General features: G+C 47.1%; 1 long non-coding RNA gene across 2 annotated transcripts; it reads left to right on the top strand.

Moving 5' to 3' along the window:
• The first annotated feature begins 38,185 nt into the window (after nucleotides 1-38,185).
• On the top strand, nucleotides 38,186-41,250 carry LOC120962625 (uncharacterized). 2 transcript variants are annotated; one of them, XR_005753348.2, is made up of 4 exons: nucleotides 38,186-38,694; nucleotides 38,769-39,563; nucleotides 39,753-40,319; nucleotides 40,418-41,250. It is a non-coding gene; the product is annotated as an uncharacterized lncRNA (long non-coding RNA). The 2 variants fall into 2 exon arrangements; XR_012182657.1 differs by having other exon boundaries at nucleotides 38,769-40,319.
• The last annotated feature ends 30,839 nt before the right edge of the window (nucleotides 41,251-72,089 follow it).

Genomic DNA, 72,089 nt, shown 5'->3' with positions numbered 1-72,089 from the left:
TTAAGTGGCTCGTCCAAAAAAGGTTCAAAAAATTACAGAAAAAATCGGCATGACCTTTGCTAGAAATTGGACATATTGAGTGTAAAAAATTAAGCGAAACGGAAGTTAACCAACGTTTCGCGAAAACATTGGTACACATTATGAATATCTGCATCATGAATAAAATATGATACTATATGTTCGCCAATATGCAGTATGTATTCTCTACCACAAGCCATCAAATTTGAGACGTCTAATTAGAATGATTCAATGGTACATCCTATAACAAAATTTTACTACACTAACAAGATATTGCTAACAAAAGCCATCAACTTTTACTACAATAACAAAATATTGCTAATGTAAAAGTACAGTAACTAAGAACAACTACAATCTACAATAAGAGAGCTGAGATATGGTTACCGGGGCGGACGAAGACGACGTGAGGTCGACGGGGGGAAACTGACAATGTTTGAGGCAGCGGATGGCGCGGGACATGGTGGCGGGGAGGATGTTGGAGGTGGCGGCGGATGGCGAGGGCAATAAAGACCAAGTTGGCAACGAATGGCATGGGCGACGGGGAACATTGGCTCGGTGACGCCGTTCGAGGCGGCGAACGGTGACCGCGACGGTGGAGGATGCCACGACAACAGCAACGGTGGTGAAGCGAGCGAGAATGAGAAAGAGACTTGTGTGTCTGGATAAGGTGTGAGTGGCTGCGGGTCCGAGGGGCAGGTGGATAAGGGCGTGCACAGCTGTGATGGGCGAGAGAGAGTACCCTCCACTGCTGTTATTCGCCCGCGAAGGATTTTAGAAGAATGTAGCAGTGATGAGTGCTTGTTTACGACCACCACTGCAAAACTCTTGGAAAATTTGAAAAATTTGGACGCGGGTCGCCCAAATATAGCTGTGGCAGGCACTGCATAGAGTTCGTCACTGATTTGGCAGGCACCAGTGGCGAGCGTGCCCATGCGGCCCGCCACTGCCGTTCATCACCCGTGAAGAAATTTGGAAAAATTTATGAGGGCGGGTGATGGACAATGCCCACAACTGTTGAGTTGAAATAGGAGACCGGTTATTAATAGCATCCGCCACTGCTACCTTTTTAAAATGGGGACTGCAAGCCCCCTAAAACGTATAATGGACAGGATGGTCATTTCACATTAGGTATAGGAATACCCACCCGACGCCGTACGTATGCGCGCGACGTCGTACGCCTGCCCGCGTATGCCGCACCCGTTGCTGTACGCCCGCACGCGTATGCCGCACGCGTCGCCGTAAGTCGCTACTGTACGCCCGCACGTCTCCACATTGGCGTTGATAGTTATGGAAACAAAACGTCACGGGATCCGCCGACGCCCGCAGTCGTAACCCCAAACCCTAAACGCATCCACGCCGTCTCCATGTCGCCGCCCGTCTCTACGTCGCTGCCCGTCTCCACGTAGTCGCCGCGCATCTCTAAGTCGTCGCCCAAACAGGCCGTCGCGCGTGCCCCAGCACCGTTGCTGCTGCCGCCGCGTTCCTTTGCCGTCGGCCAGATGGCCGCCCACCCATGATCTCGGCCACCATCCTGACGCCGTCGACACCTGCCTCGGCCGGCCAGCAACGTCACGCCGTCAGCGCATTGGTCATCGGACAAAATGGATCCAGCTGACATCCTCGCCGTCGTGCAAGAGGTTGGTTTGAGACGTTGTTGTGCTTGATGAACTACTTATTTTAGGGATGATGTTACACGGTGTTCGACTGATCTTAGAATTTTCTTAAACATGTATAGATAGAGGAGGGCGGCGATTATGATGGCGATGATTACGGCGACGACAACGGAACCTCGTCACTGAATATGGATGAACCTGCTGAGGAGAACCACATGAGTTTGGATGAATCTTATAGTGGCAATGTAAGTTTGATCAATATTGATAAAAACAATAAATACGATAAACCGCACGGACAATTACATGTTTTTTTGCATCATGCAGCGACTTGGCGTTAATGATGATGATATGGATATAGATGATTCATTTGCTGAAAGTGCACTCCGGGTATGTTTTAAAAACAATAGGAGAAGAAATGACATAATAACCGTATGAGCGCTTACATGTATTTTTTAAAAATGTGCGCAGATGGACGAGGACGGGGACTTTGTGAGGAATATTGTGACAGGTCCAGCAAAGTAAGTTTTGAAACTCACATACATTACATATTAAAATAGTAACTGACTGACAGACATGGTTCCATGCCCTAATTTACAGGGAGATGTAGATGGTCCTAGCGGGAAGGAAGAGCATGTTGTTGATGATCTGTTCAATTTTGACATCCGATTTGATGAATATCAGCAAGATTCATTGGACAGGCATAGGCATTGGAAGGTCATGAGGAAGACGTTCAGGTCACTAGGAGAGGCTTACATTTTCTATAACCAGTATGCTAAGGAGCGTGGTTTCAGCGTAAGAAAGGACTCGCTGAAATTTTCGAAAGGTCCTGAGGGAACTATGCGCTTGAGAAAGTATCTGTGTGCGAAAGCTGGGAAACGACAGGCAAAACTTTGTACAATGGAAGGCAGGACCCGCAGGCTCAGATCGAAGACTCGTTGCTTCTGCGATGCGCATATAACTTTGAAGCTTGATAAAGAGCGTGACGTTTAGTAAGTCAGCAGTTTCAGTAATGATCACAGTCACGTTCTAGCTAGACCGGATGAAGTCACGTTTCTTCGGTCTCATAATTAGATAAAAGAATTTCAGAAAGCTGAGATCTTAACTATGGCAGGTGCTGGAATCAGGAAACATATGATTTATGATAATCTCGTCAGTAGGTACGGGTCATATGCAAAGGCTGGTTTGGGGAGGAAGAAGCTTTATAACATGTGTTATAGAGAAAAAATGAAGTTGCTTGCACAAGGTGATGCAGACACTGCCATTGGGATCATGATAACCAGAAGAGAGAGGGATCCAGATTTCTTCTTTGAGCACACCGTCGATGATGGAGGAAGGCTGAAAAACCTATTCTGGTGTGATTCTCAATCACGTCGAGACTATATTAACTACGGTGATGTGACCGTCTTCGACAGCACATACAGGATGAATAGATATGGCATGCCATTTATACCTTTTGTCGGTATGAACAACCACCGTTGCACCATGGTATTCGGTTGTGCTCTTGTGTCTGGCGAGACAGAAGATACATATGTCTGGGTGCTTCAGACGTTTTTGAGGGCTCACTGTCAGAAGAGGCCCAGGTCAGTAATTACTGATGGAGATGCAGCTATGATTAAAGCCATCAGAAAGGTACTTTCGGAGGTTTGGCATCGTCTTTGCTCGTGGCATATTGAGAAGAACATGCAGAAACACCTTCATCATAAGTCTCTAAAGGAGTTCAGGTCTTTACTTTATTATGCCTGTTCAAAAAGAGTATTTGAGGAGAGATGGGCAGAAGTATGGATCGCAAAGGATTTCCTTGCAAACATATTCTTCACGTTTGATTCAGCTACGCTTACGTGAGATACCTAAGTGTTTAGTACTGCGGAGGTTGAGCAAAATTGCAAGGGGTGGACTTCCCGTGAAGCGCACTAGCGGTCTGTTTGCGTGGGGATGGGTAGGCACAGGGGAGAGAGCTAGGTACAGCGAGTTGACTATCTTATCTGCCGAAGCAACTCATAAAGCATGCTATAAACCATTTTTATTCGACAAGTTGAAGGCGTCTCTGAGGGACATAATAGATAATGATTACACTGAGGAGGGTGAGCCTGGTGCGGAGAAAAAGTTTGTGAACGACGATGCATTTGAGCCTAATCAAGATCATGTTCTGGTTCGAGATCCTGCAAAAATTAACACCAAAGGCGCACCAAAACAGAATGTTAAAGGCCGCGGTAAGGATAGTCCTGATGTCACTAAAAATGGGCGACCTAAAGCTTTTGATGAGAAAAGCAAACGTCAATGTGGCTAGTGCGGTCTTACGGGTCATTATAAGTCCACGTGCCCTCAAAATTCTAAGTACAATTTTCGTATGTTCATGTAAATCTTATTGTTCAAACCAAATTTATTTGTTTATTGTGAATTAACACATATCTTACTGTTTTGGTATGTAGGAACTTTGCTTGAATTCGGTAGTATGAAAGATTGCTTCGCCGTTTGATTGAAGACAGTTTCCTGATGGATTGCTTCTATCTATGAGACCATTTTTAATTGTTAGATTATGGTATATGAGACTTATTTTACTTTGTTGATGTCAGACTATTTTCTAAGATACCCACATAAGTATTTGCTGATGACAGACTATGTTATGCAAGAAGTATTTTTACTCTGTTTATTTTGATGTGTTCATTATGCACTGTAGTGCCGTCACTGTTTAATGTTGTTTTTCTACACTGTCACTGTCGCTTATAACACCGTCGTTTTTAGCTTTAAAAAAAAATAGCCCGACAAGTGCGTCGGCCAGTCTGACATTACACAGACCGGACCGACTGCACTGTCCCACAGGGCAGCGACGGACGGCGGTAGCATAGTGAGTAAATCAGAGGAGTCTGACTACCTCTGTGGCGCCGGGTATTTAAGCAGGTCGCCGCGCGCTTCGTCGGGCGAGGTGGGACTAAACCAATGCGCTCAGGTTCCCGTCGCCCCGCGGGGTACTTGGGTCGTCGTCTGTCCGGCTGTAAAGTGTTATTAGGCTGGCCCACGCTGTTACGCGCGTCGCTCCCGACACGGCGGCGGCGATGGAACGTTTAGTCCCACCTTGCCTGCCGAACGACGCGTCGTCCGGCTTATATACGAAACGTGGGCATTGCTGTTGAACTTATCTACTAACTCGACAATCACTGGGCCGTCTTGGCTGCCCTGTTGGCCCGTTTGCCGGCGTGCAAAGGTATTCACCGGGCGGGCATTTTTTTAACATTATATAAACATGGACTGTTTAAGTCACACAAGTAGACGACGGCAGAAGCATTTTTTAACATCTATGTTTTATTCAAACAAGTAGACGACGGCAGAAGTATGAATATGAGTAATTGAAAATTATAGACGACGGCATGAAGACAAAATAATAATCCAAATGTCATTCTCAACTTAAATATTCAAACAAGTAGTGTGGGTGCATTCCGTGAAACCGCTTAGGTACTTGGTGTGGAAGACGGTGGTTTCAATATGAGCGGAGGGGACCCTCGGGCGCACGTCTCTCCTTCGCATCCGCCAAACGGGCCCATTTTTTCACGTGCTACAGTGACCATGCAAGGCACGCACGCCAAATTTTGTCGCGTTTCGAGGCTGTATAGAATTTCTACGATTTTCCGGGCCGAAAACCCCTAAAATACTGCCGGGACGTGACGCAACGTGCGTTCGTTGTCGGATTTCGTTCATTTTTGGCGTGGGGTGCCCGGGTGGGGCCCCACACGCGCTGGCAAAAGTTGGGTGCATTCCTTGAAACCGCTCAGGTGCTTGCTATGGAAGGAGGTGGATTCGGTATGGGCGGAGGGGACCCTCGAACGCACGTCTCTCCTTCGCATCCGCCAAACGGGCCCATTTTTTTCCACGTGCTACAGTGACCATGCAGGGCACGCACGCCAATTTTTGTCGCGTTTCGAAGCTGTATGGAATTTCTACGATTTTCCGGGCCGAAAACCCCTAAAATACTGCCCGGACGTGACGCAACGTGCGTTCGTTGTCGGATTTCGTTCATTTCTGGCGTGGGGTGCCTGCGTGGGGCCCCACACGTGCAGGCAAAAATTGGGTGCATTCCGTGAAACCGCTCAGGTACGTGGTATGGAAGGCGATGGTTTCGGTATGGGCGGAGGGGACCCTCGGGCGCACGTCTCTCCTTCGCATCCGCCAAACGGGCCCATTTTTTCCACGTGCTACAGTGACCATGCAGGGCACGCACGCCAAATTTTGTCGCGTTTCGAGGCTGTATGGAATTTCTACGATTTTCCGGGCCGAAAACCCCTAAAATACTGCCCAGACGTGACGCAACGTGCGTTCGTTGTCGGATTCGTTCATTTTTGGCGTGGGATGCTCGGGTGGGCCCCACACGCGCTGAAAAAAGTTGGGCGCATTCCGTGATACCGCTCAGGTACATGCTGTGGAAGGGGGTGATTTCGGTATGGGCGGAGGGGACCCTCAGGCGCACGTCTCTCCTTCACATCCACCAAACGGGCCCATTTTTTCCACGTGCTACAGTGACCATGCAGGGCACGCATGCCAAATTTTGTCTCGTTTCGAGGCTGTATGAAATTTCTACGATTTTCTGGGACGACAACCCCTAAAATACTGCCCGGACGTGACGCAACGTGCGTTCGTAATCGGATTTCGTTCATTTTTTGCGTGGGATGCCTGCGTGGGGCCCCACACGTGCTGGCAAAAATTGGGCGCATTCCGTGAAACCGCTCAGGTACGTGGTATGAAAGGCGATGGTTTCGGTATGGGCGGAGGGGACCCTCGGGCGCACGTCTCTCCTTCGCATCCGCCAAACGGGCCCTTTTTTTCCACGTGCTACAGTGACCATGCAGGGCACGCACGCCAAATTTTGTCGCGTTTCGAGGCTGTATGGAATTTCTACGATTTTCCGGGCCGAAAACCCCTAAAATACTGCCCGGACATGACGCAACGTGCGTTCGTTGTCGGATTCGTTCATTTTTGGCGTGGGGTGCCCGGGTGGGCCCCACACGCGCTGAAAAAAGTTGGGCGCATTCCGTGAAACCGCTCAGGTACTTGCTGTGGAAGGGGGTGGTTTCGGTATGGGCGGAGGGGACCCTCAGGCGCACGTCTCTCCTTCACATCCGCCAAACGGGCCCATTTTTTTCCACGTGCTACAGTGACCATGCAGGGCACGCATGCCAAATTTTGTCGCGTTTCGAGGCTGTATGAAATTTCTACGATTTTCTGGGACGACAACCCCTAAAATACTGCCCGGACGTGACGCAACGTGCGTTCGTTATCGGATTTCGTTTATTTTTTGGGTGGGGTGCCTGCGTGGGGCCCCACACGTGCTGGCAAAAATTGGGCGCACTCCGTGAAACCGCTCAGGTACGTGGTATGGAAGGCGATGGTTTCGGTATGGGCGGAGGGGACCCTCGGGCGCCCGTCTCTCCTTCGCATCCGCCAAACGGGCCCTTTTTTCCACGTGCTACAGTGACCATGCAGGGCACGCACGCCAAATTTTGTCGCGTTTCGAGGCTGTATGGAATTTCTACGATTTTCCGGGCCGAAAACCCCTAAAATACTGCCCGGACATGACGCAACGTGCGTTCGTTGTCGGATTCGTTCATTTTTGGCGTGGGGTGCCCGGGTGGGCCCCACACGCGCTGAAAAAAGTTGGGCGCATTCCGTGAAACCGCTCAGGTACTTGCTGTGGAAGGGGGTGGTTTCGGTCTGGGCGGAGGGGACCCTCGGGCGCACGTCTCTCCTTCACATCCGCCAAACGGGCCCATTTTTTTCCACGTGCTACAGTGACCATGCAGGGCACGCATGCCAAATTTTGTCGCGTTTCGAGGCTGTATGGAATTTCTACGATTTTCTGGGACGACAACCCCTAAAATACTGCCCGGACGTGACACAACGTGCGTTCGTTGTCGGATTTCGTTCATTTTTGGCATGGGGTGCCCGGGTGGGGCCCCACACGCGCTGGCAAAAATTGGGTGCATTCCGTGAAACCGCTCAGGTATTTGGTGTGGAAGGCGATGGTTTCGGTATGGGCGGAGGGGACCCTCGGGCGCACGTCTCTCCTTCGCATCCGCCAAACGGGCCCATTTTTGTCCACGTGCTACAGTGACCATGCAGGGCGTGCACGCCAAATTTTCTCGCGTTTCGAGGCTGCATGGAATTTCCACGATTTTCTGGGCCGAAAACCCCTAAAATACTGCTTGGACGTGACGCAACGTGCGTTCGTTGTCGGATTTCGTTCATTTTTAGCGTGGGGTGCCCGGGTGGGGCCCCACACGCGCTAGCAAAAGTTGGGCGCATTCCGTGAAACCGCTCAGGTACTTGCTGTGGAAGGGGGTGGTTTCGGTATGGGCGGAGGGGGCCCTCGGGCGCAGGTCTCTCCTTCGCATCCGCCAAACGGGCCCATTTTTTTCCACGTGCTACAGTGACCATGCAGGGCACGCACACCAAATTTTGTCGTGTTTCGAGGCTGTATGGAATTTCTACGATTTTCCGGGCCGGAAACCCCTAAAATACTGCCCGGACGTGACGCAACGTGCGTTCGTTGTCGGATTTCGTTCATTTTTGGCGTGGGGTGCCCGGGTGGGGCCCCACACGTGCTAGCAAAAGTTGGGCGCATTCCGTGAAACCGCTCAGGTACTTGCTGTGGAAGGGGGTGGTTTCGGTATGGGCGGAGGGGACCCTCGGACGCACGTCTCTCCTTCGCATCCGCCAAACGGGCCCATTTTTTCCACGTGCTACAGTGACCATGCAGGGCACGCACGCCAAATTTTGTCGCGTTTCGAGGCTGTATGGAATTTCTACGATTTTCCGGGCCGAAAACCCCTAAAATACTGCCCGGACGTGACGCAACGTGCGTTCGTTGTCGGATTTCGTTTACTTTTGGCATGGGTGCCTGGGTGGGCCCCACACGCGCTAGCAAAAGTTGGGTGCAATCCAAGAAACTGCTCAGGTACTTGGTGTGGAAGGCGGTGGTTCGGTATGGGCGGAGAGGACCCTCGGTCGCACATCTCTCCTTCGCATCCGCCAAAAATGATTATGGATTTCAAAAATTCTAAAAGAGTTTCAAATTAAAAAAATTCATGAATTAGAAAAAATCATGAATTTCCATAAATGTTTGCCAGTTTTTCTCAAAGAAATCTATGTATTTCAAAACATGTTTTGAATTTCAAAAAATGTTCACCGATTGAAAAAGTGTTTGCGAGTTCCAAAAAGAGTACAAGAATTCCAAATGTTATTTTCAAATTTCAGAAAATGTCTGTCGATTCAAACAAAATGTTAGCAGATTTATAAAAGTTCATGAATTTGATAAATTGCTGCCGAATTTCAAAAACAGTTTTGCAAAAATATTCTCGGATTTCAAGAAATTTTAATGAATTTAAAAATTCTCGGATTCATAAAGTTGATGAATTTAAAAATATTCTCTGATTCATAAATGTTAGTGAATTTAAAAATATTTCAGAAAATATTAATGAATTTAAAAATTCTCGAATTCATAAATGTTAATGAATTTAAAGATTCATAAATTTTAATGAATTGAAAAATATTCTCTGGTTCATAAATGTTAATGAATTTAAAAATCTTTCAGAAAATGTGAATGAATTTAAAAATTCTTGGATTCATAAATGTTAATGAATTTAAAAATATTCTCTGGTTCATAAATGTTAATGAATTTAAAAATATTTCAGAAAATGTTAATGAATTAAAATATCTCACATTTTATTATTTTTGTTTTTTATTTTTTATATTTTTTATTTCAAACTTTTAATTCTTTCATCCACCCGGCTTTATTATATGAACATATTTTAACACAATCTGAACATTTGTAATGCACTTTATAAAATTTTAGATACACATTTGACATTTTATTTCAGTTTTGTTTTATATTTTATGTGTTTTCATGATTTTTTTGTGCTACAATTTTTTGATAATTGCAGACCTTTTTTTGTGCTAATTTTTGAAATATATTGTGCACATTTTTATGCATAGGTCAGAAAATTTTCAAATACATACCGACTATTTTTTTCAAAATAAACGTTGAATATTTTGCTAATTTTTTCGACAAACTTTGAAGGGACATTAAAGCAACATTCAAACAAACTACATTGAACATAGAGATATTTTACATAGTTCATTCAAACCTAAACGAGTTCATCCAAACCTAAACGGTTCCAAACATAATTCATACTTAGAACGATTTTTTTTGAAAACAACTACTCCTCGCCGTCACTAGCCACGAGATCGATGACCTCCACCGCGCCGTCACCGCCGTCGTCGTCATCGTCGTCGCTGCTCTGGGCTAAGCGGTCCCAGTCGATGACGTCTTCCTCCGAGGACTCCGCCGCCTCCGCTTGCGGGACCACCGACGGAATCGCTGCCGCCGCCTGGATCGCTGCCGCCTGCTCGGCGGCCTCCCTCGCAGCAGCCGCCGCCTCTGCAATGCGACGAGGTAGCCTGGCGTATCGTCGGGATCGCCGTCCTCCCGAAGAACGACCTGCTCCGGCGGCAGTTCCACCTCCGGCGGGGCGGGGTACCATCCTTGTCGAGCTTCCAGTCGTGCGGAAGACGGCTACCCGGCGGCACGAGGAGCCCAAACCGGTACAGCCCCTCTGTCTCCGGCTTGCTCAGGCTCGACGACCATGCGCTCGGGCCGACGTCGCAGCTGGTGCCGAAGCTGCTGCCGCGGTGGAACGACATCTCGCTGGCGGGCTTTTGGGAGGTGGATGTGACGACGGGTCGGGGGAAGAACTGGTGTGAGCGGCGACGGGCGGACGGGGTGCTTTTTATAGGGCAAACGGCGGGGCAGCGGGCGGACGGGCAGTAATCGCGATGGGCGGGTGAGTGGACGGCATTGATGCCCACGGGATGCGACGGGCCGGCAAGCGGCGGGGCAGCAGTCGAGGGCGGCGGGGCGGCAGTCGAGGGGACGGATGGGACGGGGCGGCGGGGCGGTAGTCGAGGGGACGGACGGGACGGGGCGGCGGGGCCGCAGTCCACGCGCCACGACGCGTTTTCCCCGGGCCACGCGTCGCGGATTGACCACCGACGCGCGTACACGTACGTACATCGCCCTAGTGTAGAAAAAGATGTCGTCCGACGCGCGTACACGTACGTACATCGCCCCAGTGGAAAAAAAGCCGTCTCAAGCCACGGGAGCATGTATGTCGCCGGGCCGCGCGGGTACGTCGCGGGAGCGGGGCTGTGGGGAGGGTGAGGGGGAATGACCATCTTACCCTTTTTTAAGTTTTCAGGTGAAGGGGTATAAGACGATCTGGACCGTACATGTGTCCAGAGGGGTTGTACCGAAGAAGAAGTGTTTTAAAATAGCTGTGGAGGATGCTAGACGACGCCTTTTCACTTATTAAAGACCAGCTATAAACACTTTTTCCAGTAGTGCCTTGAACACATTGCAGTGCGTCCTACCATGCCCCCTAAAACTTTCGCCTGGAACTACTAAGGAGAGCTCTCCCCACAGGTATAGAGCGGGTAGGTACAACATTCATATAAGCAAATTTTGCTCAACTTGTGGTGCTGAGGAAGATGATATTCATTTTTTTTCTCTTGCCCCTTTGCTAAAATTATATGGTTCTGTAGTCCTTGGTTTCTCAGGTCAGAATGTTTTGTTCAACATTACAGGATGGTACCAGCAATTATCCAGGCTATATTGACTTCAGGTCATTCCCACGTTTCCACATGCTTCTTAATGATCTTTCTTTAGTGTCTTCAAAAGAACAGGAATGATACTCGCTTCTGGGAGGACACCTGGCTTGGTGAGACTCCGTTGGCGTTACAGTACCCAACTCTATATCGTATTGTGCATCGCCGTGATGCGCTTGTGGCAACGAGTATGCAAGCCACACCCCTTAATATTCAGTTTAGAAGGGTGCTTGTTGGTAATAGATGGGAAGCTTGGCTTCATCTGGTGCGTAGACTGATGGAGGTTCAGCTACAAAATCAGCCCGATCAGTTGTGTTGGAAGCTTACTAGGTCTGGACATTTTACCGTTAAATCGATGTACATCGATGTTATTAACTCGAGTGTCATTCCTAACTCCAAACATGTTTGGAAAGTTAAAGTTCCTTTGAAAATCAAAGTGTTTATGTGGTTTGTACATAAACAGGTCATTTTAACAAAGGATAACTTGGTTAAGCGCAATTGGACAGGATCTACTAGGTGTAGTTTCTGTGATCGGGATGAAACCATTAAGCATCTATTCTTTGAGTGCCCGTTGGCAAAAATTTTGTGGCGCTCCGTGCAAATTGCTTTTAACATTACTCCTCCGAGTTCGGTCGGGTCGTTATTTGGAACGTGGCTGGATGGGATAGAGTCCGGTACAGCTAGACATATTCGTGTAGGAGTTTGTGCGTTGTTATGGGCAATTTGGAACTGCAGAAATGATCTGGCTTTTAACAGAATAACTACTATTCATTTTTTGCAGGTTGTATTCCGAGCTACGGCGTTGATCCGTATCTGGTCCCTACTCACTCCGACGGAGGCCAGGGAGCGTTTGGTTACTGGATCTGTCCGGTGGGAGATGGTAGCGCGGGATATATTCAACCGGTTTGGATGGCGGTCATGTAATAGGATTGGCAATTAATTTCCATTCCTAATTTTCTGCCAGCCGGTTGTGGCTTTATGGCCTTTTTATTTTGTATCTTCCTGACGAGGTCTATGTGAGCTCGACGTAGTTTTCTTTTACGACTTTCTTGACATTGTGGAACCTATTTTATTTATCAAAGTGGCCGTATGCATTCTCCTGATGCAGAGGCCGGGGTATCACCCCTTTTCCAAAAAAAAAGAACAGGAATGATAGGCGTTTTGAGAGGAAACAGGGGTACCCCTCGCAGGTTCTTTTTGCTACTAATGATCTTATAGAGGGACAAAAGGTAGAAGGACAGGTAAACGGAGACGATCATCATCAAGAAAATAATGAACAATAGATTAACTGAACACCACTCAGTGTGCCTCCCGTAGGAAGCACCATCAAAACTGATTTGAATATTGCAAGTTTCAAGATCTTCTCGGATGCCGCTTGGAAGTACAAATCTCTTCAACCTTCTACAGGGATTGGTATCGGTACATATACTAAGCTCCCACGAAATGGGAGCCTCTGGTTGATCGGGGTTGGTTTAGGCGGTATGTGGGCCCAGTTTAGCCTATGGTTGGTTTATAAATGGGCTTTTGACTGGGGCGTGCGAGGCCTTTTTACCCTGTGTAGCTGGTTCCTTCTGGTCTAGCGTTGTCTTTCCCGATACCATAGGCGGTGGCGGCTGGGGGTCTTGCCCTTTTCTTCCATTCGCGGTCGAGGGCGGTCCTGTTCTTCTTGGCTAGTGCGTGTGCTGTTCTTTCCGGAGGGTGAGCTGCTCCTGTCGCTGGGGTCCTGTTGCCGCCGTCTTCCTTTCTGCATCGGCCTCTCTGATCTGCTGGGTTGGTGGAGGTGTGGCGGGCGGCAGCTGCTCGTGGGGTTTGGTCTGCTTGTTCATCTGTTTGTTTTTTGTTCCTTCTACGCTAGCCACGATGCTTCTTGTTAGGCGGTTGTCGCTTTGACGGATCTTCTCTTTAGGGAAAAAGAACTGACTGTCTCTTCCTATTCCTATATATAGTTCATGTTCTTTCTTTTTGTTGAACAAACAACGCTCCACGCCGTCGTCTCCTTCCGCCGCAATCCCATCCCCGTCCCCCTCCTACCTCCTTCACCTGTGCTCGGTCGGGGTGGTGGCGCATGCAGGAGGGCGGAGGTTGTGTCTATGTGGGATGTGGAACTCGGGCCACAGCAGCATGCCGGCCCCGTCCTTGCCTCGAGGTCGCAGCCGCCACGTCGTCCACGTCCGGTCACCTCGTGTCGGCCAGCGCCGAAGCCCTCGCAAGGAGTCTCTCATCTTCTTGTCGATCTGCCTCGACGTGAACTACATGACGGTGAGCACACGACGGCTGTGTCTTCTCACTCTTTTGAATCCTGCTGCCCCTTGCTTCCTGCTTGCTCAGGTTGTTGCTTCGTCGCGTGGTTGCACGGCTTTTGTGCTGTTGCGTGTGGTGTGTGGGCTAGATGTGTGATACGTCTTTAACGTATCTATAATTTTTGATTGTTTCATGCTATGTTATATTCTGTTTTAGATGTTTATTGGGCTTTATTATATATTTTTATATTATTTTTGGGACTAACCTATTAACCGGAGGCCCAGCCCAAGTTGCTGTCTTTTTGCCTATTTTAGTATTTCAAAGGAAAATGATATCAAACAGAGTCCAAACGGAATGAAACCTTCGGGAACGTGATTTTCGAAACAAACGTGATCCAAAGGACTTGGAGTCTACGTAAAGTAATCAACGAGGAAGGCACGAGGCAGGGGGCGCGCCTACCCCCTGGGCGCGCCCTCCGCCCTCGTGGGCCCCTCGTTGCTCCACCGACGTACTTCTTACTCCTATATATACCCATATACCCTGGAAACATCATATACGGAGCCAAAACCCTATTTCCACGGCCGCAACCTTCTCTACCCGTGAGATCCCATCTTGGGGCCTTTTCCGGCGCTCCGCCGGAGGGGCATTAATCACGAAGGGCTTCTACATCAACACCATAGCCTCTTCGATGATGTGTGAGTAGTTTATCTTAGACTTTCGGGTCCATAGTTATTAGCTAGATGGCTTCTTCTCTCTCTTTGGATCTCAATACAAAGTTCTCCTCGATCTTCTTGGAGATCTATTCGACGTAATCTTCTTTTGTGGTGTGTTTGTCGAGATCCGATGAATTGTGGGTTTATGATAAAGTTTGTCTATGAACAATATTTGAATCTCCTCCGAATTCTTTTATGTATGATTAGTTACCTTTGCAAGTCTCTTCGAATTGTCAGTTTGGTTTGGCCTACTAGATTGATCTTTCTTGCAATGGGAGAAGTGCTTAGCTATGGGTACAATCTTACGGTGCTCGATCCCAGTGACAGTAGGGGAAATGGCACGTATTGTATTGTTGCCATCGAAGATAAAAAGATGGGGTTTATATCATATTGCATGAGTTTATCCCTCTACATCATGTCATCTTACTTAAAACATTACTCTGTTCTTATGAACTTAATACTCTACATGCATGCTGGATAGCGGTCGATGTGTGGAGTAATAGTAGTAGATGCAGAATCGTTTCGGTCTACTTGTCTCGGACGTGATGCCTATATACATGATCATACCTAGATATTCTCATGACTATGCTCAATTCTATCAATTGCTCGACAGTAATTCGTTTACCCACCGTAATACTTATGCTCTTGAGAGAAGCCACTAGTGAAACCTATGGCCCCCGGGTCTATTTTCCATCATATTAATCTTCCGTCAACAAGCTATTTCTGGCGTCGTTTATCTTTGCATTATTTACTTTTACTCTTTATCACAAAAATACCAAAAATATTATCTTATCATATCTATCAGATCTCACTCTCGTAAGTGACCGTGAAGGGATTGACAACCGCTTTATCGTGTTGGTTGCGAGGTTCTTATTTGTTTGTGTAGGTGCGTTGGACTCGAGCGTGGTCTCCTATTGGATTGATACCTTGGTTCTCAAAAACTTAGGGAAATACTTACGCTACTTCACTGCATCACCCTTTCCTCTTCAAGGGAAAACCAACGCAGTGCTCAAGAGGTAGCAAGAAGGATTTCTGGCGCCGTTGCCGCGGAGTCTACGCACAAGTCAAGACATACCAAGTACCCATCACAAACTCTTATCCCTCGCATTACATTATTTGCCATTTGCCTCTCGTTTTCCTCTCCCCCACTTCACCCTTGCCGTTTTATTCGCCCTCTCTTTTCCGTTCGTCGCTTTCTTGCTTGCCTTGACGTTATGGCTAGTCCCTTATCGTCTCCGTTGTCTCCCGAGAATGAAGTTCTTAATTTTAAGCAAAGGAAGGGAGAAAATCTAAAAGACGCTTGGTATATAATTTGCAATGCTCAAAATAGATCTACCAGGAAGCAATCTACTTCCGTTCTTCTCCGCAATATTTATGTAGGCGCTACTACTTGGTACAGATATATTCTTGATACCATTACCGGAGGGAATTTCTTGGGTAGCCATACTTTTCATTCTTATAATGCTATGATAGATTTGTTTGGCTTACCACCCCTTTTGGTTAATGGAACTATGTTAACTTTGGAACATGTGATGCAAAGGCTTGAAATTATTGAAAATAAAGTTGCTACTGTAGAGTTGATTCAGAATTTGGATAAAAAGATCCACAACCAAATTACCCAATATGGATCTAAGGTGGGAGTTACTCTGAAAAGTTTTAAGGAAAAAGAACCCATAGTTAATGAAAGAATAGATCAAGATTCTACTAGAATCGATAAACTTGAGGGAATTATCACCAACTTGGTGTCCGCTTTTTCTTCCATTAAAATACTCCAAATCCCCCTACCAAAATTGCCAAGCTTGTTTATGTTCCTAAAAATAAGGGTGAATCCTCTAGTAAGGAAACTGCGGATTTAAAATCAATAAGTGTTCATCCCAATCTTTTTGCTATCATTAAGGAACCGTTTGCTACAAATGATTTTCTTGATTTTGTGCCTAGGAGTTTGATAATAGAAAGAAAGAAACTCCTAGGGGTTCTAGGTGTCTTATTGAAGAATTGCCCACCAAAGATGGCAATACTTAGATCTATCCTTGTTTTTATGCCTAGCTAGGGTCGTTAAACGATAGCGCTAGTTGGGAGGCAACCCAATTTTATTTTACTTTTTGCTTTTTGCTTCTGTTTAGGAGTAAATATTTGATCTAGCCTCTGGTTAGATTTGATTTTATGTTTTAATTAGTGTTTGTGCCAAGTTAAACCTATAGGATCTTCTTGGATGATAGTTATTTGATCTTGCTGAAAATTCCAGAAACTTTCTGCTCACGAAAATAATTGTTAAAAATCACCAGAACGTGATAAAATACTGATTCCAACTGCAGTAGATCAATATACAAATTTTCTAGGTCGTCCTATTTTCGTAGAATTTTTTGAGTTACAGAAGTTTGCATTAGTTACAGATTCTGTTTTTCGTGTGTTGTTTGCCTATTTTGATGAATCTATGGCTAGTAAAATAGTTTACAAACCATAGAGAAGTTGGAATACAGTAAGTTTAACACCAATATACATAAAGAATGAGTTCAATACAGTACCTTGAATTGGTGTTTTCTTTTCTTTCGCTAACGGAGCTCACGAGATTTTCTGTTAAGTTTTGTGTTGTGAAGTTTTCAAGTTTTGGGTAAAGATTTGATGGATTATGGAACAAGGAGTGGCAAGAGCCTAAGCTTGGGGATGCCCATGGCACCCCAGGATAATCTAAGGACACCAAAAAGCCAAAGCTTGGGGATGCCCCGGAAGGCATCCCCTCTTTCGTCTTCGTCCATCGGTAACTTTACTTGGAGCTATATTTTTATTCACCACATGATATGTGTTTTGCTTGGAGCGTCTTGTATGATTTGAGTCTTTACTTTTTAGTTTACCACAATCATCCTTGCTGTACACACCTTTTGAGAGAGACACACATGATTCAGAATTTATTAGAATACTCTATGTGCTTCACTTATATCTTTTGAGCTATATAGTTTTTGCTCTAGTACTTCACTTACATCTTTTAGAGCACGGTGGTGGATTTTTTTATAGAAACTATTGTTCTCTCATGCTTCACTTATATTATGTTGAGAGCCTACAAAACAACATGGTAATTTGCTTTAATTGTGAAATGAGTCCTAATATGCTAGGTATTCAAGATTAGTAAAAACTTTCTTATGAGTGTGTTGAATACTAAGAGAAGTTTGATGCTTGATAATTGTTTTGAGATATGGAGGTAGTGATATTAAAGTTGTGCTAGTTGAGTAGTTGTGAATTTGAGAAATACTTGTGTTGAAGTTTGCAAGTCCCGTAGCATGCACGTATGGTAAACGTTATGTAACAAATTTGAGGCATGAGGTGTTCTTTGATTGTCCTCCTTATGAGTGGCAATCGGGGACGAGCGATGGTCTTTTCCTACCAATCTATCCCCCTAGGAGCATGCACGTAGTGCTTGGTTTTTGATGACTTGTAGATTTTTGCAATAAGTATGTGAGTTCTTTATGACTAATGTTGAGTCCATGGATTATACGCACTCTTAACCTTCCATCATTGCTAGCCTCTTCGGTACCATGCATTGCCCTTTCTCACCTTGAGAGTTGGTGCAAACTTCGCAGGTGCATCCAAATCCCGTGATACGATACGCTCTATCACACATAAGCCTCCTTATATCTTCCTCAAAACAGCCACCATACCTACCTATTATGGCATTTCCATAGCCATTCCGAGATATATTGCCATGCAACTTTCCACCGTTCCGTTTATCATGACACGTTTCATCATTGTCATATTGCCTTGCATGATCATGTAGTTGACATCAAATTTGTGGCAAAGCCACCATGCATATTATTTCATACATGTCAATCTTGATTCATTGCCCATCCCAGTACACTACTTTGTTCTAGTATCGAGTTGTAATCATTGAGTTGTAAATGAATAGAAGTGTGATGATCATCATTCATAGAGCATTGTCCCAAAGAAAAGAGAAAGGCCAAAAGAAAAAAAAAAGAAAGGCCCAAAAAAGAAAAAAAGAAAAAAAGGGGCAATGCTACTATCCTTTTTTCATACCTGTGCTTCAAAGTAGCACCATGATCTTTATGATAGATAGTCTCTTGTTTTGTCACTTTTATATACTAGTGGGAATTTTTCGTTATAGAACTTGGCTTGTATATTCCAACAATGGGCTTCCTCAAATGCCCTAGGTCTTCGTGAGAAAGAAAGTTGGATGCACACCCACTTAGTTTCTTTTGTTGAGCTTTCATACATTTATAGCTCTAGTGCATCCGTTGCATGGCAATCCCTACTCCTCACATTAACATCAATTGATCGGCATCTCCATAGCCCGTTTATTAGCCGCGTTGATGTGAGACTTTCTCCTTTTTTGTCTTCTTAACATAACCCCCATCATTATATTCTATTCCACCCATAGTGCTATATCCATGGCTCACGCTCATGTATTGCGTGAAAGTTGAAAAAAGTTTGAGATTACTAAAGTATGAAACAATTGCTTGGCTTGTCATCGGGGTTGTGCATGATGAGAGCATTCTTGTGTGACGAAAATGGAGCATGACCAAACTATATGATTTTGTAGGGATGAACTTTATTTGGCCATGTTATTTTGAGAAGACATAATTGCTTAGTTAGTATGCTTGAAGTATTATTACTTTTATGTCAATATTAAACTATTATATTGAATCTTTCGGATGTGAATATTCATACCACAATTAAGAGGGTTACATTGAAAATTATGCCAAGTAGAATTCCACATCAAAAATTTTGTTTTTATCATTTACCTACTCGAGGACGAGCAGGAATTAAGCTTGGCGATGCTTGATACGTCTCCAATGTATCTATAATTTTTGATTGTTCCATGCTATGTTATATTCCGTTTTAGATGTTTATTGGGCTTTATTATACACTTTTTTATTATTTTTGGACTAACCTATTAACCAGAGGCCCAGCCCAAGTTGCTGTTTTTTTGCCTATTTCAGTGTTTCGAAGGAAAATGATATCAAACGGAGTCCAAACGGAATGAAACCTTCGGGAACGTAATTTTCGGAACAAACGTGATCCAGAGGACTTGGAGTCTACGTAAGGTAATCAACGAGGAAGGCACGAGGCAGGGGGCCCGCCTACCCCCCTGGGCGCGCCCTCCACCCTCGTGGGCCCCTCGTTGCTCCACCGACGTACTTCTTCCTCCTATATATACCCTGGAAACATCATATACGGAGCCAAAACCCTATTTCCACCACGGCAACCTTCTGTACCCGTGAGATCCCATCTTGGGGCCTTTTCTGGCGCTCCGCCGGAGGGGGCATTGATCACGGAGGGCTTCTACATTAACACCATAGCCTCTCCGATGATGTGTGAGTAGTTTACTTCAGACCTTCGGGTCCATAGTTAGTAGCTAGATGGCTTCTTCTCTCTCCTTGGATCTGAATACAAAGTTCTCCTCGATCTTCTTCGAGATCTATTCGATGTAATCTTCTTTTGCGGTGTGTTTGTCGAGATCCGATGAATTGTGGGTTTATGATCAAGTTTATCTATGAACAATATTAGAATATCCTCTGAATTCTTTTATGTATGATTGGTTATCTTTGCAAGTCTCTTCGAATTATCAGTTTGGTTTGGCCTACTAGATTGATCTTTCTTGCAATGGGAGAAGTGCTTAGCTTTTGGTTCAATCTTGCGGTGCTCCATCCCAGTGACCGTAGGGGAAACGACACGTATTATATTGTTGCCATCGAGGATAAAAAGATGGGGTTTATATCATACTGCATGCGTTTATACCTCTACATCATGTCATCTTACTTAAAGCATTACTCTGTTCTTATGAACTTAATACTCTAGATGCATGCTGGATAGCAGTCGATGTGTGGAGTAATAGTAGTAGATGCAAAATCGTTTCGGTCTACTTGTCTCGGACGTGATGCCTATATACATGATCATACCTAGATATTCTCATGACTATGCTCAATTCTATCAATTGCTCGACAATAATTCGTTTACCCACCGTAATACTTATGCTCTTGAGAGAAGCCACTAGTGAAACATATGGCCCCTGGGTCTATTTTCCATCATATTAATCTTCCGTCAACAAGCTATTTCTGGCGTCGTTTATCTTTGCATTATTTACTTTTACTCTTTATCACAAAAATACCAAAAATATTATCTTATCGTATCTATCAGATCTCACTCTCGTAAGTGACCATGAATGGATTGACAACCCTTTATCGCGTTGGTTGCGAGGTTCTTATTTGTTTGTGTAGGTGTGTGGGACTCGAGCGTGGTCTCTTACTGGATTGATACCTTGGTTCTCAAAAACTGAGGGAAATACTTATGCTACTTTACTGCATCACCCTTTCCTCTTCAAGGGAAAACCAACACAGTGCTCAAGAAGTAGCAATGTGTGTAGTAGCTAGGTGATAATCTTATACTGGATGGTGTTATCCAATTGATACATCTTCCTGATTTCCTTAGTACTCTGTGATGGGTACGGCGGGCAGCGACAACGCGACACCTGACGAGGATGCACACTCGGCCATGAGGACGAGACCAGGACGACATGATTGGAGGGATGACAACGCCGCAGAGTGCTGCGGCCAGCAGCTACCCTATACCCACCGCCGGCCATGGGATCAACACGCCCTGCGCCTCCCCTATGAGGACCCAACCACCGGAGCCGGCATCCAGCAACAACAACACGAACTGACTACTTGACAAGAAAGTGTCATCGGACTGCAGACCTCCAAAAAACACCCGTTCCTAAGAGCACCGAACGCCCCAGAACAATGCTCAACCGCCTTGCCACACCATACCAAAAAATAATACAAAAAATCCACCAGAGCAGCAAACTAATACAAAACAGAAAAAGCAAAACGAACCGTGTATATATATAGAGACACACACATAGGCTTTCCGTGACGCGGTCAACTCCCCTCGTCCTGTTGAAACCAAAGGCCTCCTGCTTGCTTCTCGTATAGCTTCAGCTCTCTATCTTCAACACGCAACACTTCTATCGGATAATCAGATTCCTGCCAAAGTTACCCCTTCAGGGGATATTCATTCAAATCCAGGTTATTGGGAAATCAGGTCGGATGTTGCTGATCTCTTAAAATATGCAGATCTATCTCTCTCTCTCTCTCTCTCTCTCTCTCTATATATATATATATATATATATATATATATATATATATATAAATAACGGTGTAAAAGTTATTAAAAATATGAAATAAATAGGGGAGCCTCACTCTAATATAATAAGATGATCCAACGGTGTGATTGTCAAAATATGCATTTATATATATAGATGTCTCATATCAAGAGAGATTTGAATGGGATTGTTCACATCTGTGCAAAAGATGCTCTTAAGAATCTTTCCATTGTCTTCCCCTCGTCTTATTATACGAATTCCTTTCATAGGGGTATGCAATGCCCGATGTTGCTCTCCCTAACCAACTTTGTAACTGAAGGGTTCAGTATGCTTGATGTAAGATGTGTTTAAAGTTTAATATATGGCACCTGACGCGCCTTTCCAGTTCAAAATAATAATAGTACCAATGCCTCCCACATTGCACTGCTTAGTTAGGGCCCTCTATAGCCGGGACCAATTACTATAGCTGATCCAGCGATGAGGGGCTAAATTTCGTGTTTTGACCCTTTTCTGAAACCTATTCGAGATCTGACCCTAGTTTGAATTTTTTTCGAGATCTGACCCTTTTTGCTACCACCAGGGTCAATGGCGGTAGGGTATAACAGCCTACCGCCAAGGTCCCTGGCGGTAGGGTTGCATGCCCTACCACCATTTTCTTTTAAGTTTTTGAACACAGTGCGTGCTCGTGCCTACCGCCAAGCACCTTGGCGGTAGAGTTGTACAGGCTACCGCCAGCCCGTTTGGCGGTAGGGTTGTTTCCTACCGCCATGGGCCCTGGGGGTAGGTTGTTACACCCTACCGCCATGAGCCCTGGCGGTAGCAAAATGAGCAGATCTCAAAAAAATTCAAACTAAGGTCAGATCTCAAATAGGTTTCAGAAAAGGGTCAAAACACAAAATTTTGCCGCGATGAGGAGCTGCCACACAGCAAGCCCATGCTTGGTTTCGGGTTCAATACCTGTTGCTTCGACATGCAATTAACCTGCACCGGCAGGTCACCCACCCCGGAACAGGCCAAGGAGCATTCCACTTCCGGCATGCGTTTACAAGTCAATATACCAACAGGGTACATATGTGATTCTTTTTTAATATTATTATTAGGACCGGCTATAATTGGTAGGGACGTGAGCACGGGCCTGCTGGAATGCATATGTCTGTCTCCTTGCTAATCTTGAGCGACAGGTCCTGGCACCGCATCTGCCAGCATAGGAGACTTCACCACAATTTGCTAATCCATCGATCGATGTAATCTCCTCCCAGATCTGGTTTATCAGTAGCATATGTTTGGCGTTACCGGGATGACATTTTCTCTTTCTTTTTCCTGAAATCAGCTGAGTGACATTCTCTTTTGAAAAACAAAAATCTTTTGATATTTTTGAAAAAAGAAGTTTGAATAAATCTACGGAGCTGATACGATTACAAAGATTTCAAGCCTCTCGTCTCTTTACGGGGTAGACAAAACTAAATACCGTGAATCAAAGGAACAGATCCGATAGTAACACAAAAGTTCCATAAATAACAAGACGATGCAAAAACTCAAGAAACAACAACTGATTCTCCAAGAACATGCTTTTTATGGTTACGACGCAATGTGCACTGCAATCCTGGTTACGTGAATGTTGAGATGCAATGAAAAAAAGAGGTTACGTACATATCTCTGCAATCCTACGTATCACCAATCTTTTTTTTTTTGCGGAAATCCATATCACCAATCAACCGACCATTGTCAACCTACGATCATTGCAATCAAACACTACCAATGATGCCTCTAACTAATGGAGAGCAATTTGGATAGGAAAGAGAACGAAAAAGTGTCGATGATCATGCACTATTAGAAAACATGGCTTTGGTTCGGACCTGGCCAGCCCATTAGTTCCGGTTGAGTCACGAACCGGGACCCATGGGGGCATACGTCCCGGTTCGTGCGCCCAGGGGGCCGGCCGGGCATCATGGGGCATTGGTCCCGGTTCGTCTGGACCCATTTGTCCCGGTTCCAGGCACGAACCGGGACCAATGGTCCTCGCTCCTGGCCCACATCCATTGGTCCCGGTTCGTGGCTGGAACCGGGATAGAAGGGGGGCCTTTAGTCTCGGTTCCAGCCACGAACCAGGACCAATGAGTTGCCTGTATATACCCCATCGCCGGAGCAGAGCACTCCACACTACTCTTTTTTTTCTGATCGGCGAGGGGAGAGCTTTGTGGTGCTCTGGCTCACCTCCTATGCACATGAGGTGTTCGATGAAATGCCCGAGCCACACTAGTTAACCTTTCTCCTCTCGAAGCTCGACCTCCAAGCTCCATTTTCCTCGAGATTTGTCTAGGTTTAGCGGTCCGTCACGTCCCGTCCCCGTCTTCACCGCCGTCGATCGCCCGCGCCGATCTCGTCGCCGGCACCACCATGGCGAGCCTCTTGTTCTTATCTTCTTTCTGAAAGAAAAAAAAATTCTTACTTAGATAGATACTTGTCTAATTTTCTTACTTTTATTATTGCTTGTTATTATATAGTGCGATGGTTTTGGTATCCGCCCCCGTCGGCCCTCGTCCTGTCTATGATTCGGATGTGGTATATATTATCTTTTATAACTATTTGGTTCATTTATTGTTTATGACAATTATGCCGACCAACGTGACATAGATTTTATTTATCTAGGAGGTATGTGATCCGGAAATTCCAACCGACCCTATTGCCGAGAGGTTAAATTTAGTTGAAGAAGAAAACAATTACTTGAAGGAAAAAAAATTGAGGAGGAGAAGATGATATTGGAGTTGCATGTTGCGGATGTCGTCGATGATCACAAGATCAAGATGGATGCAATGCGCTTGAAGATTAGAAAGATTAGAAAATATGCCATTCATACGAGGCTTGGTAGCATTATGCCATTGGATCAATTGTTACCTTGGTTGCGATTATCATCGCATTTGTTGTTGTTTTGAAATGTTTTACATAGTTTCAATGTATGGTTTAATTAGATGCTCTGGATAGCTATATGTTGTTCAATGAGAACTATGTATGTATGTAATTTGGTTTTAATGTGATGATGAACTTCTATTAATTTGGTCATTTATCTAATCATGATGTTCTGTAATGGTTTTTGACACACTTAATTATATATAATGCACGCAGCTGAACTGGCAATGGATGTACGGTGACAGACACACCTCCGAGGATGTTAAGGGCGTGCATAATTTTCTCGAAGTGGCTGAGGCAAACAAGCAGAATGGTTTTATGTGTTGTCCATGCCCTATATGTGTTAATACGAAGTCTCACTCTGACCGGAAAATCCTTCACAGCCACCTGCTTTATAAGGGTTTCATGCCACACTATAATGTTTGGACCAAGCATGGAGAAATAGGGGTTATGATGGAAGACAGCAAAGAAGAAGAGGATGATGACAACTATGTGCCCCCTGAATACGGTGATGCTGCAACGGGGGAAGCTGCTGAAGATCAAGAGGAACCAGACGATGTGCCCGATGATGATATCTGCCGTGTCATTGTTGATGCAAGGAGACAGTGCTAAAGTCAAAAGGAGAAGCTGAAGTTTGATCGCATGTTAGAGGATCACAACAAAAGGTTGTACCCCAATTGCGAAAATGGCAACACAAAGCTCGGTACCGTACTGGAATTGCTGCAGTGGAAGGCAGAGAATGCTGTGCCTGACAAAGGATTTGAGAAGCTACTGAAAATATTGAAGAAGAAGCTTCCAAAGGATAACGAATTGCCCGACAGTACGTGCGCAGCAAAGAAGGTCGTATGCCCTCTAGGATTGGAGGTGGAGAAGATACATGCATGCCCTAATTACTGCATCCTCTACCGCGGTGCGTATGAGGATTTGAACCTCTTCAGAGTCCATCTGAAGTGCTTTTCAATTTCAGGGTCATTTAGCTCAAAGAATGAACTAATATAAAAAAGAATGAACTGGAAAAAATTTATGAAACTCTAATAGCAAAAATAATAAACTAAAATTTATGCAACTAAAATTATCGAAGTATTTTCTGTTCAAAACATTAAAAGCAAAAAGAATTTTCATAAATAACTTTTTTTGTAGAAACTTTAATAGCAAAAAGAATTATCATAAAGATTTTTTTGTTAGAAACTAAAATAACAAAAACTGTTTTTTCAATATAATGATAAAACACAGTAATATTAAATAGCAGGAAAAAGAATCACTCCAAAATCTATTTTTATAGTAAAGTTAATCACAAACTAGTGATTCACACAAATTTCAAATAATTCAAATTTAAACTATTCAAATTTGAAAACTAATGGCACTAATAGAAAGTTTATATTTTTTCTGGCCTAAAACCCAAAAGAATTAAAAATAAAGCAAAAAACAAAAGAAAATAAATAATGCAAAAACAAAACAAAAAAACTGGAAAAATGCCACCTACTGGGCCACCACGGCCTGAATACGACTAGAAACCCACCAATGGGCCAGGATTCAGGCCCGCAGAAGGCCTAGTAGGCCCACAGGCAGATACAGTGTGTTTAGGCCCGTAAGCCTGCATTTGAGAGGAGCTCGAGAGGGCAGCGGGAGTGGGGCTTATAAACCACTCCGAGCCCCTCTCAACTAGCGAGATGGGACTAAAGTTTTGGCCGCGGCAGCAGCACCCCTTTCGTCCCGGTTGGTGGCACCAACCGGGACCAATGCCCACCATTGGTCCCGATTGGTGCCACCAACCGGGACCAATACACCCCTTTAGTCCCGGTTAGTGCCACCAACCGGGACCAAAGGTCTCTGTTTCCCACCCTTTAGGCTTCTGAAAAGAGACCTTTGGTCCCGGTTGGTGGCACCAACCGGGACTAAAGGGTGGCATTGGTCTCGGTTGGTGCCACGAACCGGGACCAATGCTTTGACTATATAAGAAACACTTCGCAAAAATTCAGATTTTCATCGCCAGTTGCCCCTGATGACGCCGACCTCCTCGACGCCGCCAGGCTGCCCCACCGCCGTCGCCGTCGCCCGTGCCCCCGAGCCCACGCCGACGCCGTCCGCCGCCCATGCCGTCGCCGTCCACCGCCCCTGAGCGCGCCCGGCCGCGCCCCTGCGCCACGACCTGCCCCCACCATCGCCGCCGTCACCGGCCACGCCCCTGCACCGGCCCGCGCCCCTCACCGTCGTCGTCCGCCGCCTCCGAGCGCGCCCGGCCGCGCTCCTGCGGCACGACCGGTCCCCACAATCGCTGTCGTCGCCGGCGACACCCCTGCCCCAGCCCGCGCCCCCGACCGTCGCCGTCGCATTTTTTTCATATAATGTGTATTATTTTTTTGTTCATTGCATTTTTTTCATATATATAATGTATATATGTATGTGGTAGCTATATGATGAATGGATGTGGCTATGTATGTATGAATATATTGTTCATAGCATTTTTTTGTTTATATATGGTTTTTTCATATAAGTATTAATTTTTTACTTAGTTTGTTAGTAGATATCGATTTTAGGTTAGTGCATTTTAGGTTAGTTGATCTAGTGCATTTTTAGGTTAGTTGGACTGTTAGTGCATTTTAGGTTAGTTGATCTAGTGCATTTTTATGTTAGTTGGACTGTTAGTGCATTTTAGGTTAGTAGATTTTAGGTTAGTGGAGAGGAAAAAGGAAAATAAGGAAAAAGAAGAAAAGAGGAAGAAGGAAGAAGAAGAAAAAGGAGAGGGAAAAAGGAAAATAAGAAGAGGAAGAAGGAGGAGAAGAAGAGGAGAAAAAAAAAGAGGAAGAAGAAAAAAAAAGAGGAGGAAGAAGAAGGAATATTATTCTATTTTTCCTTCTTCTCCTCTTTTTTTTTTCTTTTTTTTCTTCTTCTCCTCTTTTTTTTTCTTTTTTTCTTGTTCTCCTCTATTCCTTCTTCTTCTCCTCTTTTTTTCTTCTTCTTCCTCTTCTTATTTTTTATCGGGTATATCGTTGTCGATATACCCCCTCCCTGATAACTTCGACATGAGGGGGGGTCGATATGCCCCCTCCCCGATAATTTTTTTCCATGTACGTATGTTGTCATTTTCGATATATGTACCCCCTCCCCGATAACTTCGACATGAGGGGGGGGGTCGATATTTTTTCCATGTATGTATCGGCGAGGGCCGCCGAGGGTTCGAGGGTCGAGGGTGGTCGAGGGTCACCGAGGGGTCGAGGTTAATTTGTGTCAAAGTATTGAAGAAATCCATGGCTCCATCATTAGCCGGAAGTAACCGTGGCATGATGGTATGAAGTTCTCCAAAGTTATTCTGGAACGGAGTCCCGGATAGGATAATTCGCCTTTTGGTACAAATTTCAGCAAAGGCCTACCAAATAGCGATATTCGGAAGGCTCTTGCTGAACTAGGTACCAAAAAGCTAATTACCCTATCTGAGACTCCGTTCCAAAATAACTTTGGAGAGCTTTGTACCATCATGCGCCGGTTACTTTCGCCTAATGATGAAGCCATGGTTTTGTTGAATCCTTTGACATTAGACAAACGTGACATGAGGGGGTCGAGGGTCGAGAACTAGGGTAGAGGGTTGTGGATCACCGAGCAGTCGAGGGTCGTGAACTAGGGTCGAGGGTCGTCCAGGGGTCGAGGGTCCAGATTTATCAAGAATGCCCCCATTATGGATGTGCATAATTAAGTTGATCCATATTTTTTCTGATCTCATCTTCCATTCTATATGTGCATGTTCTCTTGTGTCAAAGTATGGAAGAAATCCATGTTTCATAATTGGCCGGAAGTAATAGGCGCACGATGGTATGAAGCTCTCCAAAATTGTTTTGGAATGGAGTCCTGATAGGATAATTCGCCTTTTGGTACGAATTTTACCTAAGGCCATCCAAATAGCGATATTCAAAAGGCTCTTGTTGAACTTTGTACCAAAAAGAGAATTATCCTATCAGGACTCCATTCCAAAATAATTTTGGAGACCTTCATACCATCATGAGCCTGTTACTTCTGGCTAATGATGAAACCATGGTTTTATTGAATCCTTTGACACTAGACAATGTGACATATAGGGTAGATGAGATCACGAAAAATAGGGACCATTTTCTGGACATCCAGAATGGCGTCATTTTGTTAAATCCCTTGTCGGTCTGGACGTCGGACATTCATGAGAGAGGCGGTCTGGCCCAAACCCTAGAAGCATTGTCGAGGCCACCCCAAACCCTAGAAGCGTTGCAGAGTCCACCCAAATTTACCAAGTTAAAAGAGCGTTGTCGTGGAGGCCAGCCCAAACCCTAGAAGCGTTGCCGAGGCCACCCCAAACCGTAGAAGCGTCGAGGCCACTAATATGATTCCTTGTTGTGATTAGCTAGCTAGGTCTATGTTTTCCACTAATATATCCATCTGTCATGTTTGTATATTAATTGCCATGTTGTAATATTTGCAGAAACTATGGAGCACCGATACTTGGAAGCAGAACAGGTGTTGGGGGACATAATCCTCGGCGGAGGTGATGTCTTATCGTATCTCAACTACACCGATGGTCTGAAAGGAGAGGGTGAAGCAGGCTACGGTGATCGAACAATGGAGGAGGAAGGACATGATTATGATGGCTCCAGTGACCGAATGACGGTGGAAGAAGGAGACCGTCATGACGGCTCCGGTGACCGAACGGAGTCCGTCCAAGTATATATATATATTAATTAAGCATGTGCTGACTAGCTAATTGATGCATTAGTTGTTTTGGTATGTACACATATTTACTCTCTTCTTCTTTTCTAGCCCTCCGGATCGAGCAAAACATTGGTAACGACACGAGGCCCGAAGAAAAGGTTGCGCCAGGATGAAAGGTTCACGATCACAACAATGACACGCGATGGCCAACCGATTGAACCCATCCAGACCAAGGAAGCATTTTCTACTCAGTGCGGGGTTCTTGTTAGGGACATGATCCCGATCAGCATCCACCAATGGTATTAGCCTAAGAAGGAAGACCCTCAGGTGTCTTATGTCAAGGAAGAAAGATGATCTTTGGACCGCGCTAAAGGCAAATTTCACCCTACCGCCAGAGGAGGATCCGGAGAAGCCAGCTATAGAGCCATTGGTCAAGGCTCATGCTCTTAAGAAGATGGAAGATCTATTCAGGAGGTGGAAGAATGAGTTGAAAACAACGTTTGTCGACAAAGAAAAGACTCCAGAATTCACATGCGGATTTGAGAAGATAACAGATCACTGCTACGCATTTGTGGCCCACAAGACATCGGAGAAGAGTAAGAAGATGTCAGCGACAAACAAGAAAAATGCTGCAAAGAAGGAGCTTCACCATCGCATGGGGTCAGGTGGCTACCTCAAAGCCCGGCAGTTGTGGGACAAGGCTGAGAATGACCTGCTTGATAAAGGGGTCAAACCAGAGACATTACACTGGCCAGGCCGTTGAAGGACTTGGTTCTTCGGAGTTGGGGGAACGTTGGACCCTGAAAACAGGGAAGTGTGTTTGGACGAACCAGCAACTGGGAATACCCGTCATGAAGCTTCAGGAGTATATCGCTGCAACGCAGCAAGGGACGTTCGTTCCCGACAGAGAGAACGACGAGCTCACAATGGCCCTCGGGAATCCTGAGCACCCTGGACGGACACAAGGCACGCCATTCTCTGTTTCGTGGAAGGCTGGGTTTCCCGAGGCAGACGGTTACAAAACTCGGGAGAGGAGGAGGAAAGTGGAGCAGACCGGACTGCAGAAGCTGCATGCAAGGGTACAAGCGCTAGAGGAAAAGGACAACCAGCGACATGTCGGAGCTACCCCAGAAGCTACCCCGCCATCTCAGCGGAGAAGCAGCGTGGCTTCCACCGAGCTCCTTCAGCAGCCTGACTTCACGGCTCTTGCTAGCTACCCCGTGGATGCTATCACCGAGGCTCAAGATTGCCACCTTATGACACAATGGCAAAACTTCAAAGTCAAGGCGGCTGTCGGCTATGTTGCACCTCCTGAACCAGGCGCAACTTTTCACTGGCGTCCTATTCCAGAAGGATATGCTGCTGTGATGGTGGATGAAATAACGGAGGGATTTTAGGAGCTCGAGCTTGACCACCCTACCGGTGAAGGGGAGACTCGGCTGGGTCTTGCTCTGAAGACTCCATGTCTATGGCGGAAGGAGCTCATCAACCTTCCGAACTGGATGCCTCCGCCTCCTCCTCCTCCTCCGGCGAGTCAGGGCACTCCGCCTCCTCCTCCGGCGAGTGATCAGGGCAGTCCGCCTCCTTCTCCGGCGCGTGGCGGCACTCTGCCTACTTCTCCGCCTGCGCCGGCGTGTCCGAGCAGCCCGCCTCCTCCTCCGCCTCGTCAGCAAGGGCGGGAGAGAGCCGACGCCACTCCGGCTGCTCCAGCGCGTTGTAGCACTCCGCCCCCTTCTCCGCCACGTAAGCAACAAAGGAAGACAGCCGCCGCCGCTCCGGCTGCTCCGGCGTCTAGCAGTACAGCCAGAGGCGGGAGTCAATACAGATTCGGTCCATCTCTCAAGCCTCTAGAGAAGTTACCATACGAGAGGACCGTGGACGAAAACACGGAGAACTGTCAAGCCTATGTGAGGGACATCTTTGAAACGCAAAGATCTAAGAAACATCCACCTCCGGAGGAGAAGATAGATATGGTGAAAGTTCAGCGCACTTTGGATGCCCTGAAGCGACCGGCACCGCCTCCGCCGGATGACAACCATGTCCGGGCTCTTAAAAAGGCAGCGCAAGAAGCGCGCAAGTCGGGGACTACTTCAAGTGACAAAAGGTTACAAGAACGAAGAAGTGGGAAAAAATTTCCCTAGCTCGGCGAACAGGCGAACCTATCGTGCCCCCCGCTGAAGGTGTCTAGCGATATCGTCGCAAATCTGCCGGGGATGCTGCCCGGTACCAATCCTGGTGATTACCTTCCCGACTCTGCACATTTTGATACAATGGAGGTGGACGAACACAAATACCGGTACGGGAGGCCTCTCGTCAAACCTGGTCATCCTCCTCTAACAACGATGATGCGAAGATTCCATAAGTGGTACATGGACACCTACAAGTCTGGGAAGGATATTTTGACGCTGAGAGTTAAATAGGAGCACAACCACGTTGGAATTGATCTGTTGTCTGTTCCATTTGAGGAGTTCTTCCAGTTTTTCAATCAAAAGGCCCTCGATAAAATAATCATCACTTGCTACTGTCTGTAAGTACTACTTCTGTAATTAAGTCTCTATATATAGCTTAGCTCTTTCATTGCATGTATATATAATTATCCTCACTATAATATGCAGATTGAAGATCGTCAAATGCAAGAAAAGACAAATCTACGATATTGGGTTCATTAACACAAATCTCATAGATGACTGGACGGTTAAACATGATGGCAAAGAGGCCAAGGCCAACTTGCTAAAATCGTTGCTTCAAAATCAAAACAAATATAAAATACTCTTTCCTTACAACTTCAAGTGAGTGTTACTGTCTTGTGCATATTCGGTTTCCCTTTTTACTCGAGGTTAATGTGATGAGTTATGCATGTGTGCGTAGCTTCCACTTTATTCTCCTAGAGATTGAGCTTGAGCAGGGACTAGTAACCATCTTAGACTCAAGATGAAAAGATCCCAAGGAGTATGCGGTCATGACTGAAATGCTTGAGAAGTAAGTTCAATCAATCATTATCGCACCATATCGGCAACTTTGTTCATTTCCTCATATCAAGTAATAATTATTATTTTTGTCTCGCAGGGTTTGGAAAGTGTTCACCGCAGAAGCTCCGGGACTGCCGAGGAAGCTGCGATTTACACACCTGAAAGTAAGTACTATTAGCTAGTTCCGTGCATCTCCCATTGATTCTAGCTAGTTTCATCAATACCATTTATAATGCTTGATTATCAGTTTGATTGACCTCTATTTATCGTAAAGTGGTTGTGGCAGGAAGGCGGGAATAATTTTTGTGGATACTACGTTTGCGAGTACATCTACAATGCGACGACCTCTAAGCGGGGCTACTCTATTTTGTAGTGCGTAAGCAATAATGTTCACAATTTATTTTATTATCATAATTTGTGTTGAGTTTCATTCATATATATGTATTGACCCCCTTCTTCAAATTAGCTTTGGGAGCTGCGGGAGGAACTCCTACCACAAGATCACATAAAAGCAATTCAAGAGGAATTGGCGGGATTCTTTCTTGACCACGTCATAGATAAAGACGGAGAATACCATGTGGAAGTTGACATCATGTGCTAGGGATTGTAAGAGATCTTATATTATATATATGTAGCTAGTAGCATCGGATAGATGTACGAAAACTTGTTATTCGACCAATCTCTCAGAGAAAGAGAGGTCGATCACTTCTCTTTGTATATGTTCATGACGATCTTGTGTACATAATGGTTTCCTTCATTTGCTTACTAGCTAGCGTGTCGAGTCCTCTCTATACGTATAGTACGTAGCTTCGACCAAGCACGGAGATTAGAGAGGACACTTCTCTCTATTAGCTAGCTAACACAATATATGAAACCCCTAAATTAACCCTACAAAACCCCCAAAACCACCAACACCCCCCTTTCAAAAAAAAAACCACAGCCTCTGAACTACTGACGCGTGGACACTTATTGGTCCCGGTTAGTGCTACCAACCAGGACAAAAGGCCCCCCTGCCTGGGCAAGCCGCAGCTGCCACGTGGAGCCCCATCTGTCCCGGTTCGTATAAGAACCGGGACTAAAGGTATTGGGCTTTAGTACCGACCCTTTAGTCCCGGTTCCCGAACCAGGACAAATGGGCCTTATGAACCGGGACAAATGGGCCTTTTTCTACTAGTGATGTGGTGGTTATTTACAACTGGTCACATAGTGGCTATATACTAGGTGGTAGGAGTTCCTTCTAGAAACTTCCAAGATGTGGGAAGGCTTCAAACGTTAGTTGTGAAGGTTTGGTGGTCACACTAGTAGAAAACAGGGTACTAGTCCCGGTTCCAGAGGGCCTTTAGTCCCGGTTCTGCAACCGGGACAAAATAAACGAGACTAAAGCCCAAAACCTTTAGTCCCGGTTGGCTTACGAACCGGGACCGAAGGGGCTCCACGTGGCCACCGCGGGGCGCCCAGGAAGAAGGACCTTTAGTCCCGGTTGGTAACACCAACTGGGACCAAAAGGCGGCCACGCGTCAGCAGCTCGCGGGCGCTGGGGTTTTTGTTTTTTGTTTTGAAGGGGGGGGGGGTTAGGGGTTTTGGAGGGTTAATTTAGGGGTTTCATATTGTGTTAGCTAGCTAATAGAGAGAAGTGACCTCTCTTTCTCCGTGCTTGGTCGATGCTAGTTACTATACATATAGAGAGAACTCGACACGCTAGCTAGTAAGTAAATGAAGGACCATTAATTAAACAAGATCGTCATGAACATATACAGAGACAAGTGACCTCTCTTTCTCCGAGATTGGTCGAACAACAAGTTTTCGTATATCTATCCGACGCTACTACATATATACAATATAGCATCTCTTACAATCCCTAACATCTAAAATCCATTTCAATTTCCACATGGTATTCTCCCTTCTCATTTATGACGTGGTCAAGAAAGAATCCCGCCAATTCCTCTTGAATTGCTCATATGCGATCATGTGGTAGGAGTTCATCCCGCATCTGCCACATCTAATTTAAAGAAGGGGGTCAATACATATATATGAAAGAAACTCAACACAATTGATGGTAATAAAATAAAATTGTGAATATTATTGTTTACGTACTACATATTGTTCGTGAGAGTAGCCCCGCTGAGAGGTCGCGTTGTACATGAACTCGCAAACGTAGTATCCACATAAATTATTCCCGCCTTCCTGCCACAAGCACTTTACGAGAAATAAAGTTCAATCAAACTGATAATCAAGCATGATTAATGGTATTGATGAAACTAGAATCAATGAGAGATGCGCGGAACTAGCTAGTACTACTTACTTTCGGTTGTGTAAATCGCAGCTCCCTCTGCAGTCTCAGAACCATTCCGGTGAACTGTTTCCAAACCCTGCCAGACAAAGAAAATAATTACTTGGTATCAGGAAATGAACAAAGTTGCCGATATGGTGCGATAATGATCGATTGAACTTACTTCTGGAGCATTGCAGTCATGTCTGCATACTTCGGTTCACATACCTCCTAGATAAAAGCATCCATGTCACGTTCGTCGGCATAATTGTCATAAAAACTAAACGAAACAAATAGTTATAAAAGATAATATACCACATCCGAATCATATCAGGACGAGGGCCGACGCGGGCGGATACCAAAACCATCGCACTATATAATAACAAACAATAATAAAAGTAAGAAAATTATACAAGTATCTACTTAAATCATACAAGTAAGAATTTTTTTCTTTTAGAAAGAAGATAAGAACAATAGGCTCACCACGGTGGTGCCGGCGACGAGATCGGTGCGGGTGATCGACGGTTGTGAGGACGGGGACGGGACAGGACGGACCACCACACCTAGACAAATCTTGAGGAAAATGGAGATTGGACAAGGAGCTTCGAGAGGAGAAAGATTACGTGTGGCTCGGGCATTTCATCGAACACCTCATGTGCATAGGAGGTGAGCTAGAGCACCACACATCTCTCCGACGGCCGATCAAAAAATAGAGCAGTGGCTTTGTTCGCGGGCAGGGGTATATATAGGCTTCTCTTTAGTGCCAGTTTGTGGCTAAAACCGGGACTAAAGGGAAACATTTGGTCCCGGTTCCAGCCACTAACTGGGACTAAAGGTGCTGGGCCAGGAGCGAGGCACATTGGTCCTGGTTCGTGTCTGGAACCGAGACCAAAAGTGTCAGACGAACACGGACCAATGGCCCCTGAGGCCTGGCCGGTGCCCTGGCCTCACGAACCGGGACTGATGCCCCCTTTGGTCCCGGTTCATGAGTGAACCGGGATTAATGCCCTTACCCAGGCTTCAACCAAAGCCCTGTTTTCTACTAGTGTCACCTCTAGGTGAACCACTAGTGATTTGAGATCCACCTTCATACTAGAGGCTCAAGGGTCACTTGGGGGTTGGGAAACCTTCATGGTCCCACATCCCTCCAACATTTACTAGACACCACCACCAGCCACTGGCGCGCCCCAAGGAAATTAAAATCGGGATATATTTTCCTCTCTAGCCACCTCGTTCATTCCTATTCGCGATATTTGCCACTTGTGTTTGTTTATTTTTTTACCCTTTGCTTAGAATCATATAGGTTTCTCCTCATATACCCCCTCTGTTTTTGTATACATGGTCATTGTCAAAAATACAATTTGCATCCTTACAAGGCCACTACCTGTTTCCTAGAAGATTTGATTAGATTCTTGCCTCGAATCATCATGCATTACTGCAAAAAAAGATTAGAAATGATTAATGCAAACATTGTATTATGTCATGGTGATCTCACGGTAGATTCCTTGGGATGGCTTAAAGTGGGGGGTACATGAGGACGCCGGTGGGTTCCGGAGGCGAGGTTGGCACGCGCAGGTGTGTGACACAAGACGTACCCAGGTTCGAGGCCCTCCAGAGAGGTAACACCCCTAGTCCTGCCGAATGTAGTATGGAGAGCACAAGTGCTACAAGGTTGCTCCTGGAGTTGTTTGGGGGCGAGGAGGGAGAAGGAGCTGGCCTTCTACCTTGCCTCTGGGATGTGTGTGTTTTGGGTGGGATGATCTAAGAGCCGACCCTCTGCATGGAGGGGCACCGGGGGTCTTATAGGTTAGCCCCCCAGGGTTACAATGGTAATGTCACATTGGCGCGGCGCCCTACTGTCATCGTCCGGGAGCCAGCGATGGTGCCCGCCGGGTCATTGGGTTCGCTTGGCCTTAATTGTTATTTGAACAAAAAGATCACAATACACTTTTGGTAAACGCTTTCATAAAAATTCTCGTAGAATCGAGAATGAAGTTTTCCCACCGGGCGCGGGTCCCGCCGGCTGCACGAAATTTTGACCCATCTTGTCTAGCGTCATGGAGTGGTTGGCGCCGCATGGCTTCAGTGCCGCGTTGCTCGATCGATGTCCGCCCCAGTCAGCGATACGAGGGAGCGTTGTACCCACGCTTGCTTCGGTTAGCGCGGGTAGGTAGCACACTATTGCCATGCCTGCCCCATCGTGGGGAGTTGTCTTGTCGTACGTCCGGATGGGACGACTGCTGGCCCTCGGCTATCCGGCACACGGCCAGCCGGCCAACCGGCTTGCGGCATCAAGCCGGCTCCTGCTAGGTAGCCGGACAGCGATCCGCCGGGTTGAGGGGCGCCTGTTGTCCTGATGTTTTAAGAAGGGATCCGGGTTCCGCGGCCTACCCGGGGGTCATCCCCCCAACAGTTGTCCCTGAAGCTATGAAGGCCCGCCGGCTCAAAGCGAGAGGGCCTTTGCAGCTTACCCTGAGGCTTTGGTGCAGTAGAATCACCGGGCCGGATGAAGCGGCCAACTTGGACCCTGGTTTTGAAGTCGTGGATGTAGGCAACACCCACTGGATGTTGGCTTCTGGAAGCCGGATCGCCGAACTCGGCCAGGGCGGGAAACGGAAACGTCCGCCGGGTTGTCTCTCGATTCGCTCCTGCCGCTGGCTGGAGGGCTGCCACGTACCGGCCTGTGAAGGGGTGACCCTGCCAGGCCATGCGAGCGACGAAACGGGGCAGCAGGCTAGGCTGCGCCCTCGGCCCGCGCGCGCGGGATTTACTGTGGCCGAGCGGTATGGTTGTGTTCCCGGCGCAGTTAATGCTCGTGGGTAACGTGCCCACTTAATGCGGGGGAGTGGCGATATTGGGCGTAGACGATCCTACTCCCCCATGATCTCGCCGTGGTATAAATGAGGAGGGGGAGGGGGCGACGGAAACGCCCACGCACGCGTCTTCCTCCTCTTTCTCCTCCATAGAGCTAAGGCGAAGCCCTGCCACAGCGCCCGCCTGACGCTAGAGTCACAGCGTGCGGTGCTGCCAACTGTTGCGCGCTTGTGTAGCCTCTCTCTTCTTCTTCTTCTTCAACCTTGCACCTGCACCCTCAGAGAGCTCCGGAGATGGCGTGGACAAAGAGCTCCTGGGAGGGCTCCGAGACAAGCGACACCTATATCAAGTAACCAAGCGGCTGCCGCCGGCAGAGGCAGTGGCAGCGCGCGCGCCTGGCCGAGAGCGGATACCGGAGCCACAAGAGGGCGAATACGTGGTGTTCTACACCCACTTTGCCCGTGGGTTCAGCCTCCCCGCGAGCCTTTTCTTCCGCGCCTTCCTCGATTTCTTCGGGCTGCAGCTGCACCACTTGGGCGCCAACGCTGTGCTGCAGCTCGCAGGCTTCGCCATGTAGTGCGAGGGATTTCTTGGCTTGATGCCGACTACCGACTTGTGGGCAAAGCTCTCTTTCGCAAGCAGCAGGGGGCGGCAGCCGTCGCCATGTCCGACTGCGGGGCAGCTGTGGTCACCGGCCAACCGAACGGGGTGTTCCCCAAGCTGCCCCTCGAGGACTCGGTGAAGAACTGGCAGAAGTCCTTCTTCTACGTGTGCAACATAAACTCGGCGGTGGATCTCATCAACCTGCCGCCGTTCAACAACGAGAGGCCGCACACCAAGCTAAACCGGGGTTATCAGCCCAAGAACCCGTCGCAGGAGATACTGAATGTCTGGAGCCAGATTAAGGAGATGACGGCGCACGAGGGACTCTCGAGGACCGACCTCATCAGGGCCTTCATCATGCGCCAGGTCCTGCCGCTACATCGCCGGGTGCACAGGATGTGCGAGATGAGTGGACGGCATGACCCATGCCGGATGACGACCCGGGAGCTGAATCCGGACCAAATTACCGAGCGGGTCAACAACATTTCCAAGGCCGGGCTGGTCGGGTCGACGTGGCGCTTTGGGAAGGCGCCTTACGACCGACAGAACTCGACGCCAGCTGTGAGTCCCTGGTCTTTGTACTTAGCCACCTCCATGTTGTTCCTGCGCCCTGACGCGATGGGAGAGTTGCAGTTGTTCGCGAGCCAGCAGACCCGTGACGATTGACGAGCAGAGTACCCAGCTCCTGCTGGACGAGCTGCCTGACTCGGACGAAGAGGGGGCCGCCGTCGAACACGAGGTAGCGTCCGAGGCACGCCTGGCCGACGCCGAAGACGGCGGATCGCGCCACGCGGGTAAGTCTCCGCCTTCCGATCTACTACGTGGATGGTTGGATCGCGTCGACGAGGACTTGACTGGTGGCCATGGTGCAGCACCTCCGCCGGAGGGGGGGGTGCTAGCATCGACCCGCCAAGATGGCTGCGGAAGACGGCCGGGACCGGGCCGTCACGCAAGCCGGCCGCCAGCCGTCGGCCGCACGGGAAGGTGCCGGTCGAACCACGTCTGGGTGTGAAGCGTCCAGCACATCACATCCTGCCCCTGAGAAGGGCGCCTTGAAGAAGAAACACCTGCTCGCCTCGTCGACGGGGCCAAGGTGGGCGATTTCGACGGCTATCGGGTTAGTGGACTCTATTCTTTTTCATTGCTTGCCGCTTCTCTGCGCTTTTCTGATGCTCTTCTCGCTCCATGCAGATCCGCTCTCGACCTGGCATTGGCGGCGACAGCTGCCATTTCCAAGGAGCAAACCGTCTGGCGAAGGACCCGAAGCAGCGCCATAGTGTGCGAGCCGGGCCGGGCCAAGGAGGAGGACCTCGTGGCCTGGCAGACCGGCCTGGAACCCGAAGCCGCCGAGCACGCTACATGGCGGTACCAGGCGATGGCGGAGAAGGAGGCGGCGGAGGCCGCGAGGAGGGCCGAGGAGGCCTCGACCCAGGCGTGGGAGAGAGTCGTCCGGGCGCAGGGGCGGATCGCCATGGAGCCGGCCTGGCCGGCGTGGGAAAGAAACTTGACACCGGACGTCATGGTCCTCGAGCCCCGAACAGACGAGGAGCGTGAGGCGGCTGGGCGGACAGAGATGGCCGATGGCGTGTCCGAGTTCGACGAGCACCTCGTCATGGACACGCCGCCCTGGGCCAACCCGGGCAGAGGGGCCGACGCTGGCGAGGCGGGCCGGGAGCCGCAACAACCAGCAAGATGCGGCCGACAGCAGCCCCGGATGCGACAACCGGGGGCTCCAAGGCCATGGTGGTCACCCAACCATGGTCGCTCGAGAACCCGACGCAAACGTCGGGAGCAAGCGGGTCCACTGCCGGCTCCGCGACCCTGACGCCGGCGTAGCAGTGCTAGGCGAGCACGGGCACGGGCGAGGTCATGTTCAGGCCGCGCACTCAAGAGGATGCAGTGGCAGATGCTTTGCGCCAGCATCTCCGCGGACGGGACGATTGTCTACAGGCTTTCGTCCGGGAGGAGCAGGAGCAGGCGGTCGCGGTAATTCACTTTGCCTCTGTAGATTTGTTTGTTTGATTCGGTTGTTCTCTAGTGGGGGCACAACAGCGCACCCACTGGGTGTAGCCCCCGAGGCCCGGGCCAACTACACAGCAGCCGGGTCGGGTCTTTACCTGCATCTTTTCTCTTTCTTGAACCTTCATCTTCGTGCAACGCATGTACGACCAGCAGGAGGACGGGTACAACCGGCGCCTGGAGCGGTACAGCAGGGTCCAGGCCCAGCTCGCCACCAAGTAGGGGGAGATATGCCAGGCCAAAGTACGGCTCGCATGTTTACAGTGGGGGTGCGGCAGCGCACCCACTGGGTGTAGCAGCCGATATTCAGTCCGGTTGCAGAGCAGCCGGGTCAAATCTTAAGGCATTATTCTTTTCAACTTTCTTGCGTCCGATCGAAAACTTTGGCATGTAGCCGCCGCGGCCGAGGTGTCGGGACTCCGAACCCGACTGGCAGAAGCCGGCCTACAGTGCAACCGGGCCGCCGCCGACCACGATCAGCTCCAAGCTGAGGTGAACTGGCTGGCGGCGGAGGGAACAGAGACGGCGGCCGCCCACTGGGTGGAGCTGAGCCGGCTGGCGGAGGAGCACAGAAGGCGATCACCGAGAAGGACGTGAAGCTAGCGATGGCCGCTGCGAAGAGCGCCGAGCTTGAGTAGGACCTCGAGAGCCGTGATCGTGTGCGGGCCCTGCGGGAGAATGGGATGCTGGCCGAGATGCAGCATCTCTATAAAGCCTTCGTTCGTGAGTATTTTTCTTTTCCCTTTGCCTGGCCGGAGACGCAGGAGTCTGCCTTGGCGCATTCTTGTTCATTTTGTTAACTTCTCTTGTTTTCTTGTCAGGGGTCTTTCCGGAGATGCAGGAGTCTGCCGAGGCGGCCATGCGCGCCCACCGGGCTCACCAGGAGGTGGCCGGGGTGGAGGTCGAGGAGTACGTCGCCTAGACTTTTTTGGAGCTTACCCTCGCTACTGGGACTCATCTAGAGGCTGTGGAGGGATAGATGAACCGGCTGTTCGAGGCCGGTCTGGGCATGGTGGACGCCCTCTGGCCGAACGCGGTGGTTCCCAATAGCGCCACCCGGCTGGCGCGGTGGCTGAAGGCCGGTGTAGCGCTACGGGGCGCCTGGAGAGCTTCTGCATCTCAGGCCGGCACGGAGATGGCGCTCCGGTTTGTGATGTCGTGGTATCCAGACGTGGACTTGGGCTGTCCAGCCGCCCAGCGCGCCGGGGCGGCAGAGGAGATCGCTTCGCAGGCAGCGGCGATTGCAGCGCGGGCTAGTTATCTTGCGTCCTTCGCCCCACACAACGAATACATCGTGGAGCGCACGGAACACGGCGCGGAGGTCCCCCCGATGACTTCGGCCTGCGGCTCGACGACCCAGAGGGCAGCTCAGCCGAGTCACGGGCCTATGCGGATGACGACGTCATGGTGCTGGACAACACCGCCACGACCGAGGAGCTGGCGCGCTCCAGAGCAGACACGGCGGCTGCATCCACCCCGGAGGAGGTGGTGCAGACTGAAGCCAGCACGGATGCTGCCTACGATGCCCCTTATCTTCGTGTACTCAAACTCAATTAGGTAGCGGGTCCACCCACTTGGGGTGTAATTTGCGTAATAAACTCCTAGCCGTGGGCCTTTGGTTATGTACATAAATGCATGTGTGCTAGTTCTTGCTTTCGGCCTTGGGCCCATTTTCCTGTTCGACCTTTCCCTTTTGGTTTCCTACCCGCTAGCCGGACAGCCGGGAGCCGGTTGTGGCTGGGGATCCGGCCTTAGGGAGAAGTTGACAGTACTTAGGCTTTTTCAGTCGTTGAGTGCGAGCGAAATACACACTGGGCCGGCGGGCGGCGGATAGTGAAGACGGCCGTCGCGTAGCCGGTCATGTGACAGTAGATGAGGAAAAAGGAAGGCCGCCGGATCGACCAGGCCGGACTCTTCTGTTGGGGAACATAGTATTTCAAAAAAATTCCTACGATCACGCAAGATCTATCTAGGATAAGCACAGCATCGAGCGGGGAGAGTGTGTCCACGTATCCTCGTAGACCGAAAGCGGAAGTATTAAGTAACGCGGTTGATGTAGTCGAACGTCTTTGCGATCCAACCGATCAAGTACCGGACGCACGACACCTCCGCGATCTGCACAAGTTCATCTTGGTGACATCCCTCGAACTCTAGATCCAGCTGAGGCCGGGGGAGAGTTCCGTCAGCACGACGGCGTAGTGACGGTGACGATGAATTTACCGGCGCAGGGCTTCGCCTAAGCACTACGACGATATGACCGAGGTGTAAAACTGTGGAGGGGGGCACCGCACACAGCTAAAGATCAACTTGTGTGTCTATGGGGTGCCCCCTCCCCCGTATATAAAGGAGGGGAGGAGGAGGAGGCCGGCCGGCCACAAGGGGCGCGCCAAGGGGGAGGAATCCTACTCCTAGTAGGAGTAGGTTTCCCCCTTTCCTAGTCCAACTGGGAGGAGAAGGAAGGAGAGGGAGAGGGAGAGGGAAAGAGGGGCCGCACCCCCTCCCCTAGTCCTATTCGGACTCCCCTTGGGGGGGCGCCACCTCTTGGCTGCGGCCATCTCTCTCCCTTAAGGCCCACCAAGGCCCATAACTTCCCGCGGGGGTTCCGGTAACCCTCCGGCACTCCGGTTTTATCCGAAACTCTCCAGAACACTTCCAGTGTCCGAACAACATGGTCCAATATATCAATCTTTATGTCTCGACCATTTCGAGACTCCTCGTCATGTCTATGATCACATCCGGGACTCCGAACAACCTTCGGTACATCAAATCACATAAACTCATAATACCAATTGTCATCGAACGTTAAGCATGCGGACCCTACGGGTTCGAGAACTATGTAGACATGACCGAGACACCTCTCCGGTCAATAACCAATAGTGGAACCTGGATGCTCATATTGGTTCCTACATATTCTACGAAGATCTTTATCAGTCAAACCGCATAACAACATACGTTGTTCCCTTTGTCATCGGTATGTTACTTGCCCGAGATTCGATCGTCGGTATCACCATACCTAGTTCAATCTCGTTACCGGCAAGTCTCTTTACTCGTCCCATAATGCATCATCCTGCAACTAACTCATTAGTCACATTGCTTGCAAGGCTTATTGTGATGTGCATTACCGAGAGGGCCCAGACATACCTCTCCGATGGTCGGAGTGACAAATCCTAATCTCGATCTATGCCAACTCAACAAACACCATCGGAGACACCTGTAGAGCAACTTTATAATCACCCAGTTACTGTGACGTTTGATAGCACAGTAAGTGTTCCTCCGGTATTCGGGAGTTGCATAATCTCATAGTCAGAGGAACATGTATAAGTCATGATGAAAGCAATAGCAACAAACTAAACGATCATAGTGCTAAGCTAATGGATGGGTCTTGTCAATCACATCATTCTCTAATAATGTGCCCCATTCATCAAATGACAACTCATGTCTATGGCTAGGAAACATAACCATTTTTGACAAACAAGCTTGTCAAGTAGAGGCATACTAGGGACACTCGGTTTGTCTATGTATTCACACATGTACTAAGTTTCCGGTTAATACAATTCTAGCATGAATAATAAACATTTATCATGATATAAGGAAATGTAAATAACAAATTTATTATTGCCTCTAGGGCACATTTCCTTCAGTCTCCAACTTTGCACTAGAGTCAATAATCTAGATTACATAGTAATGATTCTAACACCCATGGAGTCTTGGTGCTGATCTTGTTTTGCTCGTGAGAGAGGCTTAGTCAACGGGTCTGCAACATTCAGATCTGTATGTATCTTGCAAATCTCTATGTCCCCTTCTGACACTTGATGACGGATGGAATTGAAGCGTCTCTTGATGTGCTTGGTCTTCTAGTGAAATCTAGATTCCTTTGCCAAGGTAATTGCACCAGTATTGTCACAAAAGATTTTCATTGGACCCGATGCACTAGGGATGACACCTAGATCGGATATGAACTCCTTCATCCAGACTCCTTCATTTGCTGCTTCCGAAGCAGCTATGTACTCCGCTTCACACGTAGATCCCGTCATGATGCTCTGTTTGGAACTGCACCAACTGACAGCTCCAACATTCAATATAAATACGTATCCGGTTTGAGACTTAGAGTCATCCGGATCAGTGTCAAAGCTTGCATTGACGTAACCATTTACAACGAGTTCTTTGTCACCTCCATAAATGAGAAACATATCCTTAGTCCTTTTCAGTCATTTCAGGATGTTCTTGACCGCTGTCCAGTGATCCACTCCTGGATTACTTTGGTACCTCCCTACTATACTTATAGCAAGGCACAGGTCTGGTACACAGCATTGCGTACATGATAGAACCTATGGCTGAGGCATAGGGAATGACTTCCATTTTTTCTCTATCTTCTGCAGTGGTCGGGCATTGAGTCTCACTCAACTTAACACCTTGTAATACAGGCAAGAACCCTTTCTTTGACTGATCCATTTTAAACTTCTTCAAAATCTTATCAAGGTATGTGCTTTGTGAAAGTCCAATTAAGCCTCTTGATCTATCTCTATAGATCTTGATGCCCAATATGTAAGCAGCTTCATCGAGGTCTTTCATAGAAAAACTCTTATTCAAGTATCCTTTTATGCTATCCGGAAATTCTATATCATTTCCAATCAGCAATATGTCATCCACATATAATATTAGAAATGCTACAGAGCTCTCAGTCACTTTCTTGTAAATACAGGCTTCTCCAAAAGTCTGTATAAAACCATATGCTTTGATCACACTATCAAAACGTTTATTCCAACTCCGAGAGCTTGCACCTGTCCATAAATGGATCGCTGGAGCTTGCACACTTTGTTAGCACCCTTTGGATCGACAAAACCTTCTGGTTGCATCATATACAACTCTTCTTCCAGAAATCCATTCAGGAATGCAGTTTTGACATCCATTTGCCAAATTTCATAATCATAAAATGCGGCAATTGCTAACATGATTCAGACAGACTTAAGCATCGCTACGGGTGAGAAAGTCTCATCGTAGTCAACTCCTTGAACTTGTCGAAAACCTTTCGCAACAAGTCAAGCTTTGTAGATAGTAACATTACCGTCAACGTCAGTCTTCTTCTTGAAGATCCATTTATTCTCTATGGCTTGCCGATCATCGGGCAAGTCAACCAAAGTCCGTACTTTGTTCTCATACATTTCGCGGAATCTGGGCTCATCATCACTTCCTCATAGTTCGTAGGTTCGTCATGGTCAAGTAACATGACGTACAGAACCGGATTGCCGTACCACTCTGGTGCGGATCTTACTCTGGTTGACCTACGAGGTTTGGTAGTAACTTGATCAGAAGCTTCATGATCATCATCATTAGCTTCCTCACTAATTGGTGTAGGAATCACTGGAACAGATTTCTGTGATGAACTACTTTCCAATGAGGGAGCAGGTACAATTACCTCATCAAGTTCTAGTTTCCTCCCACTCACTTCTTTCGACAGAAACTCCTTCTCTAGAAAGGATCCATTCTTAGCAACGAAAAATCTTGCCTTCAGATGTGTGATAGAAGGGGTACCCAACAGTTTCCTTTGGTATCCTATGAAGACACATTTCTCCGATTTGTGTTCGAGCTTATCAGGTTGAAGCTTTTTCACATAAGCATCGCAGCCCCAAACTTTAAGAAATGATAACTTGGGTTTCTTGCCAAACCCCAGTTCATATGGTGTCATCTCAACGGATTTAGATGGTGCCCTATTTAACGTGAATGCAGCCGTCTCTAAAGCATAACCCCAAAACGATAGCGGTAAATCAGTAAGAGACATTATAGATCGCACCATATCTAATAAAGTGCGGTTACGACGTTCGGACACACCATTACTCTGTGGTGTTTCGGGTGGCGTGAGTTGTGATACGTCTCCAACGTATCTATAATTTTTGATGTATTCATGCCATGTTTATAATATTTCTACATGATTTTGGTATGATTTGGTTAGAACTAACCCGGACTGACGTTGTTTTTAGCAGAACTACCATGGTGTTGTTTTTGTGCAGAAATAGAAGTTCTCGGAATGCGCTGAAAATCAACGGAGATTTTTTCTGGAAAATATAAAAAATACTGGAACGAAGAGTTACCGGAGGGGAGTCCCATGGGCCCCACGAGGGTGGAGGGTGCGCCCACCCCCTGGGGCGCGCCCCCTGCCTCATGGACTCCCTGTGGGGCCCCCTGACTTGTTCTCGACGCCAAACTCTCCTATAAATCCCCAAACTTCCAGAACTTAACCTAGATCGGGAGTTCCGCCGCCGCAAGACTCTGTAGCCACCAAAGACCAATCGAGACCCTGTTCCGGCACCCTGCCGGAGGGGGGATCCCTCACCGGTGGCCATCTTCATCATCGCGGTGCTCTCCATGACGAGGAGGGAGTAGTTCACCCTTGGGGCTGATGGTATGTACCAGTAGCTATGTGTTTGATCTCTCTCTCTCTCGTGTTCTTGATGTGGCACGATCTTGATGTATCGCGAGCTTTGCTATTATAGTTGGATCTTATGATGTTTCTCCCCCTCTACTCTCTTGTAATGGATTGAGTTTTCCCTTTGAAGTTATCTTATCGGATTGAGTCTCTAAGGATTTGAGAACACTTGATGTAGGTCTTGCATGTGCTTATCTGTGGTGACAATGGGATATTCACGTGATCTACTTGATGTATGTTTTGGTAATCAACTTGCGGGTTCAGTGACCTTTAATTTTGAACTTATGAATAGGGGTTGGCACATGTTTTCGTCTTGACTCTCTGGTAGAAACTTTGGGGCACTCTTTGAAGTTCTTTGTGTTGGTTGAATAGATGAATCTGAGATTGTGTGATGCATATCGTATAATCCTACCCATGGATACTTGAGATGACATTGGAGTATCTAGGTGACATTAGGGTTTTGGTTGATTTGTATCTTAAGGTGTTATTGTAGTACGAACTCTATGATAGATCGAACGGAAAAAATAGCTTCGTGTTATTTTACAACGAACTCTTGAATAGATCGATCAGAAAGGATAACTTTGAGGTGGTTTCGTACCCTAGAATAATCTCGTCGTTTGTTCTCCGCTATTAGTGACTTTGGAGTGACTCTTTGTTGCATGTTGAGGTATAGTTATATGATCCAATTATGTTATTATTGTTGAGAGAACTTGCACTAGTGAAAGTATGAACCCTAGGCCTTGTTTCATACCATTGCAATACCGTTTGTGCTCACTTTTATCATTAGTTACCTTGCTGTTTTTATATTTTCAGATTACAAATATCCAAATATTTGCATAATCATGTAGTTGACCTCGTATTTGTGGCAAAGCCACCATTCATAATTTTTCATACATGTCACTCTTGAGTCATTGCCATCCCGGTACACCGCCGGACACACTCATATAGAGTCATATTTTGTTCTAAGTATCGAGTTGTAATCCTTGAGTTGTAAATAAATAGAAGTGTGATGCTCATCATTATTAGAGCATTGTCCCATGTGAGGAAATAAGAAAAAGATAAAGGCCAAAAAAAAAGAGAAGGCCCAAAAAAAGAGAGAGAAAGGCCAAATAAAAAAAGAGAAGGCCCAAAAAAATGAGAGAAAAAGAGAGAAGGGGCAATGTTACTATCCTTTTTCCACACTTGAGCTTCAAAGTAGCACCATGATCTTCATGATAGAGAGTCTCCTATTTTGTCACTTTCATATAGTAGTGGGAATTTTTCATTATAGAACTTGGCTTGTATATTCCAACAATGGGCTTCCTCAAATGCCCTAGGTCTTCGTGAGCAAGCAAGTTGGATGCACACCCACTTGGTTTCTTTTGTTGAGATTTCATACATTTATTTCTCTAGTGCATCTGTTGCATGGCAATACCTACTCCTCACATTGACATCAATTGATGGGCATCTCCATAGCCCGTTGATTAGCCGCGTCAATGTGAGACTTTCTCCCTTTTTGTCTTCTCCACACAACCTCCATCATCATATTCTATTCCACCCATAGTGCTATGTCCATGGCTCGCGCACATGTATTGCGTGAAAGTTGAAAAAGTTTGAGAATACTAAAGTATGAAACAATTGCTTGGCTTGTCATCAGGGTTGTGCATGATTAGAGCATTTTGTGTGACGAAGATGGAGCATGGCCAAACTATATGATTTTGTAGGGATGAGCTTTCTTTGGCTATGTTATTTTGAGAAGACATAATTGCTTAGTATGCTTGAAGTATTATTATATTTATGTCAATATTAAACTTTTGTCTTGAATCTTTCAGATCTGAACATTCATGCCACAATAAAGAAAATTACATTGATAAATATGTTAGGTAGCATTCCACATCAAAAATTCTATTTTTATCATTTACCTACTCGAGGACGAGCAGGAATTAAGCTTGGGGATGCTAATACGTCTCCAACGTATCTATAATTTTTGATGTATTCATGCCATGTTTATAATATTTCTACATGATTTTCGTATGATTTGGTTAGAACTAACCCGTACTGACGCTGTTTTCAGCAGAACTACCGTGGTGTTGTTTTTGTGCAGAAATAAAAGTTCTCGGAATGCGCTGAAAATCAACGGAGATTTTTTCTGGAAAATATAAAAAATACTGGAATGAAGAGTTACCGGAGGGGAGTCCCGTGGGCCCCACGAGGGTGGAGGGCATGCCCACCCCCCTGGGGCGCGCCCCCTGCCCTGTGGACTCCCTTTGGGGCCCCCTGACTTGTTCTCGATGCCAACCTCTCCTATAAATCCCCAAACTTCCAGAACTTAACCTAGATCGGGAGTTCCGCCGCCGCAAGACTCTGTAGCCACCAAAAACCAATCGGGACCCTGTTCCGGCACACTGCCACAGGGGGGATCCCTCACCGGTGGCCATCTTCATCATCCCAGTGCTATCAATGACGAGGAGGGAGTAGTTCACCCTTGGTGCTGAGGGTATGTACCAGTAGCTATGTGTTTGATCTCTCTCTCTCTCTCTCGTGTTCTTTATGTGGCACAATCTTGATGTATCGCGAGCTTTGCTATTATAGTTGGATCTTATGATGTTTCTTCCCCTCTACTATCTTGTAATGGATTGAGTTTTCCCTTTGAAGTTATCTTATCAAATTGAGTCTTTAAGGATTTCGGAACACTTGATATATGTCTTGCATGTGCTTATCTGTGGTGACAATGGGATATTCATGTGATCTACTTAATGTATGTTTTGGTGATCAACTTGCGGGTTCAGTGACCTTTTGGGATATTCATGTGAACACTTGAGTCTTTAAGGTTGGCACATGCTTTCGTCTAGAGTCTCTGGTAGAAACTTTGGGGCACTCTTTGAAGTTCTTTGTGTTGGTTCAATAGATGAATCTGCGATTGTGTGATGCATATCGTATAATCATACCCACGGGTACTTGAGGTGACATTGGAGTATCTAGGTGACATTAGGGTTTTGGTTGATTTGTGTCTTAAGGTGTTATTCTAGTACAAACTCTATGATAGATCGAACGGAAAGAATAGCTTCGTGTTATTTACTACGGACTCTTGAATAGATCGATCAGAAAGGATAACTTTGAGGTGGTTTCGTACCCTACAATAATCTCTTCGTTTGTTCTTCGCTATTAGTGACTTTGGAGTGACTCTTTGTTGCATGTTGAGGGATTGTTATATGATCCAATTATGTTATTATTGTTGAGAGAACTTGCACTAGTGAAAGTATGAATCCTAGGCCTTGTTTCCTAGCATTGCAATACCGTTTGTGCTCACTTTTATCATTAGTTACCTTGCTGTTTTTATATTTTCGGATTACAAATACCCATATCTACCATCCATATTGCACTTGTATCACCATCTCTTCGCCGAACTAGTGCACCTATACAATTTACCATTGTATTGGGTGTGTTGGGGACACAAGAGACTCTTTGTTATTTGGTTGCAGGTTTGTTTGAGAGAGACCATCTTCATCCTACGCCTCCCACGGATTGATAAACCCTACGTCATCCACTTGAGGGAAATTTTCCCCTATCCTACAAACCTCTGCTCTTGGAGGCCCAACAATGTCTATAAGAAGAAGGTTGTGTAGTAGACATCAGTTGCGAAACTATTCCGCATTGTTTCAAATGAAGACCAAACTCGTAACTCAAATATTTACCTCCATGATCAAATCATAGAAACTTTATTTTCTTGTTACGATGATTTTCCACTTCACTCTGAAATTCTTTGAACTTTTCAAATGTTTCAGACTTATGTTTCATCAAGTAGATATACCCATATCTGTCAAATCATCTGTGAAGGTCAGAAAATAACGATACCCGCCGCGAGCCTCAACACTCATTGGACCGCATACATCAGTATGTATTATTTCCAACAACTCTGTAGCTCACTCCATTGTTCCGGAGAATGGAGTCTTAGTCATCTTGCCCATGAGGCATGGTTCGCAAGCATCAAGTGATTCATAATCAAGTGATTCCAAAAGCCCATCAGCATGGAGTTTCTTCATTCGCTTTACACCAATATGACCTAAACGTCAGTGCCACAAATAAGTTGCACTATCATTATTAAACTTATATCTTTTGGCTTCAACACTATGAATATGTGTATCACTACTATCGAGATTCAATAAAAATAGACCACTCATCAAGGGTGCATGACCATAAAAGATATTACTCATATAAATAGAACAATCATTATTCTCTGATTTAAATGAATAACCATCTCGCATCAAACAAGATCCAGATATAATGTTCATGCTTAACGCTGACACCAAATAACAATTATTCAGGTCTAAAACTAATCCTGAAGGTAGATGTACAGGTAGCGTGCCGACGGCGATCACATCGATTTGGAACCATTTTCCACGCACATCATCACCTCGTCCTTAGCCAATCTTCGCTTAATCCGTAGCCCCTGTTTTGAGTTGCAATATGAGCAACAAAACCAGTATCAAATACCCAGGCACTACTGCGAGCATTAGTAAGGTACACATCAATAACATGTATATCAAATATACCTTTGACATTGCCATCCTTCTTATCCGCCAAATACTTGGGGCAGTTCCACTTCCCGTGACCATTTCCTTTGCACTAGAAGCACTCAGTCTCAGGCTTAGCTCCATACTTGTGCTTCTTCACTTGAGCAGCAACTTGCTTGCCGTTCTTCTTGAAGTTCCCCTTCTTCCCGTTGCCCTTCTTCTTGAGACTAGTGGTCTTGTTGACCATCAACACTTGGTGCTCCTTCTTGATTTCTACCTCCGCAGCCTTTAGCATCGCAAAGAGCTCGGGAATTGTCTTATCCATCCCTTGCATATTATAGTTCATCACGAAGCTTTTGTAGCTTGGTGGCAGTGATTGAAGAACTCTGTCAATGACACTATCAACCAGAAGATTAACTCCCAGTTGAGTCAAGTGATTGTGGTACCCAGACATTCTGAGTATATGTTCACTGACAGAACTATTCTCCTCCATTTTGCAGATGTAGAACTTTGTGGATACTTCATATCTCTCAACCTGGGGATTTGCTTGAAATATTAACTTCAACTCCTGGAACATCTCATATGCTCCATGACGTTCAAAACGTCGTTGAAGTCCCCGTTCTAAGCCGTAAAGCATGGCACACTGGACTATCGAGTAGTCATCAGCTTTGCTCTGCCAGGCGTTCACAACGTCTGGTGTTGCTCCTGCAGTGGGTCTTGCACCTAGCGGTGCTTGTAGGACATAATTCTTCTGTGCAGCAATGAGGATAATCCTCAAGTTATGGACCCAGTCCGTGTAGTTGCTACCATCATCTTTCAACTTAGCTTTCTCCACTACAAAAAAAGACACATCCGTGACATTTTGGGCCAAACAAATTTTTTTTCTGTCATTCTTATGACACTTTTATGACAATAATTGTGACAAAACACGGTATCATCATAGATGTGGTGGGGTCCTACTTCTATGACAAAAAATCATGATAGAAAATGGGCTTTTCGTCCTGGGCGGGCCGGAGACGCAGCTGCATGTCATTCTTTGGGCCGTCCATGACGCAAAAAACCGTGGTAGAAGCGAGGGCGAGGAAAATATCGAGGTGTTCCCGGTTACGGTGGGTGGTCGGGGCCGAGCGATGTGCGTTTCTCTCGTACACGCACGCGCGTGGGTGCGAGGCGTTGGGCTCTAACTGAACCCGAGCGAGGCGTTGGGCTCTAACTGAACCCGAGCGATTGCACAACAGGCTACGTGTTACTGAACCCGAGCGATCGATCGATGGCTGTTAAACGAACCCGATCGAGCGATTCCTTCGCTACTGCTGCTAACTGAAGCCGATCGATGTTGCCTCTGGATAAACAGTGAGCGTTGCTGGGGGGTTTGGATGAACAGTTCCTGGTGGGGGTCGATGAACAGGACCCCGTGGTGTTGCCTCTGGATGAACAGGACCGTGATCGATCGAGCCGGTCGGGGCTGGATGAACTGGACCCCTTGGAGGGCAGGATGAACAGGACCACCCCGTGGAGGGCAGGATGAACAGTAGAATGTGGAGGGCTGGATGAAAAGTAGCCCGTGGAGGGGTGGTTGAACAGGAGCCCGTGGAGAGGGCTGGTTGAACAGTAGCCGGTGGAGTAGCGCGCGGTGGAGGTTGGACGAACAGGAGCCCGTGGATGAACAGTCGCAGGTGGAGGCTGGAGGAGGTCGACGGTGGATGAACAGTAGCCCGTGGAGGCTGGAGGGGGTCGACGGTGGAGATGAACAGTATCCCGTGGAGTCCCGTTTTGCGGTACGCCACACCCCTCCCGATGAACAGGACCCCCGTTTCGACCATAACGCTCCAACACAAGTCCGTTTCCTCCGTTTTGCTGTACGCCACACCCCGCCCAATCAACAGGACCCCCGTTTCGATCGTAGGAGATCCGTTTCTTCCGTTTTGCGGTACGCCAGACCCTCATGTTGAACAGGATCCCGTTTCAAACGTGGCCGGTCAAACACAAGGCCGTTTCCTCCGTTCTGCGGTACGCCAGGCCTCATTTCCATCGGCTGTTCTGTCCAAGCCGGTTGGCTCCCACGCGTTCCGTTGCCTCCCGATGAACACGACGCATTCCGTTGCATCCCCATGAACATGACGACGACGCAGTTTCTCCGTTCCGGCCCAGCCATGTACACGAGCCCTGGCCGTACGTACGCGCGAGTAGGCGTTCGAGACCCCGCCCGTATGAACGTACGTGGCCGTATTTACTTTCTTGCACTCTAGCCGCTGTACGTACGTGTACATGCTACATGCGCGCCTCTACTACGACACGTGCGCGCCTCTACGTCGACCAGTATGTACGTACACGTTCGCGACCAGAATGACAATGCTACGTACGCCTTGTCAGGCACTTCCTTGCGTGCGAATATGTAGCTGGTGTGTCCCAGCAGTCAGGGGGGCGAATCATTTTTTTTTGCCCGGACGCACTTCCTTGCGTGCGAAGATGTCGTTGGTAGGTCCTAGAAGTCAGGGGGGAAACTTTTTTTTTCGCGAAATACAGTTGCCTGTCCGGTGGGTCCCTGCTGTCAGGTGGAGGAATCATTATTTTCCGCGTAATAAGGAGGCACTTCCTTGCTGCGGCCGTGGACCCAGCTGTCAGCCTCTCCACGTACAGTCCACGTCCGATGGAAGCCGTTCCTTGACCACGTTGACCATGCCGCGCCAAGAGCACCAGGGCGGCGGACGACGGCGAGGCCTGGGAAGGGGACGACGCGCAGCCGGGGAAAACGCGGCAGTGGATGCCCACGCGTAGAGGAGTACGAGGGTTCATGGTTCGCTGCGGTGTGAGGCTGTCGTCGCCGCAGAATAACAGGGGGTGTGGGTGAGTAGAGGGATGGCCTGGCCAGCGGTGGGAGTAGTAGGGGGTGGTGAGGCCTCCGCCGCATCGCAGCCGACCACGGGACGCAGGAGCACGAGGCACGACCGACGCTGCTTTGGGCGGCTGGAGCAAGAAGACCAGAGGTTGAAGAAGCACTACGGCCGTTGGATGGACATCGTACGGTCACTGGAGCTAGAATCGTTCATATTGACTAAGTTGACAAAGCCCTCCATCCCCGTCAACTTAGTTGGCCCACAAGTCAGCCTCCCACTATTGTGGGTCCCAGCTAGCAGGGGGGTATTCATTTTTTTGTGCGTAATAAGAAGGCACTTCCTTGCGTGCGAAGATATAGCTGGTGGGTCCGACCTGTCAGCGGTGGGAACATTTTTCGCGAATACAGAGGCCCTTCCGGTGGGTCCCAGCTCTCAGGTGGAGGAATCATTATTTTGCGCGTAATAAGGAGGCATTTCCTTGCGTGCGGCCGTGGACCCAGCTGTCACCCTCTCCACGCATAGTCTACTTCCGATGGTGTCATTTGTTGACCATGTTGACCACTCCGCGCCGAGCGAATCCAAGGTTGTGGACGATGACGAGGCCCCGGACAGCAACGAGCCGGAGATGGGAAGACGCAGGAGTAGAGTCGCAGACGGAGAGGTGTACGAGGGTTAACTGGTTCTGGTGCGGTGTGGTTCGGCAATCGGTGGAGAAGAACAGGAGGTGGGGAGGGGTGGAGGGATGGCCTGTCCAACGGTGGAGTAGCGCTTCACAGCGAAGCGTGCTAAGCAGAGCTGCTAGCAGCAGGAGGCGGGAGCAGGTGGTCCCGGCGGCGCTGGAGGAAGAAGACGAGAGATTGAAGATGGATGCCGGTCGTTGGATGTAAATCCAACGGCTAACGATGTCAGAATAATTTGTTGACTAAGTTGACAACGACTTGCATTGGCTTTGACCTATTGACCCACATTTCAACCTCCAAAAATGTGGCACGTATTCAACCCAATTTTTCAGAATTTACAGTCTTTTTTTTGTGGGGTAGAATTTACAGTCCATTTGATCTCTTTTTTTTGAACTACAATCCATTAGCTGGGCTGGGTGAACAAATAATGTAGCGTACATGCGGCCCATTTATGTTTTTCCTAAAGAATTACAGGCCATTTGCACTTTCTCGAAATACACGATTTTGCTGGGCTTATTCTAATTATAATGTTGGGGTGGGCGTAGCAATGTTATCAAAAAATAAACAGGGCTGAGCATTTTGTTATATATATATATTAAATAATAAGTGATTTATTATTACATTGGTCCTTAAATCTTACCAAGCTTTTGTACACAATCACTAGGATTTTCGTTGCCAAAAAAAATCCAGGATTTTATTATTAAGAAAATATTTTTATAAGTTAATAATATGTGGGATATTGTTCTCTTACATATGTAAGCATCTGTTAAAAAAGATGATGACAATAATAATAATATATAATAACATATAAAATAATTTAAATATATATAATATAGTTAGAAGGGAAACATAAGTTGGACCAGGCGTTCCTATTCTTATATAGAAAAATAGAATAGACCTCTGCATTTTCTTCAAAAAAATACATAAATTAGGCTGCCGATGTTTCAGGAAAAATAAAGGGACAATTGCATTTTTACCCCTAGTTGGTTCCTACCCACGGGTTTTGCCCTTACTTTTCGAGCTTGCTCAGTTTTGCCCTTACTTTTTCCGTCGAGGTCCCTCGAATGCCCTTTGACCGTTTGACCAAAACTTTGAAAATTCATAACTAATTCATATGAACTCAGAAAAATGCAAATAAGATATCAAAATGTTTAGATAAACATTACCTTTGTGTGCATACCATTTGCATTCAGGACAAAAGCACCCTTTAAACTACCTGAGGTAATTAATGTTATTAACATTATTAAAAATAAAAAGGTATAAACAATATTTTTTTCATGAATAAAAATTACATGCAAATGTAGGTGATGTTTTCTGAACATCCAGATATCTTATTTGCATTTTTCTGAGTTCGTATCATCTTGTTAAGAATGTTCTAACGACTTTGACCATTATTTGGAAACTGTGAGGCACGAGTTGATACGAACTCAGAAAAATGTAAATAAGATATCAGGAAGTTCAGAAACATCACCTACATTTGCATGTAATTTTTATTCATGAAAAAAATATTGTATATACCTTTTTATTTTTAATAATGTTAAACATTAATTAACTTAGGTAGTTGAAAAGGTGCGTTTGTCCTGAATGCAAATGATATGCACATAAAGGTAATGTTTATCTGAACATTTTTATGTCTTATTTGCATTTTTCTGAGTTCATATGAATTAGTTATGAATTTTCAAAGTTTTGGTCAAACGGTCAAAGGGCATTCGAGGGAACTCGACGGAAAAAGTAAGGGAAAAACTGAGCAAGCTCGAAAAGTAAGGGCAAAACCCGTGGGTAGGAACCAACTAGGGGTAAAAATGCAATTGTCCCAAAAATAAAACCTCGGATGGGAGGTCCATAGGCCGGTAGATACATGACGGCCCTCAAGAAAATACAAACAGGCCTATGGACCTCCCATCCGAGGTCGAGGGCTGCGCATGTTAAAAAAGAATGCCTAGACGGGGCAGCCCAAAACCCAGCTGATACTTGCTGCCCCAGTGATAATAAATGATACCTGCCAGCTCCCCGGCTTTGTTGTGAATTTATCTCCTATAGTAACTACGTTGAAGCACCTAAAAATGTAACTACGTTGACAAACCCGTGGGCCCCAACGTCAGTATAGCATTAGGAGGAAGTATTTTTTGATGAGGCACTTGCTTGCGTACGGCCATAGACCTGGTGGGTCCCGACTGTCCGCCTCTCCACGTACAGTCCTCTCCAGATTCCTCTTGTTTGTTCAGCATGTTCACAACGGCAGACAGCGACGTCATGGCGAGCGCACAAAGGCGCAGGAGGAGATCCTACCACCTGAGGAAGTGCCTTATAAGTAACGAAACAACTGAACTAGCCTAGTGGCTGACACTACCCGACAGCTATTCCGCCCGGATTCGATTCCACCTGTGCAGAGAAAATATCTCCAAATTTTTTGCGTCTGCCTTTATTGACATGTGGGTCCCAATTGTCATCTACGCACACCACGTCCAACACTTTCCAAAACTTCGTCCCTCGTTTTCTTTGTTTTTCGCACACTCGACATTGTGTGGGCATCTTGAAAATAGCATATCTTTTTGACTGTGCATCATATGAAGATGCGCTATGCATGAATGTTGATCAGCATGATGTTAACTGGCTGGTAGTTCCAGTTTCGACCATGAATAAAACTTCCAGCATGATGTTAACACTGTCTGAAAAGGCCGTGTTAATATAAATGCTCTGCCTCTGAAAGTTGCAGTTTCTTATCTGAAACTGAACTTGGAGTTTCTTATCTGAAACTGAAACTTGTAGTTTCTTCTCTGAGAATCACGTTGTCTGCACTATTATACTCCTATGAAACTACATTTTTTAAGTGCTAAAAATAGATCTCTAGAATTCATAAAATACTTCATATGCTCAATACTGCAAATCTGAAATTCAAAAGACATTCATATCTGAAAGTACTCTCAAAATACACAACACAAAACACAATTCACAACCTGCATTTACTAACAACCCTAAGCTCCTCCTGACAATTCACAACCTGCCCGACTATTGGTCTGGGGGCGGGGGGCAATCCCTCCTATTCCTCGGCGGCAGACAGCCGCCCCGTGAGAAGATGTGAACGGTGAGGGAGAGGATGGCGGGGAAGCGTCGTCGGGCCAACTGTTTTTCTCCTCTTGCAGTTGGGTTCGGTCGACGAAGACTCCACCGGCTCGCTCTGGCACGAAACCCTCACAAAAGGCACCCTGTAGATGCTCGATCCTTCAATCTCTGGTGGATGCTCCTTCTGGGATCGATACTCCCACCACCGCTCCCTCACGATCGGATTCGGTGAATCTGTTTGCTCCATGGCCCAGAGGAGCAGCTCTATGTACGCCCGCGCAACTCCCTCCGGGAGTATCGCTGCCTTTTCACTCTGCAGATATTTGGCCACGGATGTCGCCGTCGCCGCTAGTTTGTCCTTGTTGTCAAACCAAGACTGTATCTCCAACATCCTAGCTAGCTTCACAGGGTCGCCGTCTGCGATCCTCACGTATCAGTTGTACTCCTCCATCGATCTACTTCTCCACAACACCTTCACTCGCCGGTGGTGGTTTTTTAATGGAGGAGGAGAGGAGCAACGCTGGTTTTGGTTTAGAACGGGAGAGGAGCGACGCTGGTTTTGGATTGGAACATGAGAGGAGGTGCGATGGTTTTGAAATGGAAGAGGAGAGGAGCGGCGGCGGTTTAAGAGGAGAAGAGCGGAAGAGCGGCGCTGGTCTTGGAAGTATTTTTTTGTTTTGCGTATTTTGGGTCAAAGTTTGACCACGTACTGTATTTGACAAGCAAAATGTGAATGCATGTCACCAAAAATTGTATCGTTTGTTTCGTATCTGAATGTACTTTCAAATTATATTATTTTTGCAACGTATAACATATATTTTATTTGCGAAAATCATGGTCAATTATGACCTAGAATAAAAGGGAGACTAGTTAATGTGGTGTCGCTTTCTTAATTGAAGGGTAAATTGATTTTGATTTTGATCCAGTCACAGCGCGCCGGCCCTCTCGTCCAATCCTAAATCGCTGCCGCACGCTCCTCTCCCTCTTCTCCATTGCAAAACCACCTCCTCTCCTCTCCATCATCTCCATTCCAAAACCACCGTCTCGCCTCTCCCTCTTCTCCATTACAAAACCACCTCCTCTCTCCTCGGACGAGGATCCCCTGACGTAGCCCATCCTGTCGTCGAGACACTGACACATGGGTACCACCAAGCGCGGGGCCCTCCTGCCAGCGACCGAAAGGCAGGGGAACCTCACCTCTCCATCATCTCCATTCCAAAACCACCATCTCGCCTCTCCCTCTTCTCTATTGCAAGACCACCGTCTCTCCTCCCATCTTCCAAAGCTAGCACCGGACCACTTAGAAGGACATCTATGGAGGGGATGCAGCAGCGAATCAGGGAGATTACCGGCGGCGACCAGGCAAAGTTAGCCAGGTTGAAGGAGATCCTTACTTGGTTTGACAATGAGTGGGAGATTTCGAGGACGGTGAGGGCCATGTGGCAATGTATGCGAAAGAGCGAGACGACGGCGATGAGGGCGGTGATGTACTCCTCGGCGGCAGTCGCGCCGCAGTCCTTCGAGTTCATCGAGTATCTCCTCTGGGCGATGGAGCAGACAGATTCGCCTGAGGCGAAAGTCAGGCGGAGGTGGTGGGCGTACAGGTCGAAGGTCGAGCACCCAAAGGATAACAAATCGATCGAGTACGCTGTGCCGTTCGTGAGGGTGCAGAGCCAGCCGGAGCCACAGGAGTATTCGTTCTCCCACCGCAAGAGGAGGCTGGATGGCGTAATGTCGCTTCCCCGCCGTTCTCCACGGTTACCTCGACGCTCGCCTCATTTCAACGCTGTCGGTAGGGTTTAAGGTAAGCTTCGCACTAACCTAATCTTCCATTTGCTCATGCTTACAATCAGTGTGACAACTAATAAAAATCATGCTTACAATCAGTCTCTGAGTACTACGCCAATCACCCTAAAATAGCTCTGGACCTTTGGGTCAAAGTTGTGACACTGTGTACAAATAAAGAAAAATAGATTGGTGCTTCTTTCAGAAAAGAGTACACCCCCTAGAAAACTGCCAATATAAGCTACTAGTATTTTTTTAAGTCTAAGCTACTAGTATTTGGTTAGAGGATTTGCTGCCGAGAAAGATCCGTCCACAGTGAGCGCCACACATCCCACTGATGGTGGTGGATGCCAATGCTTAGATGGAGGAGGGTTGGTGTTGGTAATTTTTACTTGGCACCTCGCACTCTGCATATATGCCGGTTCCATCCGTACATTTGTGCGGTTCCACCAAAATGCAGCTGCATAACCCTGTTTGCACAGATAATGAAAAGGCATGATTACATTATAGTGGCACTAGTTGATGAAACATACACTAATAAACAGAATAAAATATTACATCATACTGGAAATCGACCCAAGTCTCCCTGATACACCTTCTGCCAGTGATGAACATTAGTGTACAACGGTAGTACAAGGAGGGGCCTTGAGACATTCAAATCTCTATTTGTGTGCAGATCAACTAAAATTAAGCACCCTAGTTTGCAGAAACACTTAAACATTAACAATGGGACTAGGTGATGAAACATACATTAACAAAGAGAAGCACTTTCTTTATCTACATTGGAAATGAAATGATAGAGAGAACACTCGCTCTATTTTAACTATATTATTACTTCATTTTATCAGTGACACTAGGGTCGAGCAGGTGGCAAACGAGGTGTACCGTGCGTCGCAAGGATGAAGGCCGGGGGTGCTTAGACTGGGATGCTGAAGCTGGCTCTTTCAGTCCCTATCTTCCCCCTGATGTTTCTGTGGTAGCATTTGGGTTGTAATCCAAACTTGGTCGAGCTGGTGCTGCGTCCCCCTACCTTCCTAGCTTATGTGGCAAACTTGTCTCCTGCTAGTACTTAGTCCGTTCTAGTAGTAGTTGCATAACTACCCGTTTACACTGAGATGTTGTCGGATAATGGTTCTCTATGGTTGGGTTTCTTTAATGAAATCGGAGGGAACCCCCTCTTTCGATATATAAAAAAACAGTGGCACTAGCGGTGCCAAAACATTACCTCAAATTAATAGTGCCACTAGATTAAGGTGCAAAATAATAACATTACTGCTTTATCATGGCAGTGCCAAAACAGTAGCACAAGAGCAGGATCAACATGCAGGATCTTTGGCAAACGGTCAGACAAAAAAGGAACATACCTCGTGATGGGAACCATATCTGCAGTCAATGCCATCGTAGAAGGGATGACACCAGTCACCAACATGGATGATTCAATTCATGGGACCTTTTGGTGCAGTTCACCTAAATTGAAGCAATGTCCCATGAGCTAGCAGCTTCTTCTTCTTCTTTTAAGAAAAGGGCTCCAACCCCGGTTCCATTTCCATCAGAAAACGAAACCCACAGAGCTTCTTCTTCATTAGTTGCAATAAAATTGAGCAACATCAAGGTTGGTCGTGAAGCTCCTGGAGAGTAGGCGGACCAGGACAGTTGCATCTCTAACGAAAAGAAGCAACTTATCTTAATGGGAAATTTAGGAGGACATGAAAAAAAGTGCCATTGATTCATATTACAGGAGGCATTACATTGAAAACAACATTGGTTTAACGTGTCCTTACTTTTAACAGTGCGACTGCTACATTTTACCAGTGGCATTACATAAGAGCGGCTCGGGGCAACAAACAACAAAAGAGGATATCTGGGTTGGTCCCATTTTTGTTCGGTATATAGCCACCTTATACTTTGTGAGGCTAGCAAATCTAGTGCTGGACATACTCTGTTAACTTGTCCCCCAGTCCCCACTTTCTTTCCTTTTTCAACCAATAGATCGGGTTTATATTGAGTTTGTACTGCGTTCCCTTTATTTCCCTATTAGACCTAGAGACCAGTTGGATAGCCAGTCTCTGCTACTTTTCGCCCCCATTATTTCCTCTTTCGACCAAGTCCTAGATTCAGGTAACAAATCGTCCCCCACCCCCACCCCCTTTATTCCTTGTTTGAACCAAGTACTACTAGATTCGAGTGCATGAACTAGTTTTACCTCTTAACAATAAAAAATTAGGTGGTTTTCGAACAGCCGATCGATCTTATCTACACGAGGGGGCCTGAGAAATAGTAAAAGATACAAATGCAGCAACGTCAGGAGCTCGGGAAGTAGAGCAAGGCCGGTTTTGAAGGAATTTATACCCGAGGGTCGCCGGGATGTCGCTAGGTGGGCGGCGGGAGGCCGGATCTGCCCACACTACGGCAGCGAGGAAGAAGGGGTGGGAGGCCCTCCCTCGCCAGCGATGCTTGGGAGAGAACGGCAAGGCACGCTGATTGGGACGCGTCGGCAGTGGGTAAGAGCCGTCGCCGAGGACGACCGCGTGAACGTTGCAGCTTCTCACCTTCCCCGGCGGAGAGGATCCGGCTGGATCTGTGACCAGCGGTGAGTAGAGAGAGAGTGTGTGGCCACCGCTATCGTGTTTAGATCTGGAGAGGACGAGACATTGTGAAGAGAGCAACACTAGCAAGCAAGCGCGGAGGCTCCTGTCTATATAGTGGAGTACTAGTTTTCTTTTGTCTACCAGCCGGAGCCGGCTTGACCTCGGCAATGACTGTCGAGAAGTCTTCATGCACGTGCCCCGGAGGCACAGTTTTCGTCATTTTGATCTGAAGCACTGGATTATAACATATAACACGAAAAAATGCCACATGGCAAGAAATCATAACCTCACTGCCCAAAGGAGACAAGATGAATCCTGGCGGACAAACTAGACGAGGATCAAAGCTCAAATTAAAGATAAACTCATGGAAAAGGGGTCCGTCAATAGATGTCCTAATTAACATAGCCGGCTTGACCTAGATGGCAGCCGAGTAATCTTCGTGCATGTGCCCCCAATGACTAGCCCAACTCAGTTGTCGCTGTTTAACCCTCGCAGTGATCCGAAGCACATGACACCTAATTTTGCGAGATGATAAGGAACCTTCTTTTAGATTTCTCACCAGAACTACAGCCCTGTACAACACAGCCTGCACGATATGTAGACGATAGCCAATCCAGGCATGTCTGCTGGAGTCTGGTCACATGCATGGACGAACTGATCTTCCGTGTCTTGCAGGGGATCGACCAGGTACCAACGTATGTACTCCTACAACACTTCTCTATTAGTACTATCGCTCGTCTCTCTCTTCTATTAACTCACCCGACTTCGGGGCCGGGGAGTGTGCTTATGGTCGGTTCTCAATTGCGGTCCCACATGTGTGTGCAAACGCAATATGACGTGCGTTCCATTCAGAGAGCGGCATGCCAGACCGACCGACCGTTTGGGGTGCGACGCGAACGCGACGGGCGTGTTGTATACTCCGTACATGTGTACCACCGTTTTCTTGATGCTTTGCTCCATGGCACAATCCATGGATACAAAATTAGTATACTGTACTATTTAAAAGTCGAGGGCGGCGCTTTTGCCGCGCAGTAGGTGGGGCAGTTCCGCCTAGTGGGTTCGACAGAGACGCGAGAAGATGAGGGAGTAGGCTGCTGCAAACGTAGGGCTGTGTGATTTGACAGCGAGTTACTTCTGGACAGGTGGGGCCCGGTGTTTTGACTTGCCATTATCATTTTAACTGTGGCGCTACGACCGGCGTGAGTCTCCCAATTCCTGACCACCTCCATACAGGTGCCTCTCCCGATGCTCCACCATGTAGAGGCTGGCTCTTGCTTGAGAGCCCACTCCTCCACTTTTTCCTTGCCTCTTTCCCCCACATATGCAAAAATGCCATGTAAATCGGGCTTATAACCCACTATTGTACTTGATCCTACAGGTGCTAAGCCTGCCACATAGGCATAAAGTCTGATGTGGCAAGTTAATTAAGAAGAGAGAGACTAGTTTGGTGACCCCAGGAAGAAACGGTAATAAGTGCGTGTACCTAGATGAAGCAAACTTAGCAACAAAAACTAAGCACCTATGCATTGGGGAATTGAGTTGCTAAGCCATTTAATGCCCATAACACGTCATCTAAGCACCATTTCATTGGAAGAGGTCACTCCTTGGCAAATACAATAAATACTACGAAGAAAGAGATAGAGAGAAGTAAGCAAAAAATACTCTTATAGCCAACCTTATAGCTAACCTTGTTGTATGAGTGACTAAGTGATGACTATGTATGACATGCCAACATCAGATAGCCTAACGCACCGTGTTAAATCTCCAAGGGCGCGACCGCGCAAGCGAGGCAACGGTCGTGGTAGGCGCGACCATGATACGGGCTGCTGGTAGCCCTTGGATCTGAGATCGAAAGGTCGCATGCTAAGTTGCTGAAAATTTGCAGAATAACCCTCTAGGATAGGATATTCACCCATAGGTCTAGAATCACGCCATGCAACCGTTCGATCTCAGATCCAATGGCTCTCGGAAGCCCGTATCATGGGAGAATGGAAAGCTTCATATCACCTGTAATTTTGCCGATGCTTGACATGACATCGAAAGCCATTTAATTGGGTGTCGAGTAGACATGACATCTAATTGGGCCCCCATAGTACTGTGCATGAATCCATTTATCCACCATGCAAGCCACTACCCTGCCATTCGCACGCGCCCCCCACTCGACATTTTTACAATCGATAAACTGCTCCTAGTCGTCCCGTCCTTTCACATTACGGCAGTTCCACTAATCCTAACCCTCCTCCCAAATCCATGGCGTCCCAAATCTCCATGATCGGCGGTTAGTACAAGGTTCGAACCATCACCGGCGATGAGTTCGACGTCATCTACACCCGTTCTCCGCAACGGTGAAAGAATGCCTTGCTCGCTTCAAACGCATGTTCGAAAACTCAAATGATGAGTGGGTCGCTGGGCTAGATGTTGAGTACACCACAGTCCTGGGAAGCGAGAAGAAACTAAGGGGGCAGAGAAGAAGAAGCCCGCCGTGATCCAGGTTTGCGTGCATGACTTATGCTTGTTCTACCACATATGCCATGCCGACGTTGAGTGCGAGGAATTTAAGAAGTTCCTCATGGGCGGCCGAGTCAAATTCATTACTGTAGACTTTAAGAACGACAAGGAAATCCTGGGTCGGATAGGCCTCATTGTAGGCCAGCCCTTCGATCTCCAGAAGGCAGGCCTGGTGTCCTCCCTTGATCAGCCTTCAATGTTGACCCTGGCAGGAGCCATGGTTCATCCTTCGTACGGTAAACTAGACAAACCTCCATACACGTTTCATCGTCATGCATGGCAGTGGAATGTACTAGATATGGACTACATCCACTACGCTGCAATGGATGTCTACCTTTGTTTCAATATCTACAAGGTTTGGATGAAGAGCAAGAGCCAAGTGTGCGGTTCAAGCAAAGAAGTATCGGCCAAGAGGAAGAGGGACAAGGACAAAGTCGAGGACGTGGACGAGGAATCCGAGTAAGGTGGCAGTGTCGTTGCTCATGGTGGTTCTAATGCAGTGTCTACCGGATTAGTTGCTTAGTTTAATTTCTGGTGTGCTTAGTTTTATTTGAGGGGTGTGTTGTGCTGAGCCTCCAGCAGAACTATGTTATGTTTCTTCTCGTTATATTTCGTACATTTCATATTTTAGTTGGTATAGTAGTACCACTCGTTTCTTGACATTATATACGTACAATATATATGGCAAACATCATATAGCCGGCAGTTTAGTTGTCAAAGAATTTCAGGGTGCTTAGTTTTGTCAAAGAATTCCAGGGTGCTTAGTTTTATTTGAGGGGTGTGTTATGCTGGACACCATTAACTTATCATTGTGAGAATCGGCCTATTTTTTTCATGTAACATGGTCAACGGGTTTGACGTGAAAATAACAATGTCTAATTGCATTTCTGAGCAAACATCTAATTTAACGATGGCATTTTTTAGATATCTAATTGCATTTTTGACCAGGCATCTCACGGATCGATGGCATTTTTTGAGTAGTTATAACTTCTAATGGCAAAAATGAGTAGTGATACACAACTGGTGGCATAAATAATAAGAACCCAAGAATTAAATAGGTATGCTAATTTCTTTATTTCTTCATACCTTTGTGTGCGAAACAATATACGCTGCCTCCCCCCCCAGATTTTCTTTACAGAGGCAACATAGAACTATATAAGTGCCATGTTAAATTTTGGAATTATTTCGGGTTCGTTTGGCCTTTTTATACATTAATTGAGTTTTTGGTCATTTAATGTGCATAATTCAAATTTGAACTACAAGCACATGTTCCCGTGCACCAAAGTTGACTGAAAAATCACATGTGTGTCCTCGGGTGAATTTCTAGGTCCCATGCAAGAAATGGGAATGAAATTCAAACATATGGGCATTGTGGTTCGGCCGAGAACATTTAGAAGCTTGGTTTTAAAATTCTTGTAAATCCAAAACATGCCTGAAAATCATGAAACTTGGCATGGTGTCATGTCATGGTACTACCATGCTGTGGTAAAAAAATTGCAGAATAGGAACAAGTTTTGGTATAAGCTTTTTGCAAACCGGAGCTTCTCTCAAGAAGGCTCGTGGTTCTGAGAGGGAACGTATCACCTTTGTGTGCATAATTAAAATTTTAAATACAAGCACATGCTCCAGTGCACCAAAGCTGGTTGAAAAATCACATGTGTGTCCTCGGGTAAATTTCTAGGTCCCATGCCAGAAATGGAAATGAAATTCAAACATCTGGGGGTCATTGCTCGGCTTGAACTTGGTTTTTTAATTCCTGTAAATCCAAAACATGCATGAAAATCATGAAACTTGGCTTGGTGTCATGACATGGCACCAACATGCTATGGTAATTTTGCTGTCCGATTTGCGAAGGCGCACACATTAACAATCAACAAAGTCATTTTGGAACAAGTGCTGTCATGTTACAATCGGAAACACAAGTATTATTGAAACTGTGGGCGTTCTATTTACCATTTACGTGCCGCCACACGTCCCCTTTTTTATTAGCTTGGAGGCGCCGTGGAGGGTAGCTATTTGAGTATGGGAGGCGTACGATCAGACCCCTGGGTGTGCTTATCGGGAGGAGAGCCCTTTGACCTCCATCTGTCGTCCACCTCTCTCTCAAGGTCTCCATTAATGGTGCCCGAGCCTCTGTTTAATGGCGTGGCAATGTCTCACTCGACTGAGATTTAAGAGGGAAAAAAGAAAATCTGAAAAGAATATTTTGCACGGATCTTGATGTAAGATCCGACGGACCTATATAGCATCTACTGCGACTTATAGCAAGACTGATGAATATATATATATATAAGGACAACGAGAGTGGATAATAGTTGTCTTACATAATTAGGAAGATAATTAAAAAAGCCACATGCGGCTACGCCCGAAATACACAAGGGCAAAAGAAGAAGGAAGACACATACAACAATCTGGCTCGCTGATCTCTACTTTCTTTATGCGCTGCAGGTCACGGAGACTAGTTCTCGCGGCGGGCGATGATCTCTTTCATCAGTTTCATGTCCTTAATACGCTGCTTGGCAGCATCCACGGATTCCTCCACCAGCCTGTTGCGCTCGATGCAGAGCATGGCATTCTCGTCCATAAGTTTCTTCACGATGACGCCCGTCCTCTGCAACAAGGCAGCGGTCTCCTCCGCCTGCTTCGCCCTTCCGGCGATCTTCGCCCTCAGCAGGTCGCGCTCGCCCCGGAGCTTCGCATTACCCTCCCCTAGTTGCCGGATGACGCCGGTAGCCTCGTCCTGCAACCTCGCCCAGCCAGAGATCTGATCCATCTGGCTATGGACCATCGCACGCATGCGCCTGTAAGAGTCCTCGCCTGCCCGCGAGAAATTTTCCCAGGCCGCCGCGGCGCGGCGGGACCTCCGTGCTGCTTCGGCGGTGCGTCGGGACATCTCTGCTGCTTCCGCGGCATGGCCGGACCAGTCTGCTACATCGACGGTGCGGCGGGACCTCCGTGCTGCTTCGGCGGCGCGGCGGGACCTCTGTGCTGTAACTGCTGCGCGGCTGGACATGTCGGCTGCTTTCGCGGCGAAGCGGGACATCTCTCGTGCTTCCTCTTCCATGCTCACCACTCCCTGGTGGAAATCTCTCGACCCAGAACTCACGCTGGTCATGGCTTGATTGACTTGATTGCTTTTTGTGGATGAGGAGTTGAGGAGGAATGTGCAGTCATCTTAGCATAGTAGTATTTATAACCGAGTACTACTAGTACGCTCCTAAGTGGGAAACCGTTTAGGTTGTGATCGGTGTGAACAGGTTTGCAATTAAATATAGCGTGGTAGTAGTAGTAATTTGGAATGTGACGAGACGCGCTCAAAATTTACTGACGGTTGTAGTTTCGAAGTGCGGCACTATTCCCGGATGGCATAACGTCGACACGTTTTCTCGGCCGTGGTGTAGCATATGCCATGGTACTAGGTCTTTTTCTACTGATGTGTACGTGCAAAAACTGGCACCGTCGGATACATATCTTACGCTTGGCGTTCGACAGGAATAGCCTCGTGGCGAGCTATAGACTAGTCTTTTTTTTCACAGGCATTACACCTATCTCCCGTGACTTCTCGCACGCACCATCACTGCTCCCTAGGTCGATGCCACCCACATACACTTGTACTCTGAGAAGAGGTGCACGCACACACTCGTCCTCTCTCACACACGCATCTGTACCTACGAATTGTAGTGTTCTCAACCATCCGATTGGCTCTATCATAGGTTTCACGTTGCTCCTTGGCCTTGAGATTGAGAAGTTTAAAACGCGGAGGCTAAGATGGAGGCGCGAGGTTTTGGTTAATGTGCGGGCCGCACACGGCACCAACACGACACGAGCTTCGTTTGCCTGGTGCGCATGCAGTCGGGTGAGTTGTCCAAGTATAGACACAACCAGGCCCTCGTTGGTATCCGCGCCTCAACTTTGGCTGGTCATAGTGGAGAGTAGCATAGACTAGTTACTAGTCTATGTTACTAGTACCTTCATAGTGGGTAGTGTCATATAGTATATGCATAGTTTGGTGACGAGAACTCTCTATATGTACCACCTTTTTTCTTTAATTACATCTTGTTAGTTTTGCTCCATGGCGCAATCCATCGATACTACTACTGTACAAATGTATACATTTTTTTAAAGGCTCGAGGGCGGGGCAGTCTAGCTTGATCCTTTTCACGAGAGGCGAGGGCCTTTGTGATTTGACGGCCCATTACTGCTGGAAGGCGGGGCCTTGTGATTTGACTGCTCGTATAAATGTGCCGACGACCTGAGGAGGAGCAAAGAACCGTGCGGTATACTCAACTTTTCCACTGGAGTACGAGGGAGGAGCACGAAACACGGCAGCCCAGTGCCATATCCTCTACTCTTATTATATATTACTAGCAAGAGGCATTGTTCTATTGGTGATAAAGAATGATCTAATTTGCTAGTCATCTCATTTTTAGCATTGTTCTATTCATGCCTCGCAGAGAAGGTGACACGTGCGGCGAACCACCCGAAGCAAAATAAGAAACATAGGAGCAAAAGAAGAAGGAGGATTATCACTCCAAAAAAAGAAGGAAGACGCACACACAAGTCTGGGGCGCTGCTCTCACTACATGAAGGGTTGCTGGCCGCGGAGTCGTAACTGTTTCTTCATCACCTCCACGACCTCCATCTCCTTGCGCATCTCCTCCGCCATCTTCGTCATTGTGTCCATGACACGGGATTTCTCGACGCGAGCATTCATCATCTGTTCCACGGCCGCATTACGTACCTTCATAGCAGCCGGGTGCTCGATGCGGAGCTTCGCCAACTCCTCCTTCTGTTCCATGGCGAGGTCCTGCAACATCTTCATCAAGGAACTACAATTCTCATGCAGCTTCTTCCAGCCGGCGTTCTCCTCCTTCAGCAGGTCGATCTCATGGCAGAGCTTCGCCTTGTCCTCCTGAAGTTGCAGGATTTCGCTGGTCACTTTCTTCTCCGAGGCAATGCTCCTCTTCAGCAACATCACCAAGCCGGCGGTCAACTCCCCCTGCTCATTGAGCTCAGCGGGCATGTCGTCGAGGCTCTCCTTCAGCAGCTCCACCAAGCCGTGGATGAACTCCTTCTACTCATTGAGGTGCTTATTGAGCTGATCGGGCATGTCGTCGAGGGATAAGGACTCCAGCGCCGCCAGCTCGGCATGTTCGCCTTCGCGTCTAGGGCGCTCCTGGGAGCCATCGCCTGCCCGTGAGAGATCTTTCGAGGTCTCTGCGTGGCGGCGAGCCCTCTTTTTTTCCGCAGCCTTGGTTGCCGCTCCCTTGTTATGAGTAGTTCTCGACCTAGAACTCAGCACACCGGCCATGGCAAGGACGGACGAAGAAGGAGGAGTTATGATGAGGAAGGTAGAGTAATTTTCGGTTAGGTAGTTCCCCTTTTTATAACCGAAGTACTAGCACTAGTACTAAAACCTGCATAGTGGGAACACGTTCAGGTTTGGTACGTACTGGTAGGTGTGAGCAGGCTTGCACTTAATTGTAGCACTAGAACTTTCGAATGTGATGGGAACAAGGTAAAGATTAATTGATGGTTTTTGTTTTTGAGGCTCGAAACGGCTCCCGATGAGTTTAGTGGAACATAAATTTCAAGTAGACTACACTGCTCAGATGCGTAAATATTATGTTACTGTCAAAAATTGGCACAAAATATGAAGGAGACCAATGGAAGTACTACTAGCAACCCATGATTTAACTACTCGCATGCGCGCAGTGGAGTAGTAATGTCTTTCTTCTGCCCTCACATCCACTCAATTTGCATGCGCTGCATTAATTGACCATCAATGAAGTGAAGGACTTTACACGCGTCAAATTATCACATGGGGTGGATCTTGGTACAAAATTGCGTCTGCCCGTGTACAAGCGTGTGCGTGCGAGGGAATGAGTGTGTGTGTGGCGTGCGTGCACACCTTCGCTTCGTGCATGTACCGCCAGTGCGGCTCAGGGAGGACCACTACTAGGGAAAAGCCTAGCAGCAGCGCGGGTTTTAGGTACATTAGTAGCGCGGGGACCGGCGCTACTAATAAGGCGCTACATCTAACACTTAGCAGCAGCGCGTGGGCGCCCGTGCTGCTGGTATATCAGTGTAGTAGTAGCGTGCTTCGTGCAAGCTCGCTACTGCTAATAGCTCTAGCGTGCTTGGGCTGGACGCGCTACTGCTACTGTCACGCTGCTGCTAACTTTCTCCACTCGCTACTGCTAATTTTAGTAGTTTTTGTTTTTTTTCTGCATATTTGTTTTGTATTTGAACATGCTTTATACAAGAATCTTTAGCAGATACAAGTGTCATCATGATACACATACAAATGGCTGCGAGGCCACAAATGTAATCATAGCATATACATACAAATAGTCTCATCATAATCATCATCCAACACAAAGTGGTATCTCGTCATCATCTCGAGAATAGCGATACAAGTCTCGATTACTTGCAACTACATCGTCATCCATCTAAACAATGATATACGCGAGAAGAGCTATCACTTTGAGTGAGAGCGGAACTATGCAGTACATGAGTTCGTATCCCTCTCTCGCATTAGCGTGAACCTAAACGAACTACTGCCTGTCGCTCGGAAATCGAAAACCGGTACACCTGGGCCTAACACTCCGGCCACTCGTCGTATATATACTCCTGGCGTAGCACTTCTTCGCCATCGATGATCTATGCACCTACATCGTCACATGAGTCGATGATATGCAACATATATAGTTGAGCAACAGAAAGAGACAGACTTGGCAAAAATAGAAGCAACATATCATAAGCATAAATAACAAAGTTGATCGTACCCAAAATGCCCTAACTAGAGTGATCGTCGCTAGTTGAGGAGGACGGTTTAATTACATCACAAATAAAGTTTCGTCGTGCATAACTCAAAGTTTCGTCGTACAGAAAGTATGGACTAAACGAACACATTGTCATATATCGACAATCACTCCAACATGTCGTGCCATCCATCCAAGTCAGGGAGATAGTCCCCGAGCCTAGTGAAAGGCTTCAGGTCGAGACGCTGAGAGGCTACCCGTGTTCGGACGTCTTCCCGCGACATTTGTCCTTCTTCGTAGAACATCCCTGTTTTTCCGACGACCTCCTTCATGATGATTTGGGCAAGTTCGCGCTGGATGTGATAGAACTCAGCTCGAAGTCGATGATCCTCGATATCTCCTACGTTCTTTGCCCATTGTAGAATATGGGCATCGCCGGATTTAGCTGACATGCGAAGGTTCTGGTGATCCCGTCTGTACTCCAGCATGTGGTGTAGGACATAGAATCCATCATTAAGAGAATCTTTCGGTTGTTGGATGCAGCAGAAGTCGGTCTTATGGCCGAAGGCGGGCCTGCCGTCCCTTCTCTTCTTGTCCTTGACCTCTCCACCCCGTGCGCCGTAGTGATAGATAGCACTGTCGAGAACATCCTTGATGTGGGTGTAATCCTTTTTGTTAATGTTCTTCGACGAGTCCAAGTAAAGAGCGTGGGAGTATCGGGGGTAGAGGATGATAAGGACGGCGCGCCCGCCGCTGCGCAAAATAAGTGCACCTCAAATTAATTAGCCTCCACCGTGTAAATGAATGATTGAAATCGAAGGAAGGATATCTACGCGGATGACTTACAGGGGATGATAAGGCAGGAGAATCGCCTCCTTGTCCTTATTGGCGAGCATGAAATTGACTATGTAGTCCCTCGCGTATTCACGGTGCTTTGCGCAGACTCCCAAGAAGCTCTCGTGCATAAAGTATGGGTCAGCGACACAAATATGAGGTATCTGCTCAACCCCGATGATGTAGTTCATGTGCAAGGCATAAAGGCGGACAAACGTAAAATCCAGCTTCTTCACGTGAAACATGTCGAATATGTAATCGAATCGAAGGAAGAACTTATCCGCGGAGAAGAAGTCGACGTACGACAATTGCCACGAAACGTTAACCACGTAGAGTGGGTACCCTGGATCTTTCGAGGCGATGAGGCCTTTCTCTATCCGCAGCACATCGTCATGAAGACTCCTTAGATCACCGAATATGGCGTTTAGCGCTGCTGCAGGTAGGATTGGTTGACCGGGGATATGCAATTTATCCGCACCGGTGATATCTATAAGGTCTTGAACCCGAGGCTGCTGGG

Source organism: Aegilops tauschii, chromosome 4 (genome assembly GCF_002575655.3).
Source record: "Aegilops tauschii subsp. strangulata cultivar AL8/78 chromosome 4, Aet v6.0, whole genome shotgun sequence".
Lineage (NCBI taxonomy): Eukaryota > Viridiplantae > Streptophyta > Magnoliopsida > Poales > Poaceae > Aegilops > Aegilops tauschii.
The sequence above is the reverse complement of the archived record's forward strand: the minus strand, read 5'-3'. Positions and strand labels throughout refer to the sequence as shown.